The sequence below is a fragment of the Lepisosteus platostomus genome, chromosome 5 (genome assembly GCF_059453375.1).
Source record: "Lepisosteus platostomus isolate fLepPlt1 chromosome 5, fLepPlt1.hap1, whole genome shotgun sequence".
In the NCBI taxonomy this organism is placed as follows: Eukaryota; Metazoa; Chordata; class Actinopteri; order Semionotiformes; family Lepisosteidae; genus Lepisosteus; species Lepisosteus platostomus.
Window position 1 is genome coordinate 13,688,829 of NC_142615.1, and position 72,089 is coordinate 13,760,917.

The following is a 72,089-nucleotide window of genomic DNA, read 5'->3' on the forward strand; positions in this document are numbered from 1 at the left end:
GCCCGGACAACCACGGAATGGCCAGTGTGTCCGAGTGCCAGAACTTTCCTTTGTTCTAAGAGTCTAGAGCGGAGGTTGCCAGAGAGTAACCAGAGGATCCACCTGAGGTAAGCACCAGCAGCAAGCCTTGTGAACAGGTCGGAACTGTGGACAGCTGAATCACTATTCAGAACTAGCTCTTCATCAGGAACGAACCGGTCCTCTTCCTGACTTGCTGGGACCCACAGTCATCTTTTCTCCTGTGCACAAACTTTGCTAGTTAAAGCCAACACTAAGTAGCCGGTCAGTGAGCATCTGCAGCGCACCGTCGCAAACTGCACAGCACAGCCTGCCACCTAGCCAGAGAGCGTGGATTGGACAGCAACAACCCTGCAACTGTTTCTTTGAGTCCGCAGGACCAGTGTGAGCGAGCGGGGATAGGGTGCCTCCTGCGCTTAAAAGCTTACAGCACCTGGTATTCCCAGGTGGTCTCCCATCCAAGTACTAACTAATCCCACCCCTGCTTAGCTTCCAAGATCAGACGAGATCAGGCGTGCTCAAGGGGGTGTGGCCGCAAGCGAGAGCAGGGCTCACTGGCACCCTTCTTATAGAGAGGACAGCTCCGTCACCTCTTTTATGACGCTGCTGTTTTTCCCTTGCGTTTTTCTCTTCTTCCCACGTTCTCTCTCTTAACTGCCTTCGTCCCCGCTCTATTTCACTTCAGCCTTTCACTCTTGCTTCCTTCCAATGAGGACGGAGCTGCGGGAGACAGGGCGCTATAGAGGATCGCTGTGGAGAGCTGCTGCTGTGCTTTGACATCTGAGCTCTGTGGAAAACGATCTCAATAAAATTCTGAAAAACGCGACTCCCCGAACGCCAGCCGAACAAGTCTTGAAGTGGAAATCTAATAAGTAAATTGGTTCTTAAAATGTAGAGAGCTTTGCAAAAAAACATATTGGGGCTTTTAGATAATATATTTCAAGGATGTAATTGCTTTGCTACAGTACGTGCAGAATTTTAGAAAACAGTGCGTCAACAAAGTACACTGTTTAGGTTACTTTAGAAGAGAATGTACCAAAACAATATTTGAATTAGCTGAAAGTAACTGATAAGCTTTGAATAACATATCTAGCGCTTCTTCTTTCGCTTTTTGATGTAATCTGTTTTCTCTTAGGGAAAGGGGAAGTTTTAGAAGGGACAAAGCGCTGAGCTTTTTAACAACGCAACATCTTATAAAAACCCTGTACTGCTTGTAACAAATTGAGTCTCTGGTTGCACTTTGCGAAGTGGCAGCAGGGCTCCCAATATTGCAATAGTGAAATAAAGACCTTACTCAGGTGAGAACTCTCTCTTGTGGCTTCCTTGATAGTTATATTTCCATGACACCGGTTTTATTGTCTGTAGATTGTATCTTATTTTTATTTTTTGTGTTGTTTCATGTTCCTATTATGTGTTTTCACCCAGTTGACTCCAGTTAATAACAGTTCACCCAGTTAATAGCCACTTTTTATGCGCGAAAAACGGCTGATCTTTCTATCTCGTGATCAGCTTAGTATCTTTCAGTAAGTGTTTTTCTTCTTAATTAAACGTTTAAAATACATGAATTTCATAAAGACAACACACGTTTCGAACAGAAAAAAATCATATCCTGTTCTCTTCCTGGTATGTATAACAGATCAGCAGGTCTTATTTTCCCAATTGCTTTTTTCCACTGTATTTATCATATTGGCTAGCCAATGTCCTCTCTTAGCTAGGTAATGTTACTTGTGGATGTGCTTCTGCGTTGTGTAGAAGCACTTGTATCCATAGAAAGTGTATTATACTACTATTAGAGCTACAGTACATAAAAATAATTATATTGTTATTAATTTCTTTAGGTACGTGATTCCATATTATATTCCCTATTAATCAAATTCTAAAAGTATGCTTTTGTTTACTCCGATAACGAGCACATTCACAGAAAATGTTAATATCTTATGACTTTTCACAAAGTATATAAACTTAAGATGGTCAGAAGGAGCATGTAAAAACGTTTCCGAAACGTGGTAAAATCTTACTACATGTAAGACTTTGATGCTTAAAATGTTTAGGAAGAAAGTGGAATACTGGTGTGTATTTTTTCTTTAAACTACCAATACGAGCCATATACAGTTTACACTATATGTTTATGTTCCTAAATTAATATAGTTTATGGTGGTGTATCGTGGTTGTAGAGGTTTGATGGGTTTACTGAGACAATTATTAAGTGTAGCAGTAATCACGAGGTTGTTTGTTGTGGCTTTTAGAAAATCAATCGTCAGAACAACTAACAAGGCACACACACGGGTTCAATACACGAGATACATTTATTCATATAAATTGTGCACCAAACATATACTAGTTTGCCTGGATACGAGCGGCAGACCTTACTGTGAGGGTTATCAATATAAAAGGTATATAATCTCGAAGAGATGCCAACACAAAGAGATACACAACAGAGAATATATGTCAATATATATCGTTCGGTTACCAAATCGCTAATCAGTGTTATTACCCACTGTTACTCTAAACTCGGAAGTCAATACATTACTCATGAATTAAATTGATAACAACTTGTGTTGAGGTACAATTGAATTCTCGAGACACAATGTGGAACATGGGGTTTACTTATCCACTGTGTATGGATTTGGAATTTCCCGGCACGAACACCAAACCAGCTGACAGGCTCTGTTGCAGCCTCTGTTCCAGCGGTCACACCTCTTGCAGGAGCAACAGCAACCTGAGCTTTTCCGGGGGGAATCTCCCATCCGGGTGCCGGCTAGGCTCACACCTGCTGGGCTGCCATGGGTGAGCCCAGTCGAGAGTCGCAGGGTGAGATATAGTCACCGGGCAGAAACGATACAAGCGAAGGATTACTCGGCTCCCAGCACTTGAAAAGACCGACAAATGACTCGTTCCCGCCGGAGCTGAATGTACCTGCATGTGTCGTGTCGTCTACTTCCCCCGCCCCGCTGTGTTTGCTGTATTGTCTTTGAAGCCAGCCCCCGAGACGAGACGGGCTGTTCCTGTGCCCCAATTAACACTTTACAGGTGCCATTCCCCGGCATTGTGGCCATAGTCGGTGGTCACACGCGATAAGATAAGGTGGAGGAGAGCGGGGCATGCCCAGCGCCAGACATTCAAGGAGGGGGCTGTGCGAGGTGAAGTGAGGTGCGACACGCCGGAGCCCCGACGCTGCTAATGCGGAGCACTTGTTGAACTGGCATTGAAAGGACGTGTGTGCACGGAGCGAGCCTTCCCTGCGGCGGAGCGTGGAAACTTTCTCCCCGCGCTGCAGGAGTTGTGTGCGCTGCAGCGGTGCCGAGAGAACAACACAGAAGGCAGCAGGCTCTGGAGAGCGGGTAAGAGACGGAGCCTTGTGGGCAGGCGAGCAGGCCCGTTTTTGGAAATTGCTGAAAAGGCTCCGGTGTTTGTTCAGTGTGTGGCAGGCGCACGACGCGAGCTTGTGTAGCGATCTGCCGGTCTGGTGTTATGCAAATGAGGCCGAATTGCGTCCCGGGACATGCTGCGAATGCGCAATGGCGACTGCAGATGTGTAGGAAACGGCGCGCTCGTTTTCTCGTTTTTCCCTACCCTTTTGAGTGTTAGTGTGGCGTGTGAGTGTGCGAAAGAGTGGGCCCAGCAGGAGGCGGTGGCGTGCAGGGCGAGGAGCTGGCCTAGGCTGTGTGCTTTGTGCTGTGGGTGCGGGCCGCTTGCAGGGGCTTGTACAGCTCATACTTACCTGGCAGGGGAGATACCTTGATCAAGAAGGAGGTTCACCCAGAGCGAGGCTCGGCCATTGCACTCCGGCTGTGCTGACACCTGCAAATTCCCCAAATGTGGGAATCTCGACTGCATAATTTTTGGTAGTGGGGGACTGCGTACGCGCTCTCCCCTGATGTGCTTGGTCCAATATAAGTTACGGAAGAGCTACGACACTACGAGCTGCGATAGGATCCCAGTTCGAAAGGAGTCGATGCCACTGCTGGTTCCCGGTTTCTTTTAGTTAGAGGTCCGGAGAAGCATTTCAAGCTGGTTACACTACTCCTTCCGGACATTCGTTCCCTTTTCAAAGTCAGTCGTTTTGCTGTAGTCTGCATTATTTAGGCTGATTATCGAGGTTAGCCTTTATTTGGTCATGGGGGCCTCGGTACTGTATGCTAATTCTCAAGACGGTTTCACCCGTTTCTGATTGCTAGGTTCTGTACCAGTGCAGACATGTCAAACAGTGAATGGCTGTACCTCTATTGTATCCGTGCTCAATGAATGAAATCAGTAATAAATGAATATATGCATAGTTATACGAAAAACAAGTAGTTTATCGACTCATCTTCAGTTGCAGATTTAGAGGCAGCTTCGATATTCGTTTTACAAACGGGTTTTTTTTTATATGTTATATATATATCTGTTCCTCAGGCTGGGACAGTGGATCACATACTATATTATTATAACTGAGAGACAGGCTCACTTTCTATTCCCCAGACTGGGACAGAAGATCACACACTGTATTATTATTGAGAGACAAGCTCACTGTCTGTTCCTCATGCTGGGACAGGAGATCACATAGTTTATTAATATTATTGTTGAGAGACATGCTCACTGTCTATTCCTCTGGTGGGGGCAGGAAATGACACACTGTATTATTAGTTTTGAGAGACAGGCTCAGTGTTCCCCAGGCTGGGACAGGAGATCACACACTGTATTATTATTATTATTATTATTATTATTATTATTATTATTATTATTATTATTATTATTATTATTATTATTATTATTATTATTATTATTGAGATACAGGCTCACTGTCTGTTCCTCTGACTGGGACTTGAGATCACACACTGTTCTATTATTATTGAGAGACAGGATCACTGTCTGTTCCTCAGGCTGGGACAGGAAATGACACACTGTATTATTATTATTGAGAGACAGGCTCGCTGTCTGCTCCTCAGGCTGGGACAGGAGGTCACACACTGTATTATTATTATTGAGAGACAGGCTCGCTGTCTGCTCCTCAGGCTGGGACAGGAAGACACACACTGTATTATTATTATTGAGAGACAGGCTCACTGTCTTTTCCTCAGGCTGGGAAAGGAAGTCACACACTGTATTATTATTATTGAGAGACTGGCTCACTCCTGTCTGATCCTCAGGTTGGGACAGGAGATCACACACCGTATATGTTACGGATTCGGTAAGAGAAACCGAAACCAGTGAGAGAACCCACTTGCAGGAGCTGACAAAGCCAAGCCGTGATCCAAAGAAAGCCGTAGTCGAAGGAACGAGCCGAGAGTCCAGGGGAAGCCAGAGATCCAAAAGGGAACGAGTTACCGAAGTCAAAGAGTGATCCGAAATCGTAGACAATAGAGCAATCCGATAGTCCAGGGGTAGCCAGAGATCCAAAACAGAGCGTGAGTAACGAAGCCAAGCCGTGATCCGAAAAGCTGTAGTCAAAAGGGGAAAAACCGTAAACCGAAAGCCAAGAAGAACACTAGGTAGAAGAAGGAGTAGGGCAACCAGGAAGCTCAAAAGGGAAACCAATACTGAGCAAGGAGGTAGGGAAAGACATGTGCTTAAGTAGGATGAGACGGGGGTGTGGTGGTGAATAGGAAAACTGATAGGAAAACTTATTATTATTAGGATTATTATTGAGAGACGGGCTGACTGTTCCTCAGGCTGGGACAGGAGATCACACAGTTTATTCATATTATTGTTGAGAGACATGCTCACTGTCTGTTCCTCTGGTTGGGGCAGGAAATGACACACTGTATTATTATTATTGAGAGACAGGCTCGCTGTCTGCTCCTCTGGCTGGGACAGGAGATCACACACTGTTGTAGTGTGCTCTCACGAGGCACCAGTTCTGTAGGGGTTTGGGCATTTACTGGGACAATTATTAATTGTGGCAGTAAATCACAAAATTGATTCTTTTAATGGTCTTAGAATCCAACCATGCGATATAACTCAAAAAACGCACACACAGGTACTAATACACGAGGATACATTTATCAATATATGGAATATGCATGTAAACCTAACAGATCTTATCGTAAAGGTTATCAGAATACAAAAGATATATATTCATTCAGTTACAGTTACACATATCAAGAGGACATACGTTCAGTATATCATTCATTTAGAATCGTAATTGAACTTGTTTAAAACTTCTACATTAGATACTCAAAACAAGAACATAACTCTTAGGAATTAAATTGATATCAACTGGTTGGGATAACAATTGAATTCTCGAGCAGTAATGCAGTGAAGTGGAATACTAATCCAATCTCTGGGGATTTAGGTCTCTTGCGGGCTCAATGGCGCCGTGCATGGCTGTGCTGTGTGGCTTGAGACGTTGCGCTGCTGATGCTCTCTGAAGACCGGCTAGTTAGTTTTGGCTGAAACTAGCGAAGTTTGTGCACAGGAGAAAAGATGACTGTGGGTCCCAGCAGGTCAGGAAGAAGACCAGTTCGTTCCTGATGAAGCGATAGTTCTGAATAGTGATTCAGCTGTCCACAGTTCCGACCTGTTCACGAGGCTTGCTGCTGGTGCTAACCTCGGGTGGATCCTTTGGTTACTCTCTGGCTACCTCCGCTCTCGACACTTAGAACAAAGCAAAGTTCTGGCACTCGGACACACTGGCCGTTCCGTGGTTGTCCGGGCTGAGTCTTAGGATGGTCAGGAGGTGCGCTGCGAGAATGTTCTGCCCTTGGGAGCCTTTCTGCTCCTAGGCCGTCCCGCCCTGGAATTATCTCACAGCCCTGGAATTCTCCTTTGAATTCCCTTTAGAATAGTCTTGGAGCTTTGTGTTGCCTGTTTTTACCTGGAGGAACTTCAGCTCGTTTATTGGATGAAAGTTTCATGGGCATCAGAGACCCACGTGGGTTACTCTGCCCTACCAGTCCCTGATTGGTTGATCAAGGTGAGATATGAGTCACTTACTCCTGACACTTAGGAATGCAGTCCAGATGTCCATCTGGCACTCCCTAGACAGATAGGCGCCAATGGATGCCCATTGATCATGATAGCCAGGCTAAGCTAAATGCATTCCCATTTGGGAGCTGTCCCTTATCAAAAGAAAACATCTTTAAATCAGCCTGCCTGAATAGCTTCTCTGTGGCTGCACCACAGAGATGAAGAGAGAGATGGGGCCTCATTTGGGAAAGCACAGCAACACTTAATTCTGTCTTATTAACAAGCATTGCCACTACAATTAGTAGGAAGAAAGATACAATGTTTTGAAAATGTAATATGTTTTAAAGGATTAAAGGGAAAAGAAATACTTTATATACGCAAACTAATTCAACTGAGCTCCTCTAAACAATATCGCCTGAAGAATTGCCAAAGCACAGTGTATCAATTTGGGTGACACTGGGGGAAAAGGATCACAACATTGAAAACCACAAGGCTTATTTTCAACAGCAAAATTTGTGCTTGAAAATATTTGACAAAAAAAGGAATATTACACGCACGGAAACCAATATTTACCACTAGGATAGAATGCAGCATAGAACAGTTGGATAGAAGGTTAGTGTAACTCTATAGTGCATCACAGAGGTCAGTCTCTTCCCCCTCATTATGCAGGCTGACTTCACTGCCCTCCAGCGATAGTCAGCTGTAATCACTGATGCAGACATGATGTTAATACTCTGACAGCATCTTGGCTGATTTGGTTAAAGTGTTTTCCTATTAAACAGGAGATTCTGCGTTCAAATCCCAGCAGTGTCTTTCTTCCTGTCTTGTCTTACAAAATGTATCACTATGGATGATTACATGCAGCTTGATTTTGTTTAATGCAAGTTTTCATTCCCTTTCTGATGGCTCTCTACAGTAATTTTTAAAAGTACTAATCGGGATGGATTACTGTACATATCCTCAGTAAAGGGAATATATAAGTAGTGACTATCCAAATTGCATTTTTGTGTGAAACACATTTCAGAAAATTGAAAACCAATTTTCAAAACTCACAATAACAAGACAAAGGCAAAACATAAGTTCACTTTCACTTTATGCATATTTACCACAACCTTGCCTTCTGATCATAAAAAGTCTTAATTTTAATATAGCAGTTTTAAATGGGACATTCAGAACATGGCATATGAGAATATATGGTTAACCGAGGATGAGCAAAGGATGATCGCACTTTCTGCTTATTGCTATGGACCTACCCCTGGTTATAAAAATGTCTCAAAATTCTGACACTGAGGTGTGAGACACAATGTAACAGGCTCTCATAATCCCGAAATACAAGAAATTTTACTGTAGCGTTTTATAAATTTGACCCTGTGAACATTGCATGTCCCTCCATCCTCATTACCAAAACATCTCAATGTCCCGACACTATGTACTTTTGTAATTACAACAATTCACTGTTTCATTTATGAGTTGTGACATTGTGAACATGGCATGTTAAAGTATTTAGAAAATCTAGATCAGAACAGGCTAAATGCAATTCCTAGTGATTTATCATTTTCTTACTTTCTAAATGAAAAAAATATTTTTTCAGTGATTATGACACTTCAGTATGACATAAAATATGCTTCAATGACAGAATAAATAATAATAATAAATAATCATCGAAAAAATACCCAAAGTGGACATTCATAGTTGTGATTATAGAATGTTAGATATCGGGTGAGTAGCTGCGTCAGCATGCATAGGCTGCAAAGGAACAAGTAAAGGACTATTCCTGCTGAAAAGAAAAGAATCACAATGTTTCGGCTGTGGAGCCTTCTTCAGGTGTAAGAAAGACAGGGCAGTAAGCAAAGATAATTTTCTTTTTATCTTTGCTGAGTGCAGTTTATCGCTGATGACAACATCAAAGACATTAAGGAGTTTTTACAACTAACAGCTCCACATCAACTTCCTTACATAACTAACCTCATCAGATCCCTCAACTCCCAACTCTTCCAGTTTCTCACTTCAGAGAAGGATAAAAAACTCAAAATCCTCTACAGAGAAAACCCATCAACACCCTTATCACCTCCACCAATCCTAACCTTGGTGTTACTACACCCTCTGACCTTTCCCTTTCACCCCTTTGCATCCTCAGCTAACATATTTTAATAGTACAACAAAATTACAATAGATTGTACAGTATTTATGTTTAAAATTAAGGTAAATATGTCAAAATATCGAAGTCCAAATGCACGGTGCTAATGTAACAATGCTTGCATGTTCTTAAACAAATCTGCATTGTATTTTTAAAATATTTCAGCAGAGGATGCAACGGGGGTATAAATGACGACTCGACTTTTTCTTGGGTGAATATGGTTTTCTGGGGAGTTGCGATGTTGGGCATACAGTAATTGGACATTTCCCGGTGATTCTGACACCTGTTAAGCACTCGCATTTCCTGCAAATATTAAAATGGTTAAGGTTTCGCTGAGAAATCCAATCGACCTTTGCGAAGACAATGTTTACATCACATAAGAAACACGTCTCTGGGTGGACTCGAACCACCAACCTTTCAGTTAACAACCGAACGCGCCACACAGACGGAATGGTGGGTCCGTGTCTCACATCACAACTTTCAGGTTAAGCTGGTAATATTTCTTCTGCACTGATAATCAAGAATTGAATTTCATTTCTCGCAAGCTGTGTGAATTTCTTGAAATACAAGTTTTCCAGAAAGGAAATGAATACATGCATTCAACGAAATCAAGCCCTTTGTGATAGTCCGAAATGGTACGTTATGTACCACAAGATAGGAAAAAAAACATGACTGGGATTTTAACCTACGTGACCTACGGTACCAGACCGGAGTAAAGTTAGCTTGAAGTTCGAAAACGATTTTGGCACGCCTGTAGCGTTTACACGAAACCTCTTAGAATCGCGAGAATACTTTCTTTGTGTATAAAATACATTGTGAATGCTTTCTCAGCCTTTACTTTTTCGTTTATATGACATTTTTTTGACCAAGCACGAATATTCTTTTGTCCATATCTTCGCAACAGAAGCACAGAACGCCTTCAAACCAAATGCATTTTAAAGACCACGACATGTGGATATTTCCACAGCCTCTACATCTAAGTATCAGTGAGCTAATTATCTTTTTTTAAACCTCCGGTTTTTCATCGATGCGTAATTACGCACTAACTGGAACCCGGGGGACCGCTGTATACACAAGTTCACAACGCGAGAAATACTGTTCAATACGGCTTCATGCGAAAAACCCGTATATGACCATAGGCAACAGAATAGTGCAGTCTCCAATTACTCAGACTGTAAGCACGGGAATAAAGCTTTGTCTGAATTCTGAAACCCTTCCTTTACGTCCTGTTTTCATTCAAGGTAAGAGTCAACTATATTCACAATACTACTGACAGCAGGAAGATTAAAATATTCTTTACTCAGCAGCTTATTAAAAACAGCTCCCATGATGTTCAAACCGATTTTTTACACAGAACACTAACACAGCTTTGCGTTCTGAATCTCTTTTTCTCGTGCGTTTATTTAATGTGGCACAATGCACTGGGATAGGGGTATTCTGTTCACAAACCAATAGCATTTAAACCACAGCTCCCACAATGCTGCAAGTAAGTGTTTTGCACACTAAGCAGAGAGCGATGTCTTCCTCGTTAGTATAGTGGCGAGTATCCCCACCTGTCACGCGGGAGACAGGGGTACATCAGGACGTGCATTGAAGTGAAAGCAGGATGTGCTGCGACATGCACTGTGCAGATCCCGCCACACTAAGAGGTGAGTGGGTCTGTTCGATCACAGCGCTAGACGAATCCCCAAACAGTGTGCGTGGCGACAAACGAAACGGGCCTGTTCCCGCCCGGTTTTGAACCGTGGAAATCGGGCCCAGTAGAATGTGCAGAATGTGGCGCTGCCTTGTAGAATTCTCCGCTCTTGTAGAATTCAGGAAACAGTCTCTTTTTGCACGCTCCTGTACTTCACAGAGGTCTTGAGCGACCGGTCATTTGTTCCCAATGTATTTCCGGTGCCTTCATGCACTCTTGTACCAAATGCATGTTCCTTCTGTACGCGGAGCCGATCATTTGCAATTGGGCGGTGCCGACAGACCAGGACGAGCTCTGTCGGCTCAAAAGCAGCGCAGGACCTGCAAGAACAACAGAAAGATTAGCATCTAGTGGGGGCCTCTTACTGAGCCCAAGATCTCATCAAGAATCGGCTCCAGCAACAGGGCTGGGCGGATTGTTCCATTCTCCGACCACTCTCGGTGTTAACAAGTCCCTCCTGGTCTCTGCTTGAAATGCACTTTCCTGCGTTTGCTTTGGTGTAACTGGCTTCCCCTGCATGGGCGAATGTGAAGAAGATCCTTAGTAAGTCATTGAAGAAAACCGAGAAGAGGTCGGAGTGGCCTCTGTCGTTCACCAACGACCCAGTCAGGCAGTACTCCTCTGTAAAGCGCCGTTCGTTCACATCGATTGGCTTTTTTTTGCCTTCATTCGTGCAAGTAATAAAAGCAGATGCCCCTATTCTGCCGTGACCCAGACTCAAACCCTGGTTGTTACGGCCACATCACAACGTACTGACCACTATATGATCACGGCGAGTTACTGAGACACACGGGGCAGGGTGGAAAAGGCTGTGCTCTCTTCGTGTGACATACAGATGCAGCCATTCAAAATGGGTGGGGTATGTCGCGGCATACCCTGGTGGGCGTGTCGTGGTATCACGCAGTATCACGCGGTTAATCGCGTCCTTTGACGCCATGCCAGAAAGTATCCGATATCACCTTGTAAAACCGCCAGGGGGAGCTTAACCTCTCATGTACAGCATTTGAGCTTTTAAATTTGAACTGTGTATTACAGCATGTTAATCATCAGTCATTAAAATGTTGGTATATTTTATGAAAGCAAGATTGCTCAGTTGGACAAAAGTACACAACCTACCTTTATCAGAAATATTTATGCATCAAAGCCTTTACCGAAGATATTACTAATAGTATTAATTATGAATGACTTTGGACAAGTTGTATACTCAAAGTATAATTTCTTTAGCACATTTGTACAAGCACTTGGAATCTGTCCAAGCCCTACTTTGTCAGGCATTTTGTTTTACTTCAACGGGCATAAAAACTTCCTTGCTTTTAACAGGGCGTTTCATAATTTCTAACTACGAAAATGATTTAAAATACGACACTTATCATTCAACTAGAGCTCAAAATATCACAAGGATCCTCAAGAGCACAGCAAAGACTGTATTAAAAGATACTTGTATGAGATACATGAGAATCCAGGCTTTTTTTATCAACGCTTTCTTTTCCGTATACCAGATCTTATGGAACCACTTCAGAAGGGTGTCAGCCAGTCAGATTCCGGGAACCGGTAGATTAAAGGAAAAATACACACATTCCATTTCTCCCTAAACATTTTAAGCATCGAAGTATTTAACTAACATGTGAAATAGCGTGTGAAAAAGTGGTAGTTTTAAGCTTTTCTCCTAATATAATATGGAATCGCGTATCTAAAGAATTTAATAACGATATGATTATAGTCGTGTACTGCGACAGGGCTGTATAGGGCTGTTTCGCCTCAATCTTCATGTGATTTCCCTTGTAGCCTACTGGTCTACATGCCTGACTACCAACTCACAGGTTGTGTGTTTAAATCCAGCTGGTGCTGGACTTTCCTTTTAACAAACATTTCTTCGAAAAAATAGAATAGCAATATTATGGACAATCAATTGACTTTTATATTTCAAAGTATCACAACATGATCGATTCTAAGTCATTTTTGATAACAATGAATAGTCACCTTCTTCCCTTCTGACAACGGTCCCTGCTTCTGCTTCCTGCTTCTATTGTGTGTGTGTGTAATAGAGTAAATTTTTATAGAGAAATGGAGGCTGGACAGTATGCGTTACAATATAAACATTTATATTGATTTAAATAGTCTTTTGATTTAAATCGCAAACGCATTTTTAATTATATGTGTTTTTTAATCATAATCAGGCTAATGCAACATAAATTGATACAGTATCTTTGTCTTCTAAGTATCTTAATAAACTTTCAGCATAACTTTCTGCCCGTTTAGATTTATTTTTCTTGGGATTTTGGGATCAAACATGGAAGGATTAGATTGTAATCGTTTTTATTTTTCAAATACATTTTAGAAAAGTGTAATCTATACCTGCATTTATAACTTAGTTTTTAAAATTAGTCAAGCAATATGAAGCATCTCCTTTTACTTTTAAGTCCCTTAAATACATTGAGCACAGCTTTCTCGCCACTTAAGATTGCTTTTTGATACCATCCTTACACAAAGCAGAAACTTTCCGATGACATACAGTACAAGTGGAAAGATTACAGATTTTAATCCTCTTTAATTTTGTTACGTTATACGTTTCAGGAACGTTTCATCTAAACAAACACCCCAAAACTATTCTCGATTGTATTTCTGAATGTTATGTTACACCTACAGTAGTTCACTGCTTTAAATACATCGAATTAAGAAAGTTATGTGTAGCACTTTAGATCTTTTTTTCTGAACCAGGGAAAACCTGATCATGTTTCTCTATAACAATAATAAAAAACTTTATTTTAAATATCACCTTTAAAAGTGGCATCTCAAAGCAATACAGTAGATCGAAAAACAGTTAAAAGGGACCAAAGTAAATACCAGACAAACGCAAACACGTTTTTAATAAAATGCTTTTATTCATTCAGCAGAGAGTGAGAGAGACATCCAGCAGAGAGAGACACACACACCGGTTTCCATTGACAAAATTGTTTTTTTTTCAATTCCTCTTGTCTAACAGGAATGTTTTATTTGTGGACAGACTGTTAGACTAGAGGAAAAGAGCGCCTCCTTCTACGAAGCATTTCGTTGATCCGATCACGAATTCTTTTCCAGCCGCACGCAGTAAGGGTTGAGAATCTCTGATTCACCATGCTACTAATGGTTTCCCGGAGATTGCAAGGCAAGGCACTTTTGCCTCTGGACCCATCGAAATTAACAGACGTGGTCCACCCCCAGTAAATTTCAAAAGTCACAAGATTTCGAAACACGAGGGCGGCGTAGCGGTCGGCTCTTGCTTTCCCGTCTATGCCGATGCACTGCAAGTACAACCCCCCCTCCATCTCCTGAGTGATGGGTAGCAGTTGGACATCTGGGAGAATTATTCGTCCCACTGGCGTCTGTGAATTCCGCTCTGTAAACAGTGCTTCCTGGGGGTAGAAAGACGGCGGGGACAGCATCAACAGATTCCTGCGTGGTGGTGAACGGAGAGGCCGGGATGGAGTGTCCTGAGGCGGTGTGTGCTCTGCGGAGGGCAGAGCTTCCGCCAGGCATTGCAACCTGCGCGGCGGGGGAGGCACTTTTCGGGAGACAGCTGCTCAACTGTTTGACTGCTGGAACATACTGTCTCCTTCCTCTGCATTTTCAGGAGTGTCTCTAGCCTCCCAATCCTCCCCAGTAATGCATCGTACTGCTCCCGCTGCTGCCGAAATGTCTCCACACAGGTGCTGCTTCTACAGGTTGGCACCCTGGCCAGTGGCTGAGAGCAGAGACCCACGGCCTGTGGCAAAATAACATAATTCATGTAAGAAATAAAGTCACACAGTAGTATTCATCAGTCGCGGAACAGACATCAAAATAAACTTTTCTTTTTTTCCGTCTTACCGCTTTCTTTTATACTGTCCTGGTGGTAGATTTCGAAGATCGTTTCGCCCGTGCGGTGTTTTCTTGAAGAACAGGCTACGAAGAAATAATTATAATTGAATTTAAAATTCAAAACGGCAATAATACCTTGTAATACTGTATGCGCTGTAATCGCGTATTTCAGATGAAGTCTGCTGTATTTGCTTACCCTTCGCTCTTTGGAAGCTGGGGCGGCAGAAGCACCCCGTCTCTTCCCGTAAAAGGTCTTGGTCTCCATACTGTACTGTGGTCGCTGTAGTGCAGGTTCGCAGTTTTTTTTGTGATGGGAGCTCACCCAATCCCTTTGTGTATTTATGCTATATTCACATGTATGGCTAGAATGTTCATTGTCTTCCAATGAAAGGCGGGTGCCTCTTGCCGAAGTCTGGAGACATTAGAGGCTTGCCACACCCGGACTGTTAAACCAACGCATTAGCACGTCAAAGCCCATTGAGGAGCCGGGCGCAATAATTGTTTTGTCCCTTGATTTACTGATCTGCATTAATTATGGAAATCGAGTTCCTGCTCTTTGCAGACGACCTGGTCCTGCTGTCCCCCACAGAACAGAGGCTGCGCCAGAATCTGGCACTGCTGGAGCAGCACTGTCAGACCTGGGCGCCGACAGTCAATCTGGACAAGACCAGAGTTATGGTTTTCCAGAAAAAAAGCCAGACCTCAGGGAAACAGGTACAAATTCACACTTAACAACACATTAACACCAAACAATGTTTGTATTATATTCCCTATTAATCAAACTCTACTCTACACAGAGAGGGGCTTGTCCCCTCCACCCGCCCCTCTCTGTGTACAGTAGAGCCTCCTGTCCAGCCAGCACATGTCCACAGACACTCACAACAGCGACATATCATAAAACGTTTGCACATATAGTTAAATTATTAGTTGTTTTTCAGGAAGTTAAAAAAAACACTTGAAATACTGACCACGACTTTAGAAGCATAAATTACCTTACACTCAATTTAAACACAAGCTTTTTAGCCCTCTAAGCTGGTTCATACAGAAATGTAGAGAACCAGGATCAGAACACACAGCTTCATTAGCGAATACATATGCAGGACAACTGGAGAAGACGTTTTACAGTGGATGGATTTTTAGAAACATCCCATCAGTGACATCACTGAAGTCAACTCCTAGGTAACTGTCGTGTGGATAGTTTCACAAGAATCAGACAAAGGTTTAAGCATCGCTTGTTCTAGATAAAACTGCAAATAAAAAAAAACAACAACCCATAACGTACTTCTTTGCGGCTCTGTTTGCCCAAATCATATATTCACAACGTGAAATTAGAAAATAATATTACGTAACCAAAATCCGCAATATGGAAACAGAACCTGTGTAATTGTTGACAGATGATGTACTCGTAACATTTTTACAAGACGAACTACAACATTTAAAAAATGACTTGTATGTACTTGATATCTCTAATCAATCCACGGCGATATAGTTAAAGCAGAGTCCCCGCACAAAACGAAACTAAAACGCCCTGGGCATACCGTTGCGCGCTTCTTATCAGTTGCTCAAAAGTAATTTGACCGTATGAAATGCATAATATAAACCTAGAAACATATAAGTGAGCAGTATTTACGTAGTATCGGTGTCAAGACATACCTCTCAAATACTGTAAATCAAGTTAAAAATATCTCAAGACCGATTCTGGTCATAATGAAACCATGTTTCATGTATGAAGTACCGAGACCAGCCATATACTGTATGTTTATGTTCCAAAATTAATATCGTTTATGGCCTTCACACGCCTTACAGTATGCTCCTATTCTTTTTATGCTCAGCTATTAAGATTTCCCTTCAGTGGTAAAATTCCATATAAATATTCAATACTACAACGGGCACAGTAAAGACGTTTACAGTAAATCTTTCTACGACAGACCAACGGACCACGAGTGCCCCTGTCGGTCAACCAATCACATACCGCGGTACCCCGCGTCATCTTGCGTCATCTTGCGCCAAAATGCGTGACGCCGTAGCCAATTACCTCCAGTACGTGTCTGTACCGGGCACTTTGAATGGCTGCATCTGTATAAATTGAATTGTTCTATTTTTCAGGCTTGCATAGTCTTATTCATATTTCAGTTAAACCTTTTCTTCTGTAGTAATTTCATTTGATATTAAAATTAGTCCTGACTTAAGAATTTTGTAATAAGTTTCAGTTTCAGTTTAATCGTGCCCAGAAGCTACCAAAACTGGTAATGTTCACATAATGTGTAATGCAAAAGCAGCAGTTGGGGTGGGAAACAAAAGGCATTTCTTGGTATGAATCCTAAAACTTCATAGATGGCGTTCTAGGACTTCTCGCTTCAGATAAAGCTATCAATACATCACAGATTTCTACTCAATCAATATCAGCAGTGTTATCACTACCGAACGCTAAATATAGATCCTGGCAATACTTCATGAGTTGTTCGTTAGAAAATTGTTTATGGTTTTTTTTAAACATATTTTCAATACCAGACAAAAAGTCGAAAGTTTCAATTTCATGCATCTGATGAAATCTCTCTTCGATGGAAGTTATAAGTACAGTACATCCAAAATACTGCGGAATCAATCAAATTTACATGTTTCTTGTGGATCCAGAAGATCATTTTGAGAATCAAAACATGCCTGTCTTTTCTTTTTTCGAGGACGAAGGAGTAGCAGCAGGAGTAGCAGTAATGGCAAGAACGTGTTTAGAGTTCAGCACTTCTCATTTCTAATGCAGAGCCATCGACTCGGAAAGCACCGCCCGCGATAAAAGAAATTGCAGAATTGGTCTGTTCATGCTGCCTACACGCTTTGAATTGCTGGCATTTTCTGCAAGCGTTCCTTTTTGAGGGTTCATGAAATTCCTCACATTTGAGCCAACACTAAAATATTTCATTCGGGGTCGCCTAATTCATAATGCAAACCGAATCTACAGGGGAATGCTGTGGCACATGAAGCCGTTTGTTAGTCTGTTGTGAGGGGTGGAATGGAAATCGAGTTGGTGAATAGAAAATGAAACAGGAGTCACTTCTTGAGCTACGAATTCCAAAAAGTATGAAAACCTGTGCATTTTAACAGTGCAGAATACTCACAAATTGCACTGAGTTGCTTGCTTTCTTCTGCTGCTTTTATATTTCAGTCATTCACTGTCAGCTAGCACTGGAACAATTCAAGAGAGGTAAAAACAGAAGCTGTCAGGAGTGGGATTTGAACCCACGCCTCCATTTGGAGACCAGACCACCCAAGCCAGCTGGAAAGACACATGTCCTTGAGTCTGGCGCCTTAGACCACTCGGCCACCCTGACAAGCAAGAGCAAGTGGTGTGCTGAATGCACCAGTAGTTGATTAAACTGAGTTTCTTCCCTGAAATGATTTGCTTGCGAAGAGCCAAGTTGCCTTGAATGGATCTTGGAAATCAAATATACGGATGGATTGTTATTCGGTTGTGAGTTTTGAGGGGCGTATTATAATTGAGTTGGTGAAAAGGCGCTTTTTGTTAGTCTGTCGGGAGGCTGCACAAGGTGTTTAGAGGGAGAACTTCTAAAAGGCAGGCTCCATAGGTAATGATCACATTTTCTTGCATGCTAATCGAAAGAAATATTAAGAAACTTTCCCGATACCAGTTTTTTACAAAAGTAAAGGCACACGGCACATGTGTGCCACATCACTTCCGAGTTTAGTGACAACTACCTCAGAGATTGTAAGCTGGGTAGTTTCAGATAACATCACTTTTTTTTATCAAAGGTTCAAGCAAACCCGAATACTTTTGCAAGAGACATTTCAGAATCCCAGTCCAATCCAGTACGATTGCTGGATCCTTCGAATTCGACTGAACTATAGCACAGATCTGCAGTCCACCATTAGAATACTGTGGGTGTGTTGTATAAGCCATACCGCCCAAAATAGTTCTAAAACAAGAGATGCATCCTCATTTAGGAATGTGGTATAAAGTGAAATGGTCTGGGAAGAGTCCTACGTTTCAACAGTTCAAAATAGATGTAATGGGGTATTTACGGACTCTTTCGAAATGTAAGAACAACCTGTGCGGACCTTATCTTTATTTACGTCGTGTAAACGTTTTTCATAAAGTGTAATTGTATTATAGCATGTGCCACTGACGATTTTCTTGATACGTTATATGTGCTCTTGTTTGTATTGTATGTAGTTTTGTTGTTCAAATAAAACGTAAAAGACACAACTTTCCGGATGCGGCTGCTGTAAAAATAAAATGACATCAAGGGCGCTGTACGCAGAGGTGTGAAGCCTGTTTCATAGAAGAACTATATCCAGAGGTGTTAAAGAAGTCTAGATCTCACTAGAAAGTGCTGGATTAAGGCTCCAGCCCCTTCAGGGGCTTGGGTTTGAATCTCACCTTGTTAGGTGCTTCTGTTGAGACCCCTTCCAACTGACTTCAAACGAAAGGGAGGGAGCTGCTTTTTGGCAGTCTCTCGAGAAACTAAGCAAAGTGTTTAAAGATACTTTGTCAGCTTGACATCAAGGCAGAAAACAAAAACTTTCTTGCGTCCACTCAAACCAAATGCGGTTTGCCACCTTTTGCGTTATGCAGGGAATGACGTCTGCCGATCACTTTTGAGTCAATGCAAATCGTAGTGTGCCCTCCATTTTAATGTTGGTTGTGCTAGCGTGCTGCTTCTGTCTGTGAAACTTTATGCAATCAAGGCATTTAATGTTTTTTTTAATAATTGGAAAAAAAATGTACTATTTTTTTTCTTAAATATTGATGGTTTAAAAACTTATTTAATGTGAAACAGGCATTGTGATTGTAAAACGGTCAAAATGTTAGTGAAGAAATCAGTAATGTGAGGAAAGGTGAATTGTGGGAGCCTCTTGACTCCCTGTGTTGTGTTTCTCTCTCATTCTACTTGGAGTGGTGCCGTCGCTTCTGGATAGTCTGTCTTGGGTCATTCCGGACAAGTCACGTATAACTGTGCTTCACCACAAGAAGAGACACCTCACTTGCGAGGATCCCAACAGTATATTTCCCCTTTCAGAGCCCATGGGAGTGAATTTCATACACAATTAAAAAAGCCTAATTTTATTTAGAGGCTTAAGACACTTTTTTAATTAAAAAAGTGACCTGAAACGCCTTAGCTTTCAGGTTTGCTAGAACCTGTAATAATAAAGTGGTCTCAAACTTTCATTGTCTGATGTAGCTGTCTCTAAAGTTGGACATGATGTTTTGGAGATGCTGAGATATTGAGAAGAACTCAACTACATGGTGAGAATTCTAGGTTCAGCACCAGCAGATGGTGAAAAACTCTTAGCTGACCCCAACCTAATTTGAACATGCAACTTTCTGAGCTAGAATCAACTACACTACCACTGTGCCCCACCCTATAGTCTTCTTTAGCTCCCCAAAGGAGAAAAATCAGTGTCCCAAAAAAAGTGCTTCCCGAAATGTCTTTAACAGTGTAGCGGCGAGGCTTAATAATAAGGCAGAATTAAGTGTTCTGAGCCTTCCCAAATGAGGCCCCATTTCTCTGTTCATCTCTGTGGTGCAGCCACAGAGAAACCATTCATGCAAGATGTTTTCTTTTGATAAGGACAGCTCCCAAAGGGGGATGCACTTAGCTAAGCCTGGCTATCATGATCAATGGTCATCCATTGGCGCCTATCTGTCTAGGGAGTGCCAGTTGGACGTCTGGACTGCATTACTAAGTGTCAGGACTAAGTGACTCATATCTCACCTTGATCAACCAATCAGGGACTGGTAGGGCCGATTCAGATTCAGATTCAGATTCAACAATTCTAAAGGGAATTCAAAGGAGAATTCCAGGGCAGGACGGCCCAGGAGCAGAAGGCTCCCAAGGGCAGGACATTCTCGCAGCGCGCCTCCTGACCATCCTGAGACTCAGCCCGGACAACCACGGAACGGCCAGTGTGTCCGGGTGCCAGAACTTTCCTTTGTTCTAAGAGTCTAGAGTGGAGGTTGCCAGAGAGTAACCAGCAGCAGGCCTCGTGAACAGGTCGGAACTGTGGACAGCTGAATCACTATTCAGAACTAGCTCTTCATCAGGAACGAACCGGTCCTCTTCCTGACTTGCTGGGACCCACAGTCATCTTTTCTCCTGCGCACAAACTTTGCTAGTTAAAGCCAACAGTGAGCATCAGCAGCGCACCGTCGCAAGCCGCACAGCACAGCCTGGCACCGAGCCAGAGAGCGCGGATTGGACAGCAACAGCCTGCAACTGTTTCTTTGTGCCCGCAGGAGATCTGAATCCCCAGAGATTGGATGAGTATTCAACTTCAATGCATTACAGCTCGAGAATTCAATTGTTATCCCAACCAGTTGATATCAATTTAATTCCTAAGAGTTATGTACTTGTTTGAGTATCTAATGTAGAAGTTGTAACCAAGTTCACTTTACGAAACGGTCTTAATGAATGATATACTGAACGTATGTCCTCTTGATATATGTAACTCTTTGTAACTGACCGAATATACCTTTTGTATTCTGATAACCCTCTCGATAAGATCTGTTAGGTTTATATGCATATTCTACGTATTAATAAATGTATCCTCGTGTATTAGTACCTGTGTGTGAGCGTTTTTTGAGTTATGTCGCATGGTTGGATTCTAAAGCCATCAAAAGAATCAACTTTGTGATTTACTGCTACAATTAATAATTGTCTCAGTAAATGCCCAAACCCTACAGAACTGGTGCCTTCAGAGAGCCACTATGATTACATATTTGGCGTCCTTGAACCAGTTTTCCCTACATTATTTGGCGTCCCTGGCACGGGCGTGGCAAGACTGAAATGAGTCAACCAAGCGGAATAATTCAATAAAAAACGCCGCGGGTTTCATACACGACAATACAGTGTGCTGAAAGCCGAAAGAAAAAGTTCCCCTTGCTCTTTAAGCAGTGCTTGATTGTCTTGTGATCTTTTGCAATCTACCGGGTTGATTGCATACTTGATCTTGTGGTTTTCTGTGGTAAAACTGTGATTTCGTACTTAAAAGTAATACTCTTTAAGTTAACGATGGTTGCTAAAAGGTCTGAATTCGAGTCGCTATTAAGCACTCTCTCTAGCAGCGACAGGTCTGACCACGATCTCTTCCATATCTCCGTCAGTGGAGAAGCTAGTAGAATAAATCTCCATTCTCTGAGAGAGCTAGCGAAGGACATAGAGAGATTTGACCCCGCAGTGTCAGAGAATATCGAGAGTTATATTCAAGACCTCAGGTATACCCTGCAGTACCTGCCAAACGCCACAGAACAGGAGAAAGTGTTTCTGGTCAGGAAAACTACCAGCAGAGCTGTACATGAGTGGATGGCTAGGCAGATGAAAGAAGTCTGTAATGACTTTGAGCAGCTATGTCAAGCACTTATCGAAGAATACAGTGCGTTTATTGACCCGACTGCTGCGATAGCCGCCGCTCTTAACATTAAGCACGAGAGAGCAGAGTCCCCTCGCGAATATTACGAGAGACTTAGACGAACTTATTTTGCAGGGCGAAATGATGAGGGTTGCGAAGAGAACACACATTTCAAGGGTTTATTCATTGCGAATCTCCACCCGTCAGTCAGAAAGATGATCTTAATGCATACAGATGCACAGACCATGAAAATGACTGATATTAAGAGATTCGTGCAGAAAGCCTGGGAGTATGATGACCAAAAGCGCTCTGAGCAAAAAGCTGTTAAAGCGTCTGTGTTCGCCGTCAGAGCCAGGAGGGTTAACTCCCCCCTGCTCGAAGGAGCACAGGCTCCTGAGCTGGCTAAGCCCCGTTCCAAAGCACTCACACGGGACCGCACCCAGCGTCCTAAGTGCCATGAGAACACCGGGGGAGGGAAAGGGCTAGAAAAGGCTGAACAAAAGGATTCAGTAGCCGCCCGCCTGGCCAGGCTTGAACAAGCTTTATTAGGACAGGGACAACCGCTCCCCAAGGCTGCCGGAAGCATGAATGAGCTGATACTCTTCACTGGAGGAGGCGGAGACCCGCCCCCTCTCCCTCCCTCAGTCTATCTGATTGAGCGGAAGGGTTCCCGCCTGGATGAATTCAGCCACTCCCAAGTGAGTGCTGACTCCACCCCTGAAGTCACAGAGCAGGCAGTAAAACACAGAGGAAAACAAGAAGCTTTTACCTCAAGGCTGCCATGGGAGATGTCTTACCCAGTGAGACACTGATTGACACTGAGGTTGAAAGGTGTTTGATGTCACACGGCAAGCTCAAACGGGTAGAAAAAGAAAAGGGCATGCGACTCAGAGAGGAACCTTTGGTGGATCACCAGAGAGGCAAGGTGTGGAAACAGGTCAAGGCTCCTAAGCCTTCTGTACAGAAGGAAAGGGGGGCCAAGAGGCAGACTGTGCTCACAAAGTGCCCACCGAACACAGAAGCCTATGCGGAGATTCCTTCTGTTCCCTCTGGACAAGAAATAAAAATATTTTCTTGTTCCCCGGATATACAGGGAAGTCGTGTCCCGGCTGAGGTCACAACAGCCTCCCTGCCACAGGAGCGGTGCTCCAAGCAGCCGGCTGATCCACCAGGTAAAGCACACACCTTTTACGTCCCTAAAGAGGAGCAGATCTCCCCACCTGGCGATGAAAAGGAGCTTTCCCTGTGCACCCTGGCACCCAAGAGGGGTCAGGACCACCACCCTGCAGTGGTGGAAGGGATCCAGATGGCAGGAGAGCAGGTTGGTGATGAAGCCCTCACCCTTAGCCCTGACAGGTCCTCTATTAGTGAGGATCTGCTTGAGCAGCTGTCGCAGGGCCACCGCCAGGTGCCCCTGGTGCAACATTCACAGGTTAGACAGGAGGTCCAGCTGGACGCTGAGACTACTGCGCTGTGGACACACCTGATCCCAGATGCCGATTCCCTCTGCTGTGACCCAGGGAACCTGCAGTCAGGTAATATTATTTCTCACAACTACCAGGTAGTGAGTGAGACTGACCTGATTGTTCCTGCCTCAACGGCAGGGTTGCCAACACACCCAGTCCCCCAGAAGGGACAGGGAATGAAAGCCGAGCCGGTTTTCTTACAGCCACCAGCTCAGTTTGTCAGTCTGAGTCTGACCAACAGTGGTTCAGCCAGACTGGAGCTGGATGGTCAAGCCACCCGCCTGCCAGTGCAGGACATCGCAAAGAGGGGTGTCAGAATCCCCGCCTGCACTGACATGGGCCTGGTGAATGATAGTGAGTTCAAAGACAGTGAACTAGCTATCCCAGTGCTGGGGCAGCTCCCTGAATCCCTAGGGAGGGAAGGGGGGAGCGAGCAGGTGTCCTACACCTACCCCCAGCGAACGATAGAAGGATTCCTCAATCGTGAAGTGTGCAGGGTGGACCTGAACAGTGAGAATAGGGTAACAATCCCAGATCACTCAGGTGCTCCAGATGACCACTCAGCCGAGGGTCAGGCATGCTCCACCGCTGCACCGCCCCCTGCAGGGTTCCTAGAGCACAGGCATGAACAAATCGAAAAAGCAGATGCCCTGGAAACGGATGAGCAGCATCAGCCGCTGCGTCAGATCTCCCCAGATTTCCAGGATGTTGGTGCCCAAGATGCCACAGGGCATACTGAGAAAGACACCATGTACATGCTGTGCCAGCTTAGAAAGGCAACAGTCACTCAGAAGGAGATGATTGGGATCAGCCACCCGAAAAGACTTTTGGGAGGACTGATTGCTGCCACCACTGTTGTGCATTTGCTATTTCTGGTAGGTTTGTGTGCTACTGGCACTCTCACCCTGACTGCCCCAAGAAGGCAGGGGTCAGAGATGCCAGAGGGTAGTGACAGACTGTATCGACAGCAGCGAAAGTTGGAAAGCTTAGGGAAAACCCTACAGGCAATTTCCTATGCAACAGGGTTAAATCTTATTCCCCAATCAGTGGACATGATTGTTGGTGTTATACAGTGGGTTTATGCTTGTGTGCAACAGGCCAGAATGTTGACACAAGACCTGTTAAGGGAGTTTAGTGCCACTGTAGCCAGTCTAACCACGGCACAAATCCCAACCCACTTGATTCCACTCTTCTCAGTAGAGGAGTATGTGACATTAACCCCATCGCTCATAGCTCACCCAGAAGGCAATCCAAGATTGAATTCGGTTCCAAATCTTGAGATGGGTATGGCTACCAAAGCTATCCATTGGCTGTGTCTAAACGATTCACCAATGAAGGGTGTAAAGCTACTAACGAGCAGAGGGAGGTTAATGAACCCCATGAAGAGCAGGTGGGAAGTAAATGGCTGGTCAGCACACCACATTTAACAGACACTGTGACTTGTGACAGGTATGATACAGCTACCACAATGCAGCTACCTAACCAATAGTTTTCCCGAGGAGGCCATAGTACAGCATGGTAACTTAACACTGTACGGTCTGGAACCAGACAATATAAGACCAAACTTGAGGCCGTGGATGCCTTCAGGTGCCACACTATTGAATTGGATAGAAATCCAAGAAACAGTATGCCCTGAAGAGGTAAAGGTTTAGTTTGCTTTAATGGAACAAACCTCCAAACCACCCTAGCAGATACCCAACACAGGTGTTGTGGTTTATCGGGGGCTGGGAACAGGAACTGTTGTTATTGTAACACTACTGCCAGGTAGCTGGATCATGACTGACAGTGTACTCTGAATGCTGTACTCTCACATCAAGATGTACTCTGGGTAGCATGAATGAGTCAAAGGTAGCATGTCAAAAGAAAGGAAGTGACTTCTCCCCAAATATCTACCACAGAGGTATCAGATATTGACAGTGAACTTCCTGATGTGTAATTCCTAGACTTAGATAATGTCTCCTACCGTGTTTATACATACTCCAGATGTTATTCATCCTGTTTGTATCCAATGCTGGTTCCGGTATGAATTCTCGAGGAGTAATGTAGACATTTAAGATTAATGTTCTAATGGCAAGGGACATCACTTAACTCTGTTTTGTTTTGAAGGCAACAACGCCTCAGGACCTCGTGACCTTCAAAAAGGGGGGATATGTAGCGGCGAGGCTTAATAATAAGGCAGAATTAAGTGTTCTGAGCCTTCCCAAATGAGGCCCCATTTCTCTGTTCATCTCTGTGGTGCAGCCACAGAGAAACTATTCATGCAAGATGTTTTCTTTTGATAAGGACAGCTCCCAAAGGGGGATGCACTTAGCTAAGCCTGGCTATCATGATCAATGGTCATCCATTGGCGCCTATCTGTCTAGGGAGTGCCAGTTGGACATCTGGACTGCATTACTAAGTGTCAGGAGTGACTCATATCTCACCTTGATCAACCAATCAGGGACTGGTAGGGCCGAGTAACCCACGTGGGACTCTGATGCCCATGGAACTTTCATCCAATCAATGAGCTGAAGTTCCTCCAGGTAAAAACAGGCAACACAGAGATTCGACAAGATTGAGATTCAGATTCAGATTCAGATTCAACAATTCTAAAGGGAATTCAAAGGAGAATTCCAGGGCAGGACGGCCCAGGAGCAGAAGGCTCCCAAGGGCAGGACATTCTCGCAGCGCGCCTCCTGACCATCCTGAGACTCAGCCCGGACAACCACGGAACGGCCAGTGTGTCCGAGTGCCAGAACTTTCCTTTGTTCTAAGAGTCTAGAGTGGAGGTTGCCAGAGAGTAACCAGCAGCAGGCCTCGTGAACAGGTCGGAACTGTGGACAGCTGAATCACTATTCAGAACTAGCTCTTCATCAGGAATGAACCGGTCCTCTTCCTGACTTGCTGGGACCCACAGTCATCTTTTCTCCTGTGCACAAACTTTGCTAGTTAAAGCGGACAGTGAGCATCAGCAGCGCACCGTCGCAAGCCGCACAGCACAGCCTGGCACGGAGCCAGAGAGCGCGGATTGGACAGCAACAGCCTGCAACTGTTTCTTTGTGCCCGCAGGAGATCTGAATCCCCAGAGATTGGATGAGTATTCAACTTCACTGCATTACTGCTCGAGAATTCAATTGTTATCCCAACCAGTTGATATCAATTTAATTCCTAAGAGTTATGTACTTGTTTGAGTATCTAATGTAGAAGTTGTAACCAAGTTCACTTTACGAAACGGTCTTAATGAATGATATACTGAACGTATGTCCTCTTGATATGTGTAACTCTTTGTAACTGATTGAATATATATCTTTTGTATTCTGATAACCCTCTCGATAAGATCTGTTAGATTTACATGCATATTTTATGTATTAATAAATGTATCCTCGTGTATTAGTACCTGTGTGTGCGCGTTGTTTGAGTTATGTCGCATGGTTGGATTCTAAAGCCATCAAAAGAATCAACTTTGTGATTTACTGCTACAATTAATAATTGTCTCAGTAAATGCCCAAACCCTACAGAACTGGTGCCTTCAGAGAGCCCCTATGATTACATATTCAGCTCCCTGAACCGGCTTAATCTACAGGGGTCAGTGTGGGGAGCTGTAGGGTATCGGGAGTTTAGGGGTCAGTGTGGGGAGCTGTAGGGTATCGGGAGTTTAGGGGTCAGTGTGGGGAGCTGTAGGGTATCGGGAGTTTAGGGGTCAGTGGGGGGAGCTGTAGGGTAGATGTGGGGCACCGGGCCCACCACAGGGCGGCCGGTCCAGTTTCGCGGAAGGCGACCGGGTCAGACTTACGGAAAAGCACCGGGACTTGGGCCGGGACCTCTCCCGCTGCCAGTCCGGGTTCGGCCTGACCGGTGTGACCTGTGAAAACGCCAAACAGCCCATCTCCGAGACAGCTCTAACCAAATAGCCAAGCCCAGTCGTGTCGAGACTAGGGGCCTTGGGCAGTCTCTACAGTGTGTCCAGTGAGAGTCTGGACAGGTGAGTGTGTCCAGTGTGTCCAGTGAGAGTCTGGACAGGCGAGTGTGTCCAGTGTGTCCAGTAAAAGTCTGGACAGGCGAGTGTGTCCAGTGTGTCCAGTAAGAGTCTGGACAGGTGAGTCTCTACAGTGTGTCCAGTGAGAGTCTGGACAGGTGAGTGTGTCCAGTGTGTCCAGTGAGAGTCTGGACAGGTGAGTGTGTCCAGTGAGAGTCTGGACAGGTGAGTGTGTACAGTGTGTCCAGTAAGAGTCTGGACAGGCGAGTGTGTCCAGTGTGTCCAGTGAGAGTCTGGACAGGTGAGTGTGTCCAGTGTGTCCAGTGAGAGTCTGGACAGGTGAGTGTGTACAGTGTGTCCAGTAAGAGTCTGGACAGGCGAGTGTGTCCAGTGTGTCCAGTGAGAGTCTGGACAGGTGAGTGTGTACAGTGTGTCCAGTGAGAGTCATGACAGGTGAGTGTGTACAGTGTGTCCAGTGAAAGTCTGGACAGGTGAGTCTCTACAGTGTGTCCAGGAAGAGTCTGGACAGGTGAGTGTGTCCAGTGTGTCCAGGAAGAGTCTGGGACGTCCAGAGGCAATCTGTGCTCTCAGAAGGCCATAATGGACCTGCAGCTTGGTGTTCCTCGGACCCGCGACCCTGTCTCTTGAGCCGAGGCGTGTCCTCAGTCAAGATCACCACTGGAAGTGTCTCTCCTCGTCTGGAGGTGCTACCGTGAGACCTGGTCTGTCAAGCGCTTTGCGCTGCTATGTGTGTAAAAGGTGCTCTATCAGTGAAGTTTATTATTATTATTATTATTATAATACAGCGAGCGCTGCTGGGGGCGGAGAGGCCAGTCGGAGGAGGGCTGGACGCTGGACGCTGGACGGCGGGCGGGAGGGGAGGACTTACGACGCCTCGCCGGGCCCGGGTCCTGCTGCGACCGCGCACGGCCGTGCGGCATCTCTGTCGGTCCATCGTCCTGCCGAGACAAGCAGAGTCACAGAGGGGAGGGGAGGGGGCGGAGCCACACCGCTGGGCGGCTTGTTCCCCACCCCCGCCCCCCTCTGTGTACAGAAGAGCCCCCTGTCCTGACTGGAGGAGCTCACCCAGCTGTGTCTGGAGAGAAGCCAGGGTATCGGCTTCAACCACACGGACTGGGCGGCCTGTTCCCCACCCCCACCACCCTCTGTGTAGAGGTGCAGCTCCTCTCAATATCTTTTTACAGCACGATCACACCCATAAGAGTGGAGTAACGGTAAAAAAAAAACAACTTATTTCTCCACTTATTTTGTTATTTCTTGCCAGCGGCGCTTTTGACTGACTTACCGATTTCACGGGGATACTGAAGAGCGATTCTGTTTATTAAGCGCTATATAGGTCTTTCCTCCTCCTCTCTCTTCACTCCTCTGAGCTCACGGGGCTCCGGCGCCGCCCCCCGCTAGAATCCGCCGCTCTGTGACGTCAGGCGGCTCATTGTGACGCCCCCGTGACGTCGCCCCCGACGCACTCACGGCTCGGCCGCGAAACAAAAATGGCCGCCATTTTTCGCGGTTGTTTTTTTTGGGGGGGCGGACATTTTATTTTTCCAACTCTCAGCGGCCAGCCGGGTGTCCCTGTACGACCCCGGTAGTCGCCACCTCGGACAGGCAGGGGAAACGGGTCCAGCTGTTTCCGGCCCAAGGGTGACAAAAGCTGCACTTGAATTTAAAGACAAAATCACGTCGAGGGCGCATTCAGCACCCCCACGTCCAACACGGGTTTCCGTGGGGTTTGGTTCAGTGAAAGTAGCACCCCCCCCGACCCCCAAGTCAAAGAAAGACCAACCTCCACCCCCCTTTAGCGCCCAAGGGCGGACATTTCGGGCCACGCCACGTCCAAAAAACACGGGTCCCCCCCGTCCTGCGGGGAAAAGAGACGCCATTTTCTTTTCCGAGCGCTGCGTGGGACCTCACGACCCCCCCCCCCCCAAAAAAAACGGGCTTCGCAGACGAGGAAACCCAGGCACGTCGACCTCTCTACAACACCACCCGGCCGTTTCTGTTTCAGACCGTGGGAAAAAAATAAATAAATAAAATTTCGCCCCTCACCGACCGCCGCGCAAAAAAACACAACTTCACGCTACAGAAACGGCCTGTGTGTGTGGGGGGGGGGGCACGGGAAAAAAATAAAACCTGCGTGTTTTCGTCAGAGTAAGCTCAGCGGGGAAACTCCCTGAATCTCGGGGTTGCTTCTTGAACCCCGAAAACGACCTTTTTTCTCTCTCTCCCTCTCTCGTTTTCTTGGTGTCTGGGACGTTCACGAACTCCGCTGCGTCGGTGCGATTCCAAGCGGGACTTGAACATAACCCTCCCCCGTGGGGCCACAGCGCCCCCGTGTGGCCGAGAGGACCACCACCCGCAGGGCTGAGCTTTTACTGCCGTGTCCCGCTTTCACTCTGGCGATGAAGGAGGGAATCAAGGAGGAGAATTAATATTGTGATCCACCAGTCCATCACAGGACACACACACACCCTGGACAGGACACCAGTCTTTCACAGGACACCAGTCCATCACAGGACACACACACACCCTGGACAGGACACCAGTCCATCACAGGACACACACACCCTGGACAGAACACCAGTCCATCAAAGGACACACATACAAACCCTGGACAGGACAGCAGTCCATCACAGGACACACACACACTCACACACCCTGGACAGGACACCAGTCCATCACAGGACACACACACACTCACACATCCTGGACAGGACACCAGTCCATCACAGGACACACACACCCTGGAAAGAACACCAGTCCATCACAGGACACCAGTCCATCACAGGACACACACACCCTGGACAGGACACCAGTACATCACAGGACACACACACCCTGGATAGAACACCAGTCCATCACAGGACACCAGTCCATCACAGGACACACATACAAACCCTGGACAGGACAGCAGTCCATCACAGGACACACACACACTCACCCACCCTGGACAGGACACCAGTCCATCACAGGACACACACACACACTCACACACCCTGGACAGGGCAGCAGTCCATCACAGGACACACACACACACTCACCCACCCTGGACAGGACACCAGTCCATCACAGGACACACACACACACTCACACACCCTGGACAGGACACCAGTCCATCACAGGACACACACACACTCACACACCCTGGACAGGCCACCAGTCCATCACAGGACACACACACACTCACACAACCTGGACAGGACACCAGTCCATCACAGGATGTTCAGTGCCTCTCTCTAATAAAGTAGAAACGCGACATTGGACTCCGTTCGAAACGGGAGAAATCACCAGGACACGATACACCTTGCTCCGGACGATGGGAGAAGACCTGTACCTTCACGAGTCCGGGTTGTGAAAACTTCTTCTGGCAGTTCAAAACGTTTCGAAGGGACTACAGCGCTACCCTGTTTTCCATTTCTATCGTGTGTTATTATACAGTCATAAGTATCTGTCCTGATCACAGAGTCCCCCTCTCACTGCCAGGACTGAAGCCCAGTGCAGCACGAATAATAATAATAATAATTAATAAGTCTGGACCCTCCACTCAGAGCTCTTCCCAGGTCAGGGGGATCCCCTCCAGTCCCCCCAGTGTGCAGCCCCCACCTGGATGATGCTCCAGTCCGCTCAGCACACAGCAGCTCTCAGTGGGGAGGAGAGCAGAGGGATGGAGCCAGTTCAGAGAGGGGGGTGAGTAGGAGGCCATGATGGGTCAAGACCAGGGGGGGAATCAGGCCAGGACACTGGGGTAACACCCCTACTCTTCTCCAGAGACACCCCGGGATTGTTAATGAGCACAGAGAGTCAGGACCTCGGTTTGACGGCGCCTGTTTACAGTCCAGTGTCCCCCGTCACTATACTGGGGCATCAGGACCCACACAGACCGCAGGGTGAGAGCGCCCCCTGCTGGCCCCACTCACACCTCTCCCAGCAGCAGCCTTGGGGGGGGGGGGGGGGAGGGAAAAAACCAAAAGCTAAACAGATTTTTTTTATTTTTTTTTTATTGATCCTTAACAAAAGAATAAAAATTACAAGCTTCAGTCCAGTCCAGTCTGGGGCCCCTCAGCTCCAGTCCAGTCTGGTGTCTCTCAGCTCCAGTCCAGTCTGGTGTCCCTCAGCTCCAGTGCAGTCCAGACTGGGGTCCCTCAGCTTCGGTCCAGCACAGACTGGGGTCCCTCAGCTTCGGTCCAGACTGGGGTCCCTCAGCTTTGGTCCAGCACAGTCTGGGGTCCCTCAGCTTCGGTCCAGCACAGTCTGGGGTCCCTCAGCTTCGGTCCAGTCTGGGGTCCCTCAGCTTCGGTCCAGCACAGTCTGGTGTCCCTAAGCTTCGGCCCAGCACAGACTGGGGTCCCTCAGCTTCGGTCCAGCACAGTCTGGGGTCCCTCAGCTTCGGTCCAGACTGGGGTCCCTCAGCTTCGGTCCAGCACAGTCTGGGGTCCTTCAGCTCCAGTCCAGTCCAGTCTGGTGTCTCTCAGCTCCGGTCCAGTCCAGTCTGGTGTCCCTAGGCTCCTGTCCAGTTCCGTCTGGTGTCCCTCAGCTCCAGTCCAGTCCAGTCCAGTCCAGTCCAGTCCAGATCTTAGCCGGCACAGAACCAGGAAAGGAACCTGGAAAGAATATTGTTATTGCAGGTGTGAGGGACACAGACACAGACGTCACCATGACATCAAACAGCAAGAGGAGACTCCTCCTTGAATCACAGACACGACCAGGCGGCGCCCCCCTGTCTGCTCACCTGCACCTCCTCTTCCTCCTCTTGTCCTTCCCGGCAGCCAGCTCCTCCTCTCCCTCGCTCTTCCTCTCCTGAGCTACGGTCTCCATCGGCTCGTCCTGGTCTTCTGGCTCCACCGACACGCAGCTCAGGGAGTTAAGAAGGGCGCACCAGCGCTTCTGAAGCAGAGACAGGAGAGTCACGTTAAGAGTCGGACTGGACACTCCAGTACATGAACACTGCACTGAGAGAGAGAGGGGTTCACACAGACACACTGACTGGACACTCCAGTACATGAACACTGCACTGAGAGAGAGAGGGGTTCACACAGACACACTGACTGGACACTCCAGTACATGAACACTGCACTGAGAGAGAGAGGGGTTCATACAGACACACTGACTGGACACTCCAGGACATGAACACTGCACTGAGAGAGAGAGGGGTTCATACAGACACACTGACTGGACACTCCAGGACATGAACACTGCACTGAGAGAGAGAGGGGTTCATACACACACACTGATTGGACACTGGACAGGAGTAAAGAGAGGATCAGAGCATCACCCACCTTCTTTATCTTCTGTCTCACAGGAGGTGGTGATTGGACCTCCTCCAGCTGGAGTCCGAGGAGGGAGAGAGGGGGCAGGAGAGGGACAGCACAGGGAGAGAAAGAGAGAAACAGGTGAGTCAAGTGTCCCAAGAGCACAGAGACTCTGCTGAGATCACACTCGCAGGGAGTGAGCCTGGGTGTAGCCCACTAATACTGACCCACTGGACACCACAGGACAGAGAGGAGGAGGAGGAGAGAGACACACTGCCTGGACACCACAGGACAGAGAGGAGGAGGAGGAGAGAGACACACTGCCTGGACACCACAGGACAGAGAGGAGGAGGAGAGAGACACACTGAGGACAGAGAGGAGGAGGAGAGAGACACTGACAGACAGGGCTGAAAGAGAGAGAGACACTGAGACCCAGGGACAGGGAGACAGCAGGCCGAGAGAGAGACACTGACAGACAGGGCTGAAAGAGAGAGAGACAGAGAGGCAGGGACAGACAGACAGCAGGCCGAGAGAGAGACACTGACAGACAGGGCTGAAAGAGAGAGAGACACTGAGACCCAGGGACAGACAAGACGGTGAAACTCCACCACAGACAGGACAGGGGGCAGGGTGGGACCAGCACTGACCTCCTTCCTCTCTCCTGCCGGAAGAGCTGTCTCCACCTCCTCTTCCTCCTGCAAGTCAAGAGACAGGCTGAGAGAGAGACGGGCTGGCGGGACATCGGCGAACAGAGCTGAAGGCAGAGAGCCGGGGAGACAGGCCCAGCTTGGACAACGCAGGACAGACAGAGAGCAGGGAGACACAGGGAGAGAGACCCAGCTGGGACAACGCAGGACAGACAGAGAGCAGGGAGACACAGGGAGAGAGACAGGGAGAGAGGGACAAACACAGAGACTCAGACAGAAGGACAGAAAGACAGAAAGAGCGAAGTACAGACGGACAAAAAGACAGAGAAAAGGACAGATGGACTGATGGACAGAAAGAGAGAAAAGGACAGAAAGACAGATGGACTGAAGGACAGATGGACAGAGAAAAGAACAGAAAGTCAGAAGGACAGATGGACAGAGAAAAGAACAGAAAGACAGAAGGACAGTGAAAGGGACAGATGGACAGAAGGAAAGATGGACAGAGAAAAGGACAGAAGTACAGACGGACAGAAAGACAGACGGACAGAAAGAGATGGACAGAAGGACAGATGGACAGAGAAAAGAACAGAAAGTCAGAAGGACAGATGGACAGAGAAAAGAACAGAAAGACAGAAGGACAGTGAAAGGGACAGATGGACAGAAGGAAAGATGGACAGAGAAAAGGACAGAAGGACAGACGGACAGATGGACAGACAGACAGATGGACGGACAGACAGATGGACAGAGAAAAGAACAGAAAGTCAGAAGGACAGATGGAAAGAGAAAAGAACAGAAAGACAGAAGGACAGTGAAAGGGACAGATGGACAGAAGGAAAGATAGACAGAGAAAAGGACAGCAGGACAGATGGACAGACAGACAGACAGATGGACAGACGGACAGACAGACAGACAGACAGACAGACAGACGGATGGACAGACAGACAGACAGACAGACAGACGGACAGATGGACAGACAGACGGACAGACGGACAGACAGACGGATGGACAGACAGACAGACAGACAGACAGACGGACAGATGGACAGACAGACAGACAGACAGACGGATGGACAGACAGACGGACAGACGGACAGAAGGACAGATGGACAGACAGACAGACGGACGGACAGAAGGACAGACGGATGGACAGACAGACAGACAGACAGACAGACGGACAGACGGACAGACGGACAGACAGACAGATGGACAGACAGACAGACGGACAGACAGATGGACGGACAGACAGACAGACAGACGGACAGACTCTGCCCCACTTGCCTCGTCAGACATCTCCGCCTCTCTCCTTGCCCTCCGCACCGGGGAGCCCCAGGCGGGGCCTGGCGGGGCCGGGCGGGCGATGGGGGGCAGGACGGGCGGGGGCAGGGGCAGGGGCACCGCCCCGGGCAGCAGGGGGGGCTCGAGGGGCATGGCGGGGAGGAAGGGGGGGCGGCGGGGCGGGGCGGTCAGGGGCCTGAGGGGACCAGAGGGGGGGGCCGGGGGCGGGGAGCGGAGGGGGCTCTCGGGCGAGGAGGGAGGGGACACCGAGCGGAACGAGCCGGGCGAGCCCGAGCGGGACGAGCCGGGCGACTCTGGGAGCTCCAGATGCAGCTCGGCCGCCCTCTCCAGCTTCTGGACGAGCTCAGGGAAGCACGAAGACACCACAGGATTCTGTCCAGCGGGGAGAGGGGGAGACACAACGCAGGGGGGATGAGACTACGCCTGGACAGGTGAGTGTGGACAGTGAGAGTGTGGACAGGTGAGTGTAGACAGTGTGTCCAGTGAGAGTGTGGACAGGTGAGTGTGTACAGTGTGTCCAGTAAGAGTCTGGACAGGTGAGTGTGTCCAGTGTGTCCAGTGAGAGTGTGGACAGGTGAGTGTGTCCAGTAAGAGTCTGGACAGGTGAGTGTGTCCAGTGTGTCCAGTGAGAGTCTGGACAGGTGAGAGTGTACAGTGTGTCCAGTGAGAGTGTGGACAGGTGAGTCTCTACAGTGTGTCCAGTGAGAGTCTGGACAGGTGAGTGTGTCCAGTGTGTCCAGTGAGAGTCTGGACAGGTGAGTGTGTACAGTGTGTCCAGTAAGAGTGTGGACAGGTGTGTCCAACAGTAAGAAGCTGTCTTACCCTGTAACCCAGCTCAGGGGTGTTAGGGGGTGCTCTGTCTCCTCCCCAGATCTCACCTTCAGGTCTTGAGAAATGACGGACCACTAGGAGACGCTGGAAACGAGGACACAAGACAGAGGTCAGGTCCACAGAGCTCACTCAATCACTACAGCAAGCAGAGACCTCTCGGCCATCAGGACTGTGGGGGTCAGAGTGGGGAGCTGTAGGGTATCGGGAGTTTAGGGGTCAGTGTGGGGAGCTGTAGGGTATCGGGAGTTTAGGGGTCAGTGTGGGGAGCTGTAGGGTATCGGGAGTTTAGGGGTCAGAGTGGGGAGCTGTAGGGTATCGGGAGTTTAGGGGTCAGAGTGGGGAGTTGTAGGGTATCGGGAGTTTAGGGGTCAGTGTGGGGAGCTGTAGGGTATCGGGAGTTTAGGGGTCAGTGTGGGGAGCTGTAGGGTATCGGGAGTTTAGGGGTCAGTGGGGGGAGCTGTAGGGTAGATGTGGGGCACCGGGCCCACCACAGGGCGGCTGGTCCAGTTTCGCGGAAGGCGACCGGGTCAGACTTACGGAAAAGCACCGGGACTTGGGCTGGGACCTCTCCCGCTGCCAGTCCGGGTTCGGCCTGACCGGTGTGACCTGTGAAGACGCCAAACAGCCCATCTCCGAGACAGCTCTGACCACATAGCCCAGCACAGTCGTGTCGAGACTAGAGGCCTTGGGTAGTCTCTACAGTGTGTCCAGTGAGAGTCTGGGACGTTCAGAGGCAATCTGTGCTCTCAGAAGGCTATAATGGACTTGCGACCCTGTGGACGGCGGGCGGGAGGGGTGGACTTACGACGCCTCGCCGGGCCTGGGTCCTGCTGCGACCGCGCACGGCCGTGCGGCATCTCTGTCGGTCCATCGTCCTGCCAAGACAAGCAGAGTCACAGAGGGGAGGGGAGGGGAGGGGGAGGGGGCGGAGCCACACAGCTGGGCGGCTTGTTCCCCACCCCCGCCCCCCTCTGTGTACAGAAGAGCCTCCTGTCCTGACTGGAGGACCTCACCCAGCTGTGTCCTGAGAGAAGCCAGGGTATCAGCTTTGTTCCACACCCCCGCCACCCTCTGTGTACAGAAGAGCCTCCTGTCCTGACTGGAGGAGCTCACCCAGCTCTGTCTGGACAGGAGCCAGGGTATCAGCTTTGTTCCACACCCCCGCCACCCTCGGTGTACAGAAGAGCCTCCTGTCCTGACTGGAGGAGCTCACTCAGCTGTGTCTGGAGAGAAGCCAGGGTATCGGCTTCAACCACAGTGCTGGGCAGCTTGTTCCCCACCCCCACCACTCTCTGTGTAGAGGTGCACCTCCTCTCAATATCTTTTTACAGCACGATCACACCCATAAGAGTGGAGTAACGGTAAAAAAAAAACAACTTATTTCTCCACTTATTTTGTTATTTCTCGCCAGCGGCGCTTTTGACTGACTTACCGATTTCAGGGGGATTCTGAAGAGCGATTCTGAAGCTGAAACTAACGATCTAAGTCGAAGTAACTTTATTGGAAGAAACACGTATTTATAAAAGACTATATAGCGCTTTCCTCCTCTTCTCTCTTCACTCCTCTGAGCTCACGGGGCTCCGGCGCCGCCCCCGGCTAGAATCCGCCGCTCTGTGACGTCAGGCGGCTCATTGTGACGCCTCCGTGACGTCGCCCCTAACGCGCTCACGGCTCGGCCGCGAAACAAAAATGGCCGACATTTTTCACGGTTGCTGTTTTTTTTGGGTGGACATTTTATTTTTCCAACTCTCGGCGGCCAGCCGGGTGTCCCTGTACGACCCCGGTAGTCGCCACCTCGGACAGGCAGGGGAAACGGGTCCAGGTGTTTCCGGCCCAAGGGTTACAAAAGCTGCACTTGAATTTAAAGACAAAATCACGTCGAGGGCGCATTCAGCACCCCCACGTCCAACACGGGTTTCCGTGGGGTTTGGTTCAGTGAAATTAGAACTCCCCCCCCCGACCCCCAAATCAAAGAAAGACCAACCTCCACCCCCCTCTAGCGCCCACGTCCAAAAAACACAGGTCCCCCCCCGTCATGCGGGGAAAAGAAACGCCATTTTCTTTTCCGAGCGCTGCGTGGGACCTCACGACCCCCCCAAAAAAAAACGGGCTTCGCAGACGAGGAAGACCAGGCACGTCGACCTCTCTACAACACCACCCGGCTGTTTCTGTTTCAAACCGTGGGAAAAAAATAAATACAATTTCGCCCCTCACCGACCGCCGCGCAAAAAAACACAACTTCACGCTACAGAAACGGCCTGTGTGAGGGGGGGCACGGGAATAAAATAAAACCTGCGTGTTTTCGGCAGAGTAAGCTCAGCGGGGAAACTCCCTGAATCTCGGGGTTGCTTCTTGAACCCCGAAAACGACCTTTTTTCTCTCTCTCGTTTTCTTGGTGTCTGGGACGTTCACGAACTCCGCCGCGTCGGTGCGATTCCCAGCGGGACTTGAAAAAGAACATTTATATTTATCAACCTACTAGTAATACTGGGTGGATGTCACGTTCCCCAAAGTTCAGTGCCTCTCTCTAATAAAGTAGAAACGCGACATTGGACTCCATTCGAAACGGGAGAAATCACCAGGACACGATACACCTTGCTCCGGACGATGGGAGAAGACCTGTACCTTCACGAGTCCGGGTTGTGAAAACTTCTTCTGACAGTTCAAAACGTTTCGAAGAGACTACAGCGCTACCCTGTTTTCCATTTCTATCGTGTATTATTATACAGTCATAAGTATCTGTACTGATCACAGAGTCCCCCTCTCACTGCCAGGACAGGAGCCCAGTGCAGCACGAATAATAATAATAATTAATAAGTCTGGACTCTCCCCTCAGAGCTCTTCCCAGGTCAGGGGGATCCCCTCCAGCCCCCCCAGTGTGCAGCCCCCACCTGGATGATGCTCCAGTCCGCTCAGCACACAGCAGCTCTCAGTGGGGAGGAGAGCAGAGGGATGGAGCCAGTTCAGAGACGGGGGTGATTAGGAGGCCATGATGGGTCAAGACCAGGGGGGGAATCAGGCCAGGACACTGGGGTAACACCCCTACTCTTCTCCAGAGACACCCCGGGATTGTTAATGAGCACAGAGAGTCAGGACCTCGGTTTGACGGCGCCTGTTTACAGTCCAGTGTCCCCCGTCACTATACTGGGGCATCAGGACCCACACAGACCGCAGGGTGAGAGCGCCCCCTGCTGGCCCCACTCACACCTCTCCCAGCAGCAGCCTTGGGGGGGGGGAGGGGAGGGAAAAAACCAAAAGCTAAACAGATTTTTTTTAAAAACATTTTATTGATGCTTTACAAAAGAACAAAAATTACAAGCTTCAGTCCAGACTGGGGTCTGGGGTCCCTCAGCTTCAGTCCAGTTTGGGGCCCCTCAGCTTCAGTCCAGTCCAGACTGGGGCCCTCAGCTTCGGTCCAGCACAGTCTGGGGTCCCTCAGCTCCAGTCCAGTCCAGTCTGGGGCCCCTCAGCTCCAGTCCAGTCCAGTCTGGTGTCTCTCAGCTCCTGTGCAGTCCAGTCTGGTGTCTCTCAGCTCCGGTCCAGTCCAGTCTGGTGTCCCTAGGCTCCAGTCCAGTCCAGTCTGGTGTCCCTCAGCTCCTGTCCAGTCCAGTCTGGGGCCCCTCAGCTTCAGTGCAGTCCAGTCTGGCGTCCCTCAGCTCCAGTCCAGTCCAGTCCAGTCCAGTCCAGATCTTAGCAGGCACAGAACCAGGAAAGGAACCTGGAAAGAATATTGTTATTGCAGGTGTGAGGGACACAGACACAGACGTCACCATGACATCAAACAGCAAGAGGAGACTCCTCCTTGAATCACAGACACGACCGGGCGGCGCCCCCCTGTCTGCTCACCTGCACCTCCTCTTCCTCTACTTGTCCTTCCCGGCATCCTGCTCCTCCTCTCCCTCGCTCTTCCTCTCCTGACCCACGGTCTCCGCCGCCTCCATCAGCTCGTCCTGATCATCTGTCTCCACCGACACGCAGCTCAGGGACTTTAAAAAGACGCACCAGTGCTTCTGAAGCAGAGACAGGAGAGTCACGTTAAGAGTCGGACTGGACACTCCAGGACATGAACACTGCACTGAGAGAGAGAGAGGGGTTCATACAGACACATGACTGGACACTCCAGTACATGAACACTGCACTGAGAGAGAGAGGGGTTCATACAGACACACTGACTGGACACTCCAGTACATGAACACTGCACTGAGAGAGAGAGGGGTTCATACAGACACACTGACTGGACACTCCAGTACATGAACACTGCACTGAGAGAGAGAGAGGGGTTCATACAGACACACTGACTGGATACTGACTGGACACTGGACAGGAGTAAAGAGAGGATCAGAGCATTACCCACCTTATTTTTCTTCTGTCTCACAGGAGGTGGTGATTGGACCTCCTCCAGCTGGAGTCCGAGGAGGGAGAGAGGGGGCAGGAGAGGGACAGCACAGGGAGAGAAAGAGAGAGACAGGTGAGTCAAGTGTCCCAAGAGTACAGAGACTCTGCTGAGATCACACTCGCAGTGAGTGACACCGACACTAACCAGCCTCAGGACAGCACTGCTAGAGCACCACAACCCAGACTCAACCACATCACAGCACAGATCAAACAGCAATATCTCACACACTGGGACACACACACACAAACACAACATAAACTGGAATGCTACAGAACCTTAAACAGACAATACACACTAGCTGAATATTTGACCAAAATAAAAAATAACAAACAGAAACAGACCCTGACGAAGTACAGGCTCAGTGACCACAACCTGGCCATAGAAACTGGGCGACACAGGCAGACCTGGCTGCCCAGAGAGGACAGGCTGTGCTCCCACTGCCAGCGGGGAGAAATAGAGACAGAGGTGCACTTCCTACTGCACTGTGACAGATACTCTGGGATTAGAGAAACATTCTTCCCGAAATTCAGAAATCTAATCCTAGAGTTCCCACACCTGCCAGAATCACAACGGGTCCCAATCCTACTGGGAGAGGGAGGAGTGAACTCAGTTGATCTGGCAGCCCAGTATGTGATCTCCTGTCACAGCCTGAGGAACAGTGAGTCTGTCTCCCAATAATGCTCCAGCCGCCTACAGTATATGTCAATATTTTATAATATGTCTTTGTTGTAAATGTCTGTAACGTGTCTGCTTTACGCAGAGAGTGGCGGGGGTTGGATGTCAAGGCCTGACGATACCGTATTACGCAGAGAGTGGAGGGGTGGGATGTCAGGGCCATACGACACTTCTTTATTCAGAGAGTGGAGGGGGTGGGATGTCAGGGCTAGATGACACTGCTTTACACAGAGAGTGGAGAGGTGGGTGTCAAGGCTATACGACAGTGCTTTCCGCAGAGAGTGGTGGGGGTGTGATGTCAGGGCCATACAACAGTGCTTTACACAGAGAGTGGTGGGGGTGGGATGTCAGGGCCATATGACACTGCTTTACACAGAGAGTGGCGGGGCTAGGATGTCAGGGCCATATGACACTGCTTTACACAGAGAGTGGTGGGGGTGGGATGTCAGAGCTTGACGACACTGCTTTATGCAGAGAGTGGAGGGGTGGGATGTCAGGGCTATACGACAGTGCTTTCGACAGAGAGTGGTGGGGGTGTGATGTCAGGGCCATATGACACTTCTTTACGCAGGGAGTGGCAGGGGTGGGATGTCAGGGCCTGACGATACTACTTTACACAGTTAGTGGTGGGGGTGGGATTTCAGGGCCATACGACACTTCTTTACGCAGAGAGTGGCAGGGCTTGACGACACTGCTTTATGCAAAAAATGGAGGGGTGGGTGTCAGGGCTATATGACAGTGCTTTCCGCAGAGAGTGGTGGCGGTGTGATGTCAGGGCCATACAGCAGTGCTTTACACAGAGAGTGGTGGGGGTGGGATGTCAGGGCCATATGACACTGCTTTACACAGAGAGTGGCGGGGGTGGGATATCAGGGCCTGACAACACAGCTTAACGCAGAGTGTGGAGGGGTGGGTGTCAGGGTTATACGGCAGTGCTTTATGCAGAGAGTGGTGGGGGAGGGATGTCAGGGCTTGACAACACTGCTTTATGTAGAGAGTGGAGGGGAGGGTTTCAGGGCCATAAGACACTGCTTTATGCAGAGAGTGGAGGGATTGGTGTCAGGGCCATATGACACTACTTTACACAGAGAGTGGCGGGAGTGGGATGTCAGGCCCTGACGATACTACTTTACGTAGACAGTGGCGGGGGTGGGATGTCAGGGCCTGACGATACTTATTTACGCAGAGAGTGGCAGGGGTGGGATGTCAGGGCCTGAAGATACTGCTTTTCGCAGAGAGCGGAGGAGGTGGGATACAACCTCTCAGTGGGGCCAGCAGGGGGCACTCACCCTGCGCTCTGTGTGGGTCTTAATGCCCCAGTGTAGTGACGGGGGACACGATCTGGCCCACCAGCGACGAGCAGGTTACCAGATCTAGACAAAGGGGGCAACTCTTAGTCGTATGAGCTTAGTCACACATCGCAGCGATTAAAAAAACAAAACAAACATATTATGTCTGTTACTAACGACTTTTTTTTCCTACATTGAAAGTCTCTTTCCCGGGTGATTTTCTAGCGCGACTGGGGCTCTTCATTTCTCCTCGGTGTCTCATCGCGGGCGGATTTGAAACAGACCACAGAAGATGGTCACACACTATATTATTATTGAGAGACAGGCTCACTGTACCTCAGGCTGGGACAGTAGATCACACTGTATTATTATTATTAAGATTATTGAGAGTCTGGCTCACTGTTCCCCAGGCTGGGACAGGAGATCCCACACTGTATTATTATTATTGAGAGACAGGCTTACTCTCTGTTCCTCAAGCTCAGACAGGACATCACATACTGTATTATTATTGATTGACAGGCTCACTGTTCCTCAGGCTGGGACAGGAGATCACACACTGTATTATTATTATTTAGAGACAGGCTCACTGTCTGTTCCTCAGAGTTGGACAGGAGATCCCACACTGAATTATTATTTTAGAGAGACAGGCTCACTGTATGTTCCCCAGGCTGGATCAGGAGCTCACACAGTATTATTATAATTATTGAGAGACAGTCTCACTGTCTGTTCCTCAGTCTGGGACAGGAGATCACACACTGTATTATTATTATTGAGAGACAGGCTCACTGTCTGTTCCCCAGGCTGGGACAGGAGATAACACTGTATTATTATTGAGAGACAAACTCACTGTCTGTTCCTCAGGCTGGGACAGTAGATCACACTGTATTATTATTATTGAGAGTCTGGCTCACTGTTCCCCAGGCTGGGACAAGAGATCCCACACTGTATTATTATTATTTAGAGACAGACTCACTGTCTTTTCCTCGGTCTGGGACAGATGGTCACACACTGTATAATTATTGAGACAGGCTCACTGTCTGTTCCTCAATCTGGGACAGTAGATCACATTGTATTATTATTATTAATATTATTGAGAGTCTGGCACACTGTTCCCCAGGCTGGGACAGGAGATCCCACACTGTATTATTATTATTTTGAGACAGGCTCACTGTTTGTTCCTCAGGCTGGGACAGGAGATCACACACTGTATTATTTTTATTGAGAGAGAGGCTCACTGTCTGTTCATCAGACTGGGACAGGAGATCCCACACTGAATTATTATTATTGAGAGACAGGCTTACTCTCTGTTCCTCAGGCGAAGACAGGACATCACATACTGTATTATTATTGATTGACAGGCTCATTGTTCCTCAGGCTGGGACAGGAGATCAGACACTGTATTATTATTATAGTGAGACAGGCTCACTGTATATTCCCCAGGCTGGGACAGGAGGTCATACATTATATTATTATTATAGAGAGACAGGCTCACTGTATGTTCCACAAGCTGAGACAGGAATTCACACTGTATTATTATTATTGAGAGACAGGCTCACTGTCTGTTCCTCAGGCTGGGACAGAGGATCACACACTGTATTATTATTGAGAGACAGGCTCACTGTCTGTTTCTCAGGCTGGGACAGAGGATCACACACTGTATTATTATTGAGAGACAGGCTCACTCTCTGTTCCTCAGGCTGGGACAGGAGATCACACATTGGCTTGTTATTGAGAGGCAGGCTCACTGTCTGTTCCTCAGGCTGGGACAGGAGATCACACGCTGTATTATTATTATTGAGAGACAGGCTCACTGTCTGTTTCTCAGGCTGGGACAGGAGATCACACACTGTATTACTATTATTGACAGATAGGCTCACTGTGTCTTCACTTGGGCTTGAACAGGAGATCACACACTGGATTATTATTATTGAGAGAGGCTCACAGTCTGTTCCTCAGGCTGAGACAGGAAATCACACACTATTATTATTACTGAGAGACAGGCTCACAGTCTGTTCCTCAGGCTGGGACAGGAGATCACACACTCTATTATTATTATTGAGAGACAGGCTCACAGTCTGTTCCTCAGGCTGGGACAGTAAATCACACACTCTATTATTATTATTGAGAGACAGGCTCACTGTCTGTTGCTCAGGCTAGGGTAGGATATCACACACTGTATTATTAGTATTGAGAGAAAGCCTCAGTGTTCCCCAGGCCGGGAAAGGAGATAACACATTGTATTTTTATTATTGAGAGACAGGCTCACTGTTCCTCAGGCTGGGACAGGAGATCCCACACTGTATTATTATTATTGAGAGACAGGCTCACTGTCTGTTCCTCAGGCTGGGACAGGAGATCACAAACTGTATTATTATTATAGAGAGACCTGCTCTTTCCTGACTGTTCCTTAGGCTGGGACAGCAGATCATAATCTGCTTTATTATTATTGAGAGACTGGCTCACTCCTGTCTGTTCCTCAGGCTGGGACAGGAGATCACACACTGTATTATTATTATTGAGAGACGGGCTCACTGTCTGTTCCTCTGACTGGGGCAGGAAATGACACACTGTATAATTAGTATTGAGAGACAGGCTCAGTGTTCCCCAGGCTGAGACAGGAGATCACACACTGTATTATTATTATTGAGTATCTGGTTCACTGTTCCCCAGGCTGGGACAGGAAATCACACACTGTATTATTATTATTGAGAGACAGGCTCACTGTCTGTTCCTCAGGCTGGGGCAGGATATCACACACTGTATTATTAGTATTGAGATACAGACTCACTGTCTGTTCCTCCTGCTGGGACTGGAGAACACACACTGTTCTATTATAACTGAGGGACATGCTCACTGTTTGTCCTTCAGACTGGGACAGGACATTCCATACTAGGTTATCATTATTGAGAGACAGGCTCGCTGTCTGTTCCTCAGGCTAGTACAGGAGATCACGCACTGTATTATTATTATTTAGATACAGGCTCACTGTGTGTTCCTCTGGCTGGGACAGTAGATCACACTGTATTATAATTATTGAGAGGCTGACTCACTGTTTCCCAAGCTGGGACAGGGGATCACACACTGTATTATTATTGAGAGACAGGCTCACTGTCTGTTCCTCTGGCTGGGGCAGGGAATCACACACTGTATTATTAGCATTATTAAGAGACAGGCTCGCTGTCTGCTCCTCAGGCTGGGACAGGATATCACACACTGTTGTAGTGTTCTCTCACGAGGCACCAGTTCTGTAGGGGTTTGGGCATTTACTGGGACAATTATTTTTGTGGCAGTAAATCACAAAATTGATTATTTTAATGGTTTAGAATCCAACCATGCGACATAACTCAAACAATGCACACACAGGTACTAATACACGAGGATACATTTGTTAATATATAGAATATGCATGCAAACCTAACAGATCTTATCGTAAGGCTTAACAGAATACAAAAGATATAAATTCATTCAGTTACAAAGAGTTACACATATCAAGAGGACATAAGTATATCATTCATTTAGACCGTTTCGTAATTGAACTTGTTTACAACGTCTACATGAGATACTCAAAACAAGAACATAACCCTTAGGAATTAAATTGATATCAACTGGTTGGGAGCAGTAATGCAATAAGGTTCAATACTCACTGCCAGTGGGTCCCTTTTCTCACCGTTTCCGTAGTGCAGCGGTTATCACGTTTGCCTCACACGCGAAAAATCCCCGGTTCGAAACCGGACGGGAACAGCCTCTTTCTGTACGCTCCTGTACTTCACAGAGGTCTTGAGCGACCGGTCACATGTTCCTTTCCTTCTGAGTGACGTTCCTGCAACACTCTCCCGCTACTCTTGGTGCGCTCATGCCACAACACAGGAAGGCTGGAGCAGGTGGCTGTGGGCTTTGCGCACTGCCGAAATAGCTCAGTTGGGAGAGCGTTAGACTGAAGATCTAAAGGTCCCTGGTTCGATCCCGGGTTTCGGGATTTTGTTTCATCGCGCCCTTTGTTCCTCTCTCCAGCGCCCCCTTCCTAAAGTGACGCGTCCCTTTCTCAGCCCGAAACGCAAGCGAGACACCAGCAGCGGTCCCTGCAGGTTTCCGTAGTGTAGCGGCTATCACGTTCGCCTAACACGCGAAGGGTCCCTGGTTCGAGACCGGGCGGAAACAGCCTCGTTTTGCACGCTCCTGTACTTCACAGAGGTCTTGAGCGACCGGTCATTTGTTCCCAATGTATTTCCGGTGCCTTCGTGCACTCTTGTACCAAACGCACGTTCCTTCTGTACGCGGAGCCGATCATTTGCAATTGGGCTGTGCCGACAGACCAGGTCGAGCTCTGTCGGCTCAAAAGCAGCGCAGGACCTGCAAGAACAACAGAAAGATTAGCATCCAGCGGGGGCCTCTTAGTGAGCCCAAGAGCTCATCAAGAATCGGCTCCAGCAACAGGGCTGGGCGCATTGTTCCATTCTCCGCCCACTCTCGGTGTAAACAAGTCCCTCCTGGTCTCTGCTTGAAATGCACTTTCCTGCGTTTGCTTTGGTGTAACTGGCTTCCCCTGCATGGGCGAATGTGAAGAAGATCCTTAGTAAGTCATTGAAGAAAACCGAGAAGAGGTCGGAGTGGCCTCTGTCGTTCATCAACGATCCAGTCAGGCAGTACTCCTCTGTAAAGCGCCGTTCGTTCACGTCGATTGGCTTTTTTTTGCCTTCATTCGTGCGAGTAGTAAAAGCAGACGCCCCTATTCTGCCGCGATCCGGATTCGAACCGGGGTTGTTGCGGCCACAACGCAAAGTACTGACCACTATACGATCACAGCGAGTTACCGAGACACACGCGGCAGGGCGGAAAGGGCTGTGTTCTCTTCGTGTGACATAATTCGGAAAAGTCCTGACGTTGCATTTCAACTGAGCCCCAGTATACATCAACCCTTCGACACTCTGAGTGACAACTCTCTTGCGTGTTTTCTCATATTTATGTAGTTTGCTTGCTTGATGCCGTGAACAGCATGGTTGTTCGCTGCCATATAGTCTAGCGGTTAGGGTTCCTGGTTTTCACCCAGGCGGTTCGACTCGGTTTTGCCTCCTGCTTTCCAAAAGATCAGCACCGTGTACGAAAGAGCCGCATTAAAACTACTCGAACGTGCAAAACGTGCGAGAAGAGGGGGCGCTTGTTTCCAACCGAAACTTCTCGCGTGTGAGACGAGCTGATCATCGCTGTGGGAGGGTTACTCTGGTAGACAGGGCTGACCTTCGGCAATAGGATTTATAGTCTCCAAGATGATATTTGCACTTTCTGGAGAGGCGATTTTCTCCACTTCAGTAGCCCGATTTCGTCGATTGCGTGGAGAGGGCTGTAGAATGTGGCGCCGCCTTTCCTGCTCCGTCCATGACAGGCGTGCTGGTCTCTGGAGAGAGAGCACGGTCCATCAGCGCACTCCAATAAAGGCACTGGAAGCAGCTGAATTGCATTGGCGAAGCTCAGCACTGGGCCGCTGGGCACGTTTTACCACTGTTTCCGTAGTGTAGTGGTTATCACATTTGCTTCACACGCGAAAGGTCCCTGGTTCGAAACCGGGCGGAAAGAGACGTCTTTTGTCGCCACGCACAAAAGGGGATTGGGGATTCGCCTAGCGCTGTGATCGAACAGACCCACTCACCTCTTAGTGTGGCGAGATCTGCACAGTGCATGTCGCAGCGCATCCTGCTTTCACTTCAATGCGCGTCCTGATGTACCCCAGTCTCCCCCTCGTGACAGGTGGATAATCACCACTATACTAACGAGGAAGACATCGCTCTCTCCGACCACCGTACCTCGCGTCTGAACGGAAAACACAAACGACCAAATGGAATGACTTGCCTTTGACGCTTTTCAAAGCGTTCTTTGTGCATCGAACAGACCCACTCACCTCTTAGTGTGGCGGGATCTGCACAGTGCATGTCGCAGCGCATCCTGCATCCTGCTGTGGGGGAGGAAACCCCCACAGACCAGGGAGAGAACATGCAAACTCCACACAGACAGCACCCACACCCCAGGTCCAGCACTGTGAAGCATGCCCGACGATGCGGAAGGGCTTTTACAAATGAGTGTGTAACTCACACTGGTGCCCAGGATGGCCTGCTACCGGAACGCAACCTAATTTTCTTAATGCAGTTTGTTCGAAGCGGTTCGCAGGAGCTGGAGGTGAGGACTGAGCTGGGGTCCAGTGTGCGAGAGTGACTGCTGATGTCACGTGTGTGTGTGTGTGTGTGTCTGGATCGCTGTGAGCGCCGTCAGGTTTGTGTATTTGTTTAAACAAGAGGACGTCTCTGTGCGGGTCTGACTCTGTGTGAAGGTGCAGCTCTAACTGTGTCTATCTCTCTAGCTGTGTGCACGGGCCTGTCTATCTCTCTACACTGCATGAGGGGCTAAATCTGCCTCCGAGAACCCGACTTTTCAGAAGAAAAATCTATGAAAAGGCACAGCCTGGCCCTCTTCTCTTGCTCCCGACGTATAACACACTGGGGGATGAAGCTGGTGTCTTCAGCTGTAACCCTAGCTATTTATGCAAACAGCTCTTTTATGAAAAGCAGCTCTAGGCCTAGACAAGAGGAACAGATTAAACAAATCTTGGATTTATGGCTTATTCAAAGCAGACTGAGTGCGGCTATACTGTATGTAGGAGCCAGAGATGAAGAATGAGCTATTTAAGGAAATCAGGAGTGTGAGAGAGGGACTGTGTGCTTTTCCTCCCAAAAGAGAAGGCTTGTGGTTCTTTATGCTTTTCTGCACAGGCTGCCAACGTTTGGGTTCTTGGTTTGAATGCTCGAGTTGTCAGGCTGGCGTTTTTTGTTCCTGTTGGAGCCCATAATTGTGAACAAGGCGCTTGAGGACGTCTCTGTGCGGGTGTACGTTTGTAATGACGTGTGTGTGCCTCTCTGTTTCAGTATAAAAAATGCATTTAAGACATTCAGCCTTTTCATGTTCCTAATATTCTTTCTTTCTCGACAATAATAACTAAGGTGGCTGCTGGAAGAGGTGTTAATGGGGCCAGCAGGGGGTGCTCACCCTGCGGTCTGTGTGGGTCCTAATGCCCCAGTCTAGTGATGGGGACACTGGACTGTAAACTGGCGCCGTCCTTCGGATGAGACGTAAAACCGAGGTCCTGACTCTCTGTGGTCATTAAAAATCCCAGGGTGTTTCTCGAAAAGAGTAGGGGTTTTACCCCAGTGTCCTGGCCAAATTTCCCATTGACCCTTACCAATCATGGCCTCCTAATAACCCCCATTTATGAATTGGCTTCATTACTCTGCTCTCCTCCCCACTGATAGCTGGTGTGTGGGGAGCGTTCTGGTGCACTATGGCTGCCGTCACATCATCCAGGTGGATGCTACACATTGGTGGTGGTGGAGGGGAGTCCCCATGTCCTGCAAAGCGCTTTGAGTGGAGTGTCCAGAAAAGCACTATATAAGTGTAAGCAATTATTATTCATTATAAAGTAATAAGTCAATTTTTTCTCACCCCTCCATTGCAAGGCATACACAACACAAACACCAGGAACAATTATCTCAGAAGCCAGTTAACCTCCCAGAAGAAATAAAAGGTGTTAAAAGTAAGTATCTCCTTTAGGTGAGGACAGACTGGATCAAACAAAAACAACATTTGAAGTGAATTGCAAATGTATTGAGTTGTGATGCAACTGTAACTTGAACCTAACATGACTGGGGCGTGCATTTTTGAAATTGCATTTTCACAGCTGAAATACAAAATGAAGCTGATCGCAGTCCAAACTCAAGGTATTGTTGTAAAACTAAATATTCAACATGTTTCTACCTGTCCCTTTTCAGCTCACTCAGAAGTCCACAGCCTGCAGCCTGGTGCCTCTCTGTCTCTCCCCCTCCACACTGCTGGTCCAGTGGAGGTGCTGTTTGATCCTGCAGGATCTGTCCAGTCTCGTATAGTCTTACTGAGCAACGCAGGGCTCCCTGGCCCCAGGTACGAACAGTGAGTGTCAGTGCAGAACAGCTCTCTGACACTCCACTCCCTCACTCCAGCTGATCAGGGCAACTACACAGTGAGGGACCTTAAGGGAAGCAGTATCAGCACTGTGATCGTCACTGTGGGCGGTGAGCAGGTCTACAGTAGGTTCACTAGAGGGCTCTATATTCTTGACAGAGTGTGTTCTTCTATCATCCTCTGTCCTGATTGTCTTTCAGCTCACAGAGACACTGTCACCCTGCAGCCTGAAGCCTCTCTGTCTGTCCCTCTGTTCACTGGAGAGCCAGTGGGGGTGCTGTTTGATCCTGCAGGAGGTGGAAACTGGACCTCAGTGTGTTGTGTCCAGAACAGTACAGCCAGCTGTGTCCCCCAGTACAGTTTTTTTTATTTTTGATGATTAGCCATATGTTGATTATAATATTGTACATAATGTATCATTTGAACTCGATATTTTTCAGGAGTGAATGATTGTATATTTTCAGAATAAATTTCGAAACCAAATTATTGTCCTTCGATCTCTGTCTCTCTCTCGTCCTGCTGTCTGTCTGTCCCTGCCTCTCTGTCTCTCTCTTTCAGCCCCGTCTGTCAGTCTGTCTGTCCCTCGATCTCTGTCTCTCTCTCTCCTTCCTCTCTCTCTCTCGGTTTGTTTGTCCCTCAATCTCAATCTTTCTCTTTGCCTGCTGTCTTTCTGTGCCTTCATCTTTGTCTCTCTCTCTCCTTCCTTTCTGTCTGTCTCTCTGTCTGTCCTGCGTTGTCCCAGCTGGGCCTGTCTCCCCAGCTCTCTGCCTTCAGCTCTGTTCGCCGATTTCCCGCCAGCCCGTCTCTCTCTCAGCCTGTCTCTTGACTTGCAGGAGGAAGAGGAGATGGAGACAGCTCCTTCGGCAGGAGAGAGGAAGGAGGTCAGTGCTGGTCCCACCCTGCCTCCTGTCCTGTCTGTGGTGGAGTTTGCCGTCTTGTCTGTCCCTGGGTCTCAGTGTCTCTCTCTCTTTCAGCCCTGTCTGTCAGTGTCTCTCTCCTCCTCTCTGTCCTCAGTGTGTCTCTCTCCTCCTCCTCTCTGTCCTGTGGTGTCCAGTCAGTGTGTCTCTCTCCTCCTCCTCTCTGTCCTGTGGTGTCCAGGCAGTGTGTCTCTCTCCTCATCCTCTCTGTCCTGTGGTGTCCAGGCAGTGTGTCTCTCTACTCCTCCTCCTCTCTGTCCTGTGGTGTCCAGTGGGTCAGTATTAGTGGGCTACACCCAGGCTCACTCACCGCGAGTGTGATCTCAGCAGAGTCTCTGTGCTCTTGGGACACTTGACTCACCTGTCTCTCTCTTCCTCTCCCTGTGCTGTCCCTCTCCTGCCCCCTCTCTCCCTCCTCGGACTCCAGCTGGAGGAGGTCCAATCACCACCTCCTGTGAGACAGAAGAAAAAGAAGGTGGGTAATGCTCTGATCCTCTCTTTACTCTTGTCCAGTGTCCAGTCAGTGTCCAGTCAGTGTCTCTGTATGAACCCATCTCTCTCTCAGTGCAGTGTTCATGTACTGGAGTGTCCAGTCTGTGTGTCTGTATGAACCCCTCTCTCTCTAAGTGCAGTGTTCATGTACTGGAGTGTCCAGTTGTGTGTCTGTATGAACCCCTCTCTCTCTCTCAGTGCAGTGTTCATGTCCTGGAGTGTCCAGTCCGACTCTTAACGTGACTCTCCTGTCTCTGCTTCAGAAGCGCTGGTGCGTCTTTTTAAACTCCCTGAGCTGCGTGTCGGTGGAGACAGATGATAAGGACGAGCCGATGGAGGCGGTGGAGACTGTAGGTCAGGAGAGGAAGAGCGAGGGAGAGGAGGAGCAGGCTGCCGGGAAGGACAAGAAGAGGAAGAGGAGGTGCAGGTGAGCAGACAGGGGGGCGCCGCCCGGTCGTGTCTGTGATTCAAGGAAGAGTCTCCTCTTGCTGTTTGATGTCATGGTGACGTCTGTGTCTGTGTCCCTCACACCTGCAATAACATTATTCTTTCCAGGTTCCTTTCCTGGTTCTGTGCCTGCTAAGATCTGGACTGGACTGGACTGGACTGGACTGGACCGGAGCTGAGGGACACCGGACAACTGGACTGGAGCCTAGGGACACCAGGCTGGACTGGACCGGAGCTGAGAGACACCAGACTGTGCTGGACCGAAGCTGAGGGACCCCAGACTGTGCTGGACTGAAGCTGAGGGACCCCATTCTGTGCTGGACTGAAGCTGAGGGACCCCAGACTGTGCTGGACCGAAGCTGAGGGACCTCAGACTGTGCTGGACCGAAGCTGAGGGACCCCATTCTGTGCTGGACTGAAGCTGAGGGACCCCAGACTGGACTGGACTGGAGCTGAGGGACCCCAGACTGGACTGGACCGGAGCTGAGGGGCCCCAGACTGGACTGGACTGAAGCTGAGGGACCCCAGACTGGACTGGACCGGAGCTGAGGGGCCCCAGACTGGACTGGACCAAAGCTGAGGGACCCCAGTCTGTGCTGGACCGAAGCTGAGAGACCCCAGTCTGGACTGCACTGGAGCTGAGGGACACCAGACTGGACTGGAGCTGAGGGGCCCCAGACTGGACTGGACTGGAGCTGAGGGGCCCCAGACTGGACTGGACTGGAGCTGAGGGACACCAGACTGGACTGGACTGAAGCTGAGGGGCCCCATACTGGACTGAAGCTGAGGGGCCCCAGACTGGACTGAAGCTGAGGGGACCCATTCTGTACTGGACTGAAGCTGAAGGGCCCCAGACTGGACTGGACTGAAGCTGAGGGACCCCAGACCCCAGTCTGGACTGAAGCTGAGGGACCCCAGTACGGACTGAAGCTGAGGGGCCCCAGACTGGACTGAAGCTGAGGGGACCCATTCTGTACTGGACTGAAGCTGGGGCCCCAGACTGGACTGGACTGAAGCTGAGGGGCCCCAGACTGGACTGGACTGAAGCTGAGGGACCCCAGACCCCAGTCTGGACTGAAGCTGAGGGACCCCAGTCTGGACTGAAACTGAGGGACCCCAGACCCCAGTCTGGACTGAAGCTGAGGGGCCCCAGACTGGACTGGACTGAAGCTGAGGGACCCCAGACCCCAGTCTGGACTGAAACTGAGGGACCCCAGACTGGACTGTGGAAAACTTTCACATTACCTCCACCTGAGTCCTCAGATCGTCTGCATGACCTTGTATTATTAAGTATTATTTTAAGGTCCTGTGATGATCGTAAGATGGGGGGGGGGGTCACTAAATAAACCCTTGACATTAATCTGTATTGTAATTTTTGTTCTTTTGTTAAACATCAATAAAAAAAATTAAAAAAAATCTGTTTAGCTTTTGTTTTTTTCCCTCTCCCCCCCCGAAACGAACGAACAGAGTCTGTCCTTCTCTTTCATCCTGGAGAGTTTGTGGTTGATGGATTGAGGCCGAGAGCCCTCGTCGTCGGCGTGCCACCAGTTGGCGGGGATATAGCAGGGGGGGCATCGTGTCCAATACTCCTTGAAACGAGAGAGATTTCAAGCCACCTCCGTCTGAAGAGAAGGAAGTCGACCACGAAGTCCAGGGTGTCCTAGGACGCTCTTTAGCCATCGTTTGCCCAGCAGCCATCTCACCCTGCAGCTCCCAGCTGGCAGCCCCCTCCCCACTGGAGCCCAGCAGGTGGGAGCCTGGTCAGTACCTGGAGGGGAGACTCCTGGGAAAAACTGAGGTTGCGGCTGGGAGAGGTGTTAGTAGGGCCAGCAGGGGGCGCTCTCACCCTGCGGTCTGTGTGGGTCCTGATGCCCCAGTATAGTGACGGGGACACTGGACTGTAAACAGGCGCTGTCCTTCGGATGAGACGTCAAACCGAGGTCCTGACTCTCTGTGCTCATTAACAATCCCGGGGTGTCTCTGGAGAAGAGTAGGGGTGTTACCCCAGTGTCCTGGCCTGATTCCCCCCCTGGTCTTGACCCATCGTGGCCTCCTAATCACCCCCCCTCTCTGAACTGGCTCCATCCCTCTGCTCTCCTCCCCACTGAGAGCTGCTGTGTGCTGAGCGGACTGGAGTATCATCCAGGTGGGGGCTGCACACTGGGGGGGCTGGAGGGGATCCCCCTGACCTGGGAAGAGCTCTGAGGGGAGGGTCCAGACTTATTAATTATTATTATTATTCGTGCTGCACTGGGCTCCTGTCCTGGCAGTGAGAGGGGGACTCTGTGATCAGTACAGATACTCATGACTGTATAATAATACACGATAGAAATGGAAAACAGGGTAGCGCTCTAGTCTCTTCGAAACGTTTTGAACTGCCAGAAGAAGTTTTCACAACCCGGACTCGTGAAGGTACAGGTCTTCTCCCATCGTCCGGAGCAATGTCGCGTTTAATGTCGCGTTTATACTTTATTAGAGAGAGGCACTGAACTTTGGGGAACGTGACATCCACCCAGTATTACTAGTAGGTTGATAAATATAAATGTTCTTTTTCAAGTCCCGCTGGGAATCGCACCGACGCTGCGGAGTTCGTGAACGTCCCAGACACCAAGAAAACGAGAGAGAGAAAAAAGGTCGTTTTCGGGGTTCAAGAAGCAACCCCGAGACTCAGAGAGTTTGCCCGCTGAGCTTACTCTGCCGAAAACACGCAGGTTTTATTTTTTTCCCGTGCCCCCCCTCACACAGGCCGTTTCTGTAGCGTGAAGTTGTGTTTTTTTGCGCGGCGGTCGGTGAGGGGCGAAATTGTATTTATTTTTTTCCCACGGTTTGAAACAGAAACAGCCGGGTGGTGTTGTAGAGAGGTCGACGTGCCTGGTTTTCCTCGTCTGCGAAGCCCGTTTTTTTTTTGGGGGGGGGGGGTTCGTGAGGTCCCACGCAGCGCTCGGAAAAGAAAATGGCGTCTCTTTTCCCCGCAGGACGGGGGGGGGAACCTGTGTTTTTTGGACGTGGCGTGGCCCGAAATTTCCGCCCTTGGCCGCTAGAGGGGGGTGGAGGTTGGTCTTTCTTTGACTTGGGGGTAGGGGGGGTGCTAATTTCACTGAACCAAACCCCACGGAAACCCGTGTTGGACGTGGGGGTGCTGAATGCGCCCTCGACGTGATTTTGTCTTTAAATTCAAGTGCAGCTTTTGTAACCCTTGGGCCGGAAACACCTGGACCCGTTTCCCCTGCCTGTCCGAGGTGGCGACTACCGGGGTCGTACAGGGACACCCGGCTGGCCGCCGAGAGTTGGAAAAATAAAATGTCCACCCAAAAAAAAACAACAACCGTGAAAAATGTCGGCCATTTTTGTATCGCGGCCGAGCCGTGAGCGCGTCGGGGGCGACGTCACGGAGGCGTCACAATGAGCCGCCTGACGTCACAGAGCGGCGGATTCTAGCGGGTTGCGGCGCCGGAGCCCCGTGAGCTCAGAGGAGTGAAGAGAGAAGAGGAGGAGGAAAGCGCTATATAGTCTTTTCTAAACACGTGTTTCTTCCAATAAAGTTACTTCGACTTAGATCGTTAGTTTCAGCTTCAAAATCGCTCTTCAGTATCCCCGTGAAATTGGTAAGTCAGTCAAAAGTGCTGCTGGCGAGAAATAACAAAATAAGTGGAGAAATACGTTGTTTTTTTACCGTTACTCAACTCTTATGGGTGTGATCGTGCTGTAAAAAGATATTGAGAGGAGGTGCACCTCTACACAGAGAGTGGTGGGGGTGGGGAACAAGCTGCCCAGCCCTGTGGTTGAAGCCGATACCCTGGCTTCTCTCCAGACACAGCTGGGTGAGCTCCTCCAGTCAGGACAGGAGGCTCTTCTGTACACAGAGGGTGGCGGGGGTGTGGAACAAAGCTGATACCCTGGCTCCTCTCCAGACACAGCTGGGTGAGCTCCTCCAGTCAGGACAGGAGGCTCTACTGTACACAGAGGGTGGTGGGGGTTGGGGGTGGGGAACAAGCCGCCCAGCCCTGTGGTTGAAGCCGATACCCTGGCTTCTCTCCAGACACAGCTGGGTGAGCTCCTCCAGTCAGGACAGGAGGCTCTACTGTACTAAGAGGGTGGTGGGGGTGGGGAACAAGCCGCCCAGCTGTGTGGCTCCGCCCCCTCCCCTCCCCTCTGTGACTCTGCTTGTCTCGGCAGGACGATGGACCGACAGAGATGCCGCACGGCCATGCGCGGTCGCAGCAGGACCCGGGCCCGGCGAGGCGTCGTAAGTCCACCCCTCCCGCCCGCCGTCCAGCGTCCAGTGTCCAGCGTCCAGCCCTCCTCCGACTGGCCTCTCCGCCCCCAGCAGCGCTCGCTGTATTATAATAATAATAATAAACTTCACTGATAGACCACCTTTCACACACATAGCAGCGCAAAGCGCTTGACAGACCAGGTCTCACGGTAACACCTCCAGACGAGGAGAGACACTTCCAGTGGTGATCTTGACTGAGGACACGCCTCGGCTCAAGAGACAGGGTCGCGGGTCCATTATGGCCTTCTGAGAGGACAGATTGCCTCTGGATGTCCCAGACTCTTCCTGGACACACTGTAGAGACTCACCTGTCCAGACTCTCACTGGACACACTGTACACACTCACCTGTCCACACTCTCACTGGACACACTGTAGAGACTGCCCAAGGCCCCTAGTCTCGACACGACTGGGCTGGGCTATGTGGTCAGAGCTGTCTCGGAGATGGGCTGTTTGGCGTCTTCACAGGTCACACCGGTCAGGCCAAACCCGGACTGGCAGCGGGAGAGGTCCCGGCCCAAGTCCCGGTGCTTTTCCGTAAGTCTGACCCGGTCTTCTTCCGCGAGACTGGACCGGCCGCCCTGTGGTGGGCCCGGTGCCCCACATCTACCCTACAGCTCCCCCCACTGACCCCTAAACTCCCGATACCCTACAGCTCCCCACTCTGACCCCTAAACTCCCGATACCCTACAGCTCCCCACACTGACCCCTAAACTCCCGATACCCTACAGCTCCCCACACTGACCCCTAAACTCCCGATACCCTACAGCTCCCCCCACTGACCCCTAAACTCCCGATACCCTACAGCTCCCCACACTGACCCCTAAACTCCCGATACCCTACAACTCCCCACTCTGACCCCTAAACTCCCGATACCCTACAGCTCCCCACACTGACCCCTAAACTCCCGATACCCTACAGCTCCCCACACTGACCCCTAAACTCCCGATACCCTACAGCTCCCCCCACTGACCCCTAAACTCCCGATACCCTACAGCTCCCCACTCTGACCCCCACAGTCCTGATGGCCGAGAGGTCTCTGCTTGCTGTAGTGATTGAGTGAGCTCTGTGGACCTGACCTCTGTCTTGTGTCCTCATTTCCAGCGTCTCCTAGTGGTCCGGCATTTCAGCAGGCCTGAAGGTGAGATCTGGGGAGGAGACAGAGCACCCCCTAACACCCCTGAGCTAGGTTACAGGGTAAGACAGCTTCTTACTGTTGGACACACCTGTCCACACTCTTTCTGGACACACTGGACACACTCGCCTGTCCGGACTCTTACTGGACACACTGGACACACTCGCCTGTCCGGACTCTTACTGGACACACTGTACAGACTCACCTGTCCACACTCTCACTGGACACACTGGACAAACTCACCTGTCCAGACTCTTACTGTCCACACTGTCCACACTCACCTGTCCACACTCACTGGACACACTGTCCACTCTCACCTGTCAACACTCTCACTGGACACACTGTACACACTCACCTGTCCACACTCACTGGACACACTGTCCACTCTCATCTGTCCACACTCTCAGTGGACACACTGTACACACTCACCTGTCCAGACTCTTACTGGACATACTGTACACACTCACCTGTCCAAACTCTCAGTGGACACACTGTACACACTCACCTGTCCAGACTCTCACTGGACACACTGTACACACTCACCTGTCCAGACTCTCTCTGGACACACTGGACATACTCACCTGTCCAGACTCTCACTGGACACACTGTACACACTCACCTGTCCAGACTCTTACTGGACACACTGGACATACTCACCTGTCCAGGCGTAGTCTCTGCTCCTCATCCCCCCTGCGTTGTGTCTCCCCCTCTCCCCGCTGGACAGAATCCTGTGGTGTCTTCGTGCTTCCCTGAGCTCGTCCAGAAGCTGGAGAGGGCGGCCGAGCTGCAGCTGGAGCTCCCGGGGTCGCCCGGCTCGTCCCGCTCGGGCTCGCCCGGCTCGTTCCGCTCGGTGTCCCCCCCCTCCGCCCCCTCCTGTCCTGCGTTGTACCAGCTGGGTCTCCCTCCCTCCTCTCTCTCTCCGTGTGTCTCCCTGCTCTCTGTCTGTCCTGCGTTGTCCCAGCTGGGTCTCCCTCCCTCCTCTCTCTCTCCGTGTGTCTCCCTGCTCTCTGTCTGTCCTGCGTTGTCCCAGCTGGGCCTGTCTCCCTGTGTCTCTCCGTGTGTCTCCCTGCTCTCTGTCTGTCCTGCATTGTCCCAGCTGGGTCTCTCTCCCTGTGTCTCTCCGTGTGTCTCCCTGCTCTCTGTCTGTCCTGCGTTGTCCTAGCTGGGCCTGTCTCCCCGGCTCTCTGCCTTCAGCTCTGTTCGCCGATTTACCGCCAGCCCGTCTCTCTCTCAGCCTGTCTCTTGACTTGCAGGAGGAAGAGGAGGTGGAGACAGCTCCTCCGGCAGGAGAGAGGAAGGAGGTCAGTGCTGGTCCCACCCTGCCTCCTGTCCTGTCTGTGGTGGAGTTTCGCCGTCTTGTCTGTCCCTGGGTCTCAGTGTCTCTCTCTCTTTCAGCCCTGTCTGTCAGTGTCTGTCTCGGCCTGCTGTCTGTCTGTCCCTGCCTCTCTGTTTCTCTCTCTTTCAGCCCTGTCTGTCAGTCTGTCTGTCCCTCGATCTCAGTGTCTCTCTCTCGGCCTGCTGTCTGTCTGTCCCTGCCTCTCTGTCTCTCTCTCTTTCAGCCCTGTCTGTCAGTGTCTCTCTCCTCCTCCTCTCCGTCCTCCTCTCTGTCCTATGGTGTCCAGTGGGTCAGTATTAGTGGGCTACACCCAGGCTCACTCACTGCGAGTGTGATCTCAGCAGAGTCTCTGTGCTCTTGGGACACTTGACTCACCTGTCTCTCTCTTTCTCTCCCTGTGCTGTCCCTCTCCTGCCCCCTCTCTCCCTCCTCGGACTCCAGCTGGAGGAGGTCCAATCACCACCTCCTGTGAGACAGAAGAAAAAGAAGGTGGGTAATGCTCTGATCCTCTCTTTACTCCTGTCCAGTGTCCAGTCAGTGTCCAGTCAGTGTCTCTGTATGAACCCCTCTCTCTCTCAGTGCAGTGTTCATGTACTAGAGTGTCCAGTCAGTGTGTCTGTATGAACTCCTCTCTCTCTCAGTGCAGTGTTCATGTACTGGAGTGTCCAGTCAGTGTGTCTGTATGAACCCCTCTCTCTCTCAGTGCAGTGTTCATGTCCTGGAGTGTCTAGTCAGTGTGTCTGTATGAACCCCTCTCTCTCTCAGTGCAGTGTTCATGTATTGGAGTGTCCAGTCCGACTCTTAACGTGACTCTCCTGTCTCTGCTACAGAAGCGCCGATGCGCCTTTTTAAAGTCCCTGAGCTGCGTGTTGGTGGAGACAGAAGATCAGGACGAGCCGATGGAGGCGGCGGAGACCGTAGCTCAGGAGAGGAAGAGCGAGGGAGAGGAGGAGCAGGCTGCCGGGAAGGACAAGAAGAGGAAGAGGAGGTGCAGGTGAGCAGACAGGGGGGCGCCGCCCGGTCGTGTCTGTGATTCAAGGAGGAGTCTCCTCTTGCTGTTTGATGTCATGGTGACGTCTGTGTCTATGTCCCTCACACCTGCAATAACAATATTCTTTCCAGGTTCCTTTCCTGGTTCTGTGCCTGCTAAGATCTGGACTGGACTGGACTGGAGTGGACTGGACCAGAGCTGAGGGACACCAGACGACTGGACTGGAGCCTAGGGACACCAGACTGGACTGGACCGGAGCTGAGAGGCACTAGACTGGACTGGAGCTGAGGGACACCAGACTGTGCTGGACCGAAGCTGAGGGACCCCAGTCTGGACTGAAGCTGAGGGACCCCAGACTGTGCTGGACCGAAGCTGAGGGACCCCAGTCTATGCTGGACCGAAGCTGAGGGACCCCAGACTGTGCTGGACTGAAGCTGAGGGACCCCAGACTGGACTGGACTGAAGCTGAGGGACCCCAGTCTGTGCTGGGCCGAAGCTGAGGGACCCCAGACTGTGCTGGACCGAAGCTGAGGGACCCCAGTCTGGACCGAAGCTGAGGGACCCCAGTCTGTGCTGGACCGAAGCTGAGGGACCCCAGTCTGGACCGAAGCTGAGGGACCCCAGTCTGTGCTGGACCGAAGCTGACGGACCCCAGTCTGTGCTGGGCCGAAGCTGAGGGACACCAGACTGTGCTGGACCGAAGCTGAGGGACCCCAGTCTGTGCTGGACCGAAGCTGAGGGACCCCAGACTGTGCTGGACTGAAGCTGAGGGACCCCAGACTGGACTGGACTGAAGCTGAGGGACACCAGACTGTGCTGGACCGAAGCTGAGGGACCCCAGACTGTGCTGGACTGAAGCTGAGGGACCCCAGACTGGACTGGACTGAAGCTGAGGGACACCAGACTGTGCTGGACCGAAGCTGAGGGACCCCAGTCTGTGCTGGACCGAAGCTGAGGGACCCCAGACTGGACTGGACCGAAGCTGAGGGACCCCAGTCTGTGCTGGGCCGAAACTGAGGGACACCAGACTGTGCTGGACCGAAGCTGAGGGACCCCAGAATGTGCTGGACCGAAGCTGAGGGACCCCAGTCTGGACTGCACTGGAGCAGAGGGACACCAGACTGGACTGGAGCTGAGGGGCCCCAGACTGGACTGCACTGGAGCTGAGGGACACCAGACTGGATTGGACTGGAGCTGAGGGACACCAGACTGGACTGGACTTTTGTAAAGCATCAATAAAATGTTTTTTAAAAAAATCTGTTTAGCTTTTGGTTTTTTCCCTCCCCCCCCCCAAGGTTGCTGCTGGGAGAGGTGTGAGTGGGGCCAGCAGGGGGCGCTCTCACCCTGCGGTCTGTGTGAGTCCTGATGCCCCAGTATAGTGACGGGGGACACTGGACTGTAAACAGGCGCTGTCCTTCGGATGAGACGTCAAACTGAGGTCCTGGCTCTCTGTGCTCATTAACAATCCCGGGGTGTCTCTGGAGAAGAGTAGAGGTGTTACCCCAGTGTCCTGGCCTGATTCCCCCCCTGGTCTTGACCCATCATGGCCTCCTTATCACCCCCCTCTCTGAACTGGCTCCATCCCTCTGCTCTCCTCCCCACTGAGAGCTGCTGTGTGCTGAGCGGACTGGAGCATCATCCAGGTGGGGGCTGCACACTGGGGGGGCTGGAGGGGATCCCCCTGACCTGGGAAGAGCTCTGAATGGAGGGTCCAGACTTATTAATTATTATTATTATTCGTGCTGCACTGGGCTTCAGTCCTGGCAGTGAGAGGGGGACTCTGTGATCAGTACAGATACTTATGACTGTATAATAATACACGATAGAAATGGAAAACAGGGTAGCGCTGTAGTCTCTTCGAAACGTTTTGAACTGCCAGAAGAAGTTTTCACAACCCGGACTCGTGAAGGTACAGGTCTTCTCCCATCGTCCGGAGCAAGGTGAGAGGCCACCCCCTCGGGGCGCAGTATCCCCGATGCACCCCCCCCCACCACCCAAAACGACACACACTTCTGTGACGATTGGGAGACCCCGGTTCGACCAGCCCCTGCGGTGGAGGAAACGACCCGCTGGAGAGAACACGCAGACTCCACACAGAAGGGTCACCTCGGCATTTATTCCAACAGCAAAACAACACCAGAGAGAAACGGTCTCCGAAAGAGAAGCGTACACCGGGAAAAACACGACGGGGTCATTACAAATGGGAATAGGAGTTCTCTTTTTCTTTTCCGGACGTCAGTTGTATCGTGTCCTGGTGATTTTTCCCGTTTCGATCGGAGTTTAATGTCGCGTTTCTACTTTATTAGAGAGAGGCACTGAACTTTGGGGAACGTGACATCCACCCACTATTACTAGTAGATTGATAAATATAAATGTTCTTTTTCCCCCCGTATGATACCTCGCGAAATATAACGATGGCCAACTCCTTAAGTCGAAATTTAAACCCTTTTCACGCTACAAGACTCCGGACGTTTCCTTTTTTGTCCTCTTTGGCCTCCAAAATAAAAAAAAACTGGGATCCATCGTGGTGTTGCCAAATTAAAACGTCAACCACTTTTCGGGCTTTCGTGCTGTCCGTGATGAAACCGTCATGGTTGTGTAAGGATACGTTACGTCACAGACCGGCGGCGCTCGGACGTGAGGAGTGTCGTTACGTTTTTGAAACGGGCACGTCAGACAAGATCTCTGACAAGATCTCCGAAAAACCCAAACTTGTAAGATTCAATTTCAATTCAGATTTTTTATATAGCGCCTTTCACAACAAGAATGCCCCAAGGCCCCGAACAAAGGAGTTGTTCCACACCCCCGCCACCCTCTGTGTACAGAAGAGCCTCCTGTCCTGACTGGAGTGACAGTAGAGACGGGGTTCATGGGTTATCTGGAGGGGGACTTCGCTCCAACAAAACGCCCAGCCCTGCTGCTCCTACCTCGGACGGAAGACACTTTCCCCAGCTGCTTCATCGTCTTCTCCCTGCGGGAGACCGGCCGCCTGCCGGATCGGGGGGCGCTGTTGCCGGGGCGGGCCGCAGCCCCCGACGTCGAGGGGCTCTCGGGGGGGGGGGGCCCCGCTCGTCGTCGGCACCGGCGCCGCGTTCTCTGCCGCCGCCACCACCGCCACCACCGGCGTCGGGCCGCGGGCCTCACCTGGAGGCAACACACCGGCTTCTTTTAACAGATCACCTCGGGAATCGGGAACAACGGAGCTGTGTGCGGCCGTCTGTACGGAGGGGTTCAGCGCGGGGGGGCTCCGGGCTCGGGTCTGGACCCGGGGGGGGGGGGGAGGACTGTCTGTGTGGAGTCTGCATGGTCTCCCTGTGTTCTCCGGGTCCAATGACAGGCTTTTGGGCTAATTGGCTTCTGGGAAAACTGGCCCTGGTGTGTGTGTGTCCTGTGATGGACTGCTCTCCTGTCCAGGGTGTGTGAGTGAGTGTGTGTGTGTCATGTGATGGACTGGTGTCCTGTCCAGGGTGTGTGAGTGTGTGTGTCTGTGTGTCCTGTGAGGGACTGGTGTCCTATCCAGGGTGTGTGTGTGTGTGTGTCCTGTGAGGGACTGGTGTCCTGTCCATGGTGTGTGAGTGTGTGTGTGTGTCCTGTGATGGACTGGTGTCCTGTCCAGGGTGTGTGAGTGTGTGTGTCTGTGTGTCCTGTGATGGACAGATGGTACCCAGCCTGGACACCCATGAGACACTGGCTTCCTCAGAAGACTCTCACGGAGGGCACACTGTCCCTAACCCGGGTCCAGAAGAAACTACAGTGATCTATAATTCCTGCGCCTCGGAAGGGGTTATGACGTGTATGTCCGGCGCCCGCGCCCGCGGACTGGCGGTTCGGCGTCGCGCTCCGCAGCTCGAGCTTCGGTGCGAGGCAGGGCGGGAGGGAGTCGATGTGGCCTCGGCGCCATCTTTGCTGGTGAGTCAATTGTGACCGTTGCGGTACAATAAACCATCAATAAACCTTTTCCCACCCGACCAGTATTTCTGTCGCGGCCCACGTCCCTTACAATCGACAAACTATAAAAAACTAGTAGCCCTTCGCAACATCACACGCCATTTTATTTTAAACGTCCGTTAGATACGCAGGTGGCTCGATACCTGTCTTAACCTCGCCGGCGTCTTTATACCGGCAAGTGAATTTTATTTGGGGTCCCTCAGAATTGTGACAGAAATGTCAGTGAACCACAATAAAAAACGAAACTTTTTTTTTAAAGGCGGTGAATGGATTTTAAGAGTAACCGTGTAGCAACTAACGTAAGGAAAAAAAAGTTGTCTTTCCCTACGAAGACCTTTTGGTACAGGACTTTCTTTAAATATCAGTTGTGCATAGCGTTTTACAAAAAGTTGATGATGATCTTGGAGAGAATTGCAAAGGAAAATTGAGATAACTACCAAAACATTACGTGTGAAACGACAGGACAGAACTTTGAACCCACAAAGAAACAAAGGTATGAAATATTGCCTCGTCATGGGGGGTTGATAATTGTAATAAGTGTTCCTAATTTTCGTAAAGAAATGTATTTTATGGGAGTCACACGTGAGATTTAGTGTATATACGTTTCATATTGTGCATATATATGGGGTTAAAAAGTGGAATGAGTATGATTATAAACTCGTGTGTCCTATAATCAGATAATTTTTGAACAAGCTTTGATTAGACAGGTGAAAAACAACATCAGATCCTTTTTTTAAATATATTCTCACGTCTGAATATCAGCTTCTGCCCTCTGGCCAACATTTCAGGGCTCCCAGATGTAGATCCCAAATTGAAACAAATATTCATTTGTTACCCTTATTAAAACAGTTAATAGAAGTGAGTGACCAGGGTAAATAAAGGTGGGTCAGTGTAAACTGTTTATTCTGGACCAGACTTCGTCATGTGTGATATGTCATGACTTCTTATATTAATTTTTATCTTTATATTTAGTTATACATGTGTAATAGATGCGATATGTGTCCATAAAAAGGTTTCTCCAGGGGAAAATCAAGTTGGTTTTAAAACCGTGTTTCCTTTTTAGGGTACGTTTGCATTCCAAGTGTGGGGTTTTTGCCTTTTTATCATATTTCGGATGTGAATCCGTGGTATTTTTGCCGAGACAAGTTGCCTTTCTTATACGCGGAGGGATCTGCTCGTGAGATGTCCACTCGGTCCATTTCTGAGCTCAGTATAAGGTGTAGAAAGCATGACTGTCATCATAACCCGCCTCTCACCCTGGCCCGAGCCTGAAGCACGCCTCCTAGTGCAGGGTTAGAGGTGTGGAATAATGTTGTGACTATTGCTTCATCAATAACATGCTGATTGCATGTTTCTAGATGGGTATAACAGAGATCTCAACTACTGAGGGGCTTTATTAATAATTGCTTACACTTATATAGCGCTTTTCTGGACACTCCACTCAAAGCGCTGCACAGGGAATGGGGAATCCCACTACCGCCACCAATGTACAGCCCCCACCTGGATGATGCGACGGCAGCCATAGTGCGCCAGAACGCTCCCCACACAGCAGCTCTCAGTGGGGAGGAGAGCAGAGGGATGAAGCCAGTTCAGAGAGGGGGGTTATTAGGAGGCCATGATTGGTAAGGGCCAATGGGAAATTTGTCCAGGACGCCTGGGTTACACCCCTACTCTATTCGAGAGACGCCCTGGGATTTTTAATGACCACAAAGAGTCAGGACCTCGGTTTTACGTCTCATCCGAAGGATGGCGCCTGTTCACAGTATGGTGTCCCCCGTCACTATACTGGGGTATCAGACTGCAGGGTGAGCGACCCCCTGCTGTCCCACTAACACCTCTTCCACCTCTTATTAGCCAGTGAAAAATGGTAGCTTCCTCAGAGACACCGCAGGAAGACAGGAGTTTGTGATGAAAGTTCATGTGGGATGGCCACACCCTAGTTCGGTCAGACTCGGCTGTCGATATTTTAGCAATCACTCCTGACTCCTCTCCTGAAACACTGTCAATACTGCACGTGATCCCCCTCTCTCCCTCGCGTCCCTCTCCCACCCCGTCTCCACCTGTGTAGCTGCCCCCCCTGGTCACTCCTGCTCGCTGTGCAGGGGGGGTCCCAGCCTCCTCGTCCTCTGGCCAGGAGCCCTCAGCCAAGCGGGTTCAGCCAGATCATCACTCCATGATCCTTTCAGTATGCTAAATTCCTGGTGTTGTTTTTTTTCTCCCCAGAAAACTGACTGTCCGCCCCACCTCTGCGCTAAGTGGACGATGAAGTCAGGTTCCAGTGTGCCTGGTGTTTACAGGTAATACTTCAGACTGGTCGGCCTCACCTCGGGGTGTCTGGGCGTTTGATATTATACAGTTGCAATGCTGAGGCCTGTGACTGTGATGCTGTAAGGCTACAGGAGTCTCTCTGGAGATCCTGAGTGATTTCCGGCGTTCGTGCGGAAACACAGCCACTCCCTCCCGCAGTGTCCAGTCCGCAGAATTTCCTGGAGACGTGGTCTCGCCGATGGGCGACCCCGCCAGCGAGAGACTAGCTGAGGCAAGATGTTCTGTACAGTTCAGTTAATTAGACGCGCACAGATGTTGAGCTCATCGTCCTTTTAATTGTGCCATCTATGCTAACTGTAGCCGAGATCGAACTATCAAGGTGACAGATCAATAATTTTAAATTAAATAGATGCATGATATTGCTAGCGCTGATGCAAGAGGCAAGTCAGAGGAACTGAACACAGAATGGATAGGAGTCGCAGTGAGTGAGAGAGGAATGAGCTAAATTATTTAAAAGGATTAAAACACTGAAGAACAGGAGACACAGTGAGAGAGAGAAGATCACAGGAAATACCTCAGTAACAAACATACTTAAACACAGGACAGGAGACAGTGAGAGAGAGAGGAGATCACAGAGAATACCTCAGTAACAAACACACAGGACAGGAGACACAGCGAGAGAGAGGAGATCACAGAGAATCCCTCAGTAACAAACCCACAGGACAGGAGACACAGCGAGAGAGAGGAGATCACAGAGAATCCCTCAGTAACAAACCCACAGGACAGGAGACACAGCGAGAGAGAGGAAATCACAGGAAATACCTCAGTTTTAAGTGGAGACAACCGGACAGGAGACAGAGTGAGGAATAGTAAATGAAACACAGTAGGATTGATAGGAGACGTGTTATGAAGAGATGGGACACACAGAGATGGAGAGAAGGGAGGCGACAGTTGAACTCGCTGGCTGAGTTAATTGACGCTGCTGTTTCTTTGGCAGATGAAGTCGGGGTCCAGAGTTTCGCTGACGTGGCAGAACCGTCCCAGCTCGGTCTCCTCCCATTCCTGCAGGTCAGTGCCCCTTCAGTCAGACCCTGTGTTCGGGGAGACACACAGGGAAGTCGCACACTGTGAAAAAAGGCTCCAGAGACATCGCCGAACCACAGAATAGCTCCAGAGCATTTGTGCACCTTTTGGAATTCTTCACGTATAGTGAAAGGTGAAAATAAAACCAAGAATGGGTGACGCGTCTTTACACAGAGGCGGGTCGGGAACAAGCTGCCCACCCTTGTTGTTGATGCCGATACCCTGGCTTCTCTCCAGATACAGGAGGATGAAATCATGGGTCCAATTAATCACTAACTACCAGACAGGCTTGAAAAACCGAATGGCGTTCTCTCGTTTTTAACCTTTCTTCAGTTCTTAGAAAACCTGCACGCAGAAAAAAAATAATTTGCATTTTTTTTACTGTCAGGTCTTTGGGTATTTAAATCTGACTAGAATGTGTATTGTTCAAAATCTTTTGTTCACTATCAATGTTGTTGTTTTTAGTGTCATTCTCATTACTCCTGTGGGTTTTATACTGTGGTAAAGAGTTAAAAAAGTCCTCATTTTGTGCTGCTCTCAGTTTGTTGACGGTGGCGTACTCCACATCACTGTTGGGTAGTGTGATGTCTGTAGAGAACAGGATACGGGTCAATACTTATGTTAACTTATACTATACAGGATAAGACTTACATTAACACCATACTGAACAACAGGGCTCACTGTTCACACTCGTATTGACACTGTACAGACGACAGGACTCACTGTTCACGCTTGTATTCACGCTGTACACAACAGCAGGACTCATTATTATTACAAATGTTCACACTTGTGTTAAAACTGGACAGAGCAGCAAGAAGTTATCATGATGTTTTATTTCTGCTAGTTTAATAGATAGAAGTAAAAGATCCTCACTTTGTGCGGCTCGGGATTTGTTGACTGTGGAGTATTCAACAGCAGTACCTGTCTGTGTTAATTCTGCAAAGAATAAAACACGTGTTCTCACCCGTTAACACTGTGCAGAGCAAGAAGGAATTCAATGAGTTAACACTGTACAGAACCGGACTCACTGTCCACACTCGTATTGACACTGTACTGAACAACAGGACTCACTGTTCACACTCATATTGATACTTTTTTGATCAACAGGACTCACCGTTCACACTCGTATTGACACTGTGCTGAACAACAGGACTCATTGTTCACACTCGTATTGACACTGTACAGATAAGAGGACTCACCGTTCACACTTCTATTGATACTTTATTGATCAACAGGACTCACTGTTCACACTCGTGTCGACACTGTTTGCACTCGTATTGACACTGTACTGACCAACAGGACTCGTGTCGACACCGTTCACACTCGAATCGACGCTGCTCACACTCGTGTTGACACTTGACACTCGTATCCAGTAATGATTGCCCAACCCACCACTTAGCAGAGCTCCCGGTGGTGGGGCTGTGGTCCAGGGGCTCTGCCCCGACTTCACCTCGCACTGACCTAGCAAGCCCGCGCATTTCGACATTTCGACTGTGGTCTTTTCCGGCTTCATGCGCCCGAAGGAGGCTCCGCGGCCGAAACGCCGCGTCTCTTTTCCTGTCCTTCCAGCGCAGGGATAAACCTTGACCTGCTCTGCTGCGGGTGAAGACAAAGTCGGCGTCGCTGGGTTTTTAAAAAAAACCCGCAGAGCCACTTCATACTTCTGACGACGATGGAATGGGAATATTTACGAGTCCTGTTCTAAAAGGTCTTCGGATCTCACCGTTACCGGCTGGGAGTGGGGTTTGCGCCAGGCAGTAGTCGGAGTCCGTTTTCTCCAGGCGTTCTGAAACAACCCAAAACACAGGGTGAGAGACCGCAGTTGTGAAATGAGTTGAAAGCCGATCGTGGGCCGCCCGTTTGCTAACTGAACCAGGCTTGCTCAGGCCGGATCCATTAAAACCCACAAACTTCATGAATACAGGCGACCAGCTTTGACTTTGCTGGACCTTTTATTGACCATCATATCGGACTGCTCCAGTGAGAACTCCGCATTACAGATCTCTCAAGGTCAAACTCACAGAAGAGCCACAGACAGACAGAGACCGGATCAGAGACACAGGGGAGAGTCAGGATGGTGAAGGAGTCCTCATGGAGGAGATCAGATACAGATGCAGCCATTCAAAATGGGCGGTAAAAACCCGCGGTACAGTAACCTACCCACAAGCCACCGCGGGGCACCGGAGGGCACCGCAGGGCAAGTGATTGGCTGGCCAAAATGACCGACAGGGGCACTCGTGGTGCATTGGTTGGTAGTGCAAAGATTTAATCATTTAATGTCTTTACTGTGCACATTTTAATCCGCTTAGTTTTGAATATTTATATGGATTTTACCACTAAAGGGAAATTTTAGTAGCTGAGCATAAAAAGAAGAGGAGCATAACGCATCTGAAGGTCATAAACGATATTAATTTAGGAACATAAACATTACTGTATGTATGTAAACTGTACTGTGTATGGCTGGTCTTGGTAGTTTAAAGAAAAAATACACACCAGTCTTCCATTTCTCCCTAAACATTTTAAGCATGAAAGTTTTATGAAACGGTACCCAAACATGTGATTGCTGTATAGAATGAATTTTAATTTAAAAAAATTATTTAACACGAACATTAAGCTGTTTAAATCTTCTGCCTGAGAACAGTCACCCGTTGCTACCCAACGCAGAAACACAGCCACTAACTAGCAAAGAGAGGACATTAGCTACCCAATATGATAAAGAAATAAATGATTATTTTGTTTATTTCTTTTGCACATTTATTTGAACATTTCCATCGATTGTACAAGCGCTTGGAAACTGTCCAATCCCTAGTTCATCAAGCATTTACCGGTCTGGCGCCGGTCTGTGTCTTCCAGGATATAATGCCAGCGAACTCTTGTTTTTATGTCCACTACAACAGACAATCTCCTTTGCTTTTAACCGAGCGTTTAATAATTTCCTAAAATGAAAATGATTTACTTTATTTCCCTCACGGGATCAATAAAAGTATCTATCATCTGTCTAAACTATGGGACAGAATTCTGGGGTCTCCCCATACCAAAGATTATGGTAGGGCTTCAGAATGGTGATTGGCTGACACCATTTGACACCCCTCTGATTGGAGAAAAAAGACGTGCTGGTTTGCTATTCATACTGTACCAGGAAGAGGATTTCTTTCTATTCAAAACGTGTATTTTAAAAGTTTAAGAAGTAAAAACCTTACAGCGTACACAGATTTCTAAACTGATCAGGATCGTTATCTTTGTCTTATGCATAATAATGTTCACCGCTCTGTCCAGCAAATTAATAATAAACTTTATTTTATATAGCGTTTTAAACGAATAAGTAATTAGATTGCTCATAAACCTAATCACTTGCTTTTTCTTTTTATTTAGGCTCAGATTTCAACTATAGATCGTATTTTTAATAACCATAATAACAACCAACAACAAAAACAACCATATAAACAATACCAACCAAAAACATAGATAACAACCACAATACAAAATCAAATAATCAAACCGTTTTACTCTCGCAGTCCTCCAATTATCATAATCCCGCCCCTTATGCAAAACCAAACCTTCCTCCCATCCCAGTTTATCCTGTTTCTCATAAACAAAATCCACCTCAATTTTCAACATAAAGCATTACACAAAATCAATACCTCAACACTCCATACTCAACAACGATAATTCACAAACAGCCAGAACATGTAACTACACATTCCCAAACAGACCTAATTTCCATAGCCCCGCCCCTTATGCAGCACCAACATCCCTCCCCTGTTCTCTCTCTCCCCTGGCGGTTGTAATTGTTTTTATTTTCAAATAAATCTTAGCAAAGTCATGTATTTTAAAAATCTTAAGATTTTTATATTTATGTCTTTATTTAGTGGTTTCATTAGTGACAAAGGCTAAACTTTCTTGGAAAAATGTCTTTTATTTAAACCATGTTTGCTATTAATTCATTCAGGGCTAAAATATGTTCATTGTCTTCTAATGAAAGAAGGGTGGAAATCTCGCCTCCTACCCGTGAAACCGGTTCAATTCGTCACAGCCAGCACTCCTGCAGAGAGTTGGGTTGTACTTGCAGTGTATACAGTACACACGTTATGCTCTTCGTTAATGTCTGTGAAGTTTTATTTAATCTCTGAGCCATACTGATTCTTCTGGAAGCCAGTTTCCGCCAGGGAGTAAAAAAAAAACACACTATGGTATTCTCTCCAATGCAGTGCAGTTAAAAACATACCTCTGATGCTGCTCCTTAATGAATATCGTTTATGACCATCAGAAGCTTTATGCTCCTTTTCTTTTTTCCAGTGGATTGAACAGGGAGAGGCATTTCATGATGTACTTTTCACTGATGAAACAACAGTGGCTCTGGAACAGTTTTCAACCAAGTCGTTTTATAAAAAGGGGAGATATGTACACGTTACTGAAGCTAAAAGTTTAGCCTTTGTCACTAATGTAACCACTAAATAAAGACATATAGAAATCCCTACGTTACAGACTGTATATGGCTGGTATTGGTAGTTTAAAGAAAAAATACACACCAGTATTCCACTTTCTCCCTAAACATTTTAAGCATCAGAGTCTTACATGTGGTTATTTCGGAAACGTTTGTACGTGCTCCTTCTGACCATGTTACTGTTTACTGTTACTGACCATATTAAGTTTAAGTGCCTGTGGGCACTTTTCCTGTCCGTGGGGGGTGGACCGTCTTTCATTAGAAGATTAGTCTGTTCTACTCTGAGAATGTAGAGGGGGTGGAAAGTGCCCGCGGTCATTTAATTAGTATTAAAATTCACACTGATTCCCTTGCGAAGATACGGACATAGGAATATTCGTGCATGGTCAAAAAATGGCATAAAAACGACAAAGTGAAGGCTGTGAAAACATTCACAATGTACTTTATACACAAAGCAAATATACCCCCCCCCCTCTCAATTCAATTCAAGCTGCTTTATTAGCATGACAGATGGGTACAATCAGTGTTGGGTATTTACTTTGCTTTGAGATGCCACTTTTAAAGGTGATATATAAAATCAAGGCTTTAACTTGCTTTAACTCTGCAAGTCTGAGTTCTTGTGTCTGTCCTATCCGAACCCGAAAGTATTACAATATGTATCTTTATAGCAGGTGGTGTACAGCTTTTTAGTATAGATTACACTTTTCTAAAATGTATTAAAAAAATAAAAACGATTACAATCTAATCTTTCCACGTTTGATCCCAAAATAAATCTAAACGGGGAGAAAGCTATGCTGAAAGTTTATTAAGATACTTAGAAGACAAAGATATTAATTTATGTTGCATTTGTCTGATTGTGAATCAAAAAACACATATATTTAAACCCGCATTTGCGATTTAAATCAAAACGTTATTTAAATCAATATAAATGTTTATATTGTAACGCCTAGGTGACTATTCATTGTTATTAAAGTGACTTAAATTCGATCATGTTGTGATATTTAGAAATATAAAT

At 48.8% G+C, this 72,089-nt stretch overlaps 3 non-coding genes and 1 pseudogene across 3 annotated transcripts; 2 read left to right on the plus strand and 2 right to left on the minus strand.

Annotated features, from left to right (window-relative positions):
• Nucleotides 1-439: 439 nt before the first annotated feature.
• On the minus strand, nucleotides 440-558 carry LOC148663767 (5S ribosomal RNA; annotated as a pseudogene).
• Nucleotides 559-3,731: 3,173 nt separating this feature from the next.
• Nucleotides 3,732-3,895, plus strand: LOC148663768 (U1 spliceosomal RNA). Its single transcript, XR_015938671.1, has one exon. It is a non-coding gene; the product is annotated as a U1 spliceosomal RNA (small nuclear RNA).
• Nucleotides 3,896-17,789: 13,894 nt separating this feature from the next.
• trnal-caa (transfer RNA leucine (anticodon CAA)) lies at nucleotides 17,790-17,902 on the minus strand. The gene is made up of 2 exons: nucleotides 17,865-17,902; nucleotides 17,790-17,835 (listed from the first exon to the last, which is right to left on the minus strand). It is a non-coding gene; the product is annotated as a tRNA-Leu (tRNA).
• A 27,942-nt stretch (nucleotides 17,903-45,844) lies between these two features.
• On the plus strand, nucleotides 45,845-45,917 carry trnav-aac (transfer RNA valine (anticodon AAC)). Its single transcript has one exon. It is a non-coding gene; the product is annotated as a tRNA-Val (tRNA).
• The last annotated feature ends 26,172 nt before the right edge of the window (nucleotides 45,918-72,089 follow it).